The sequence below is a fragment of the Scomber japonicus genome, chromosome 11, assembly GCF_027409825.1.
Source record: "Scomber japonicus isolate fScoJap1 chromosome 11, fScoJap1.pri, whole genome shotgun sequence".
NCBI lineage: Eukaryota > Metazoa > Chordata > Actinopteri > Scombriformes > Scombridae > Scomber > Scomber japonicus.
In genome coordinates this window covers 31077488-31149576 of record NC_070588.1, presented here as the reverse complement: position 1 = coordinate 31149576, position 72089 = coordinate 31077488, and the positions used below count along the sequence as shown (strand labels likewise).

Below are 72089 nucleotides of genomic sequence, written 5' to 3'. Positions count from 1 at the left end.
CCTCTGTGTGTGTGTGCGTGCGTGTGTGTGTGTTTGTTTGTTTGTTTGTTTTAAATAACATTAATAAATTCCTGTTAGGGATGTAAAAAAAACGGCGGTACAAAAACTGTACCCATTTTCTTGTAAGACGGGGTTGTTGTGTGTGTTGAGCCGCTGCTTCGCTGTCCGTTGCGGCTCCACTCAGTCACACAGCCGAGAGAGAGAGAGAGAGAGAGAGAGAGAGGCTGCCCCATGGATAACTGAGGAGACGTGACAGTGGAGCAACTTCAACCTGTGAGTTATGGTCTAACTAGTCTCCGTCCACTTATTCAATGTGTTTAAATATGAGTAATATTTCAGAAAAACGCTCTATCTTAGTCAATGTGTCGGAGCACGGCGCATCAGTAACACAGAGCAGATCGTGCAGGACAGGAAACCGTGTACAAAATAAAAAATAAAACCGGGTTAATTTTCAAAATAAAATGCACCGTGTTTACGGCGGATCATATTTCCTACCTACAGGTCTGAAGTACAGGTCCGAGGTTAAGATATAACGTTTATTGTGACTTTGCTACTACTGTGTGGGCTAACAAAATAATAATAATAATAACAATAATAATAATAATAATAACATAGTAATTTCAGCATTCTGGGGAAATAATCTGTATTATTACTCATGTTGACAATCATTTTTTGACACAAACGAAATGGCAATTTCATATCACTTTCACCTACAGGACACACAGCTAAGTAGTTAGCTTTCTATAAGCACTTTATTTTTAATTTTACATTAATTTCCATATTGTGTAAAGGACCAAAAGAAAAAAATTCGGCAGGCACATGCTGCCCTTTTCTGACTTTGAGCCCCTGCCTCTCTATAATCATGTGCACATCCCTGATCTGTACTCTTGCCCATCCTCTTCCCAGCAGTGGATACTACATACAGGATAGAGGTCCACCATCGTCTCTATTCCTATTGTTTGAGGAAATTTTGACACTGTTTATCAAATTTCACAAAGTAATTGTTAGCCTTATCAAAGTATCCTCATTTGGCCATGCTTTTATCTGATGATAAACACCAGCAATTCGATTACCATCACCTACTTAGGACCAAGACAGTTGCAAGTAACTTTTTTAAGAGGAATGAAGCAGTTGGAATTGGACATCTATAAAAGATCTGTTGCGGTAACAAAGACAGACTGTTTGTCTTTGTATTATCTGATGTCAATAAAGATGTGGGGGGAAAAATAAGATGCTGCTGAAAAAAACCAAAGAAGAAGGAGGCTGCCCAAACCCTCAAACTGGCTGCCATAACACCTATCTTCAAAAAATCTGGTCTCAACACTGACAATCCAAGTAACTTCCGCCCCATCTCCAATCTCCCCTTCCTGTCCAAAATCCTGGAACGTGCTGTAGCCTCTCAACTCAGAACCCACCTCACCTCCAATAATCTCTTTGAATGCTTCCAATCCAGTTTCCGATCTCAACACAGCACAGAGACAGCCCTCCTCAAAATCACTAATGACCTCCTCCTCTCCTCAGACTCTGGTCACCTCACCATCCTCATCCTTCTTGACCTCACAGCAGCCTTTGATACCATCAACCACTCCATCCTGCTCTCCCGACTGAAATCTGCAGCCCACATCACTGGCACAGCACTCACCTGGAGCCATTCCTACCTCACCAACCGTCACCAGTTCATCAGCGTTAACAACTGCACTTTCACCACCGCTCCTCTGTCACAACGTGTCCCCCAGGGAACGGTGCTTGGTCCCCTCCTCTTCATCCTCTACATGCTCCCCCTCGGCAAAATTATCCATCATCACGGTCTCCAGTTTCACTGTTATGCCGACGACATCCAATTATACATCTCCACCAAAGCCATCACCAACACCACCCACTCCACACTCAGCAACTGTCTCACCGAAATTAAAAAATGGATGCAAAGAAACGATCTCCAACTGAACAGTGACAAATCGGACATCATCATCATTGGTCCCACATCCCACACCAGAACCATCAAAAACTTCAGCCTCACGTTCAACAACTCCACTCTGTCCTCCTCCCCTCACATCCGGAACCTTGTAGTCATCTTTGACTCCCAACTCAAGTTCGACCGCCACATAACCACATCACCAGGACCGCCTTCTTTCACCTCAAGAACATCGCCCGTCTCCACCCCTCACTCACCTTCTCTGCTGCCGAAACCCTGATTCATGCTTTTATTTATTTATTTATTTTTTGAACCAATGTGTTTATTGATATTCCAAGCTTTACATACCGGTACTTAAACACACTTACAGAATGTTCTTTTTAAAAAGCATTAAATTCTTTTGTTCCATATCTGAGTAAAAAAAAAAAAAAAAAAAATAGACAAGGCAAAAATAGTAACAGTATAAACAGAGAATCTATCGGCAAAGGTGGATCCATATTCTTATGACAGTAAGAGGTCTGAAAGTTAAAATAAATGATGGAATAAATAATAAAATTATTGATAATTATATAAGAGACAGATTAAGTAAAATTTCCATGGTGATTGATACTTATGAAATGAAATTATAACAAATACAGAAACAGAGACAGAAATACACCCTTATACTTTGATGGTCCAGGCCTATCAGTGCCTATATGATGCTTAATCATCTAGGTGTCCTGTAATGTAAGTCCAAAGTACATAATTAGTGGGTTCCACCTATTCTTGAATAAGACCATATCAAGGTTGAGCTTTGCTGTTATTTTTTTCCATAGTGTATACCCTGAGAAGTCGTTCTTTCCATTTATCAACAGTCGGGGGTAATGGCTTACACCAGGACACAGTTATCATCTTTTTTGCCACCATTATGAGTACTTTAAGTAGGTACCTTTTTTCTTTACATAAAAAATCACAGGGAAGCACTCCAAGAACAAAGACCAGCGGATCATTCGTTATATGAATTTGTAAAATTTTAGAAAGTTCCGCCCGGATTCCCTCCCAGTACAATTTCAGTTTAGGACAATCCCAGAAAATGTGTGTGAAATCTCCAATTTGTCCGCATTGTCTCCAACAAAGATTTGTCTTTGTTTTGTCAAATTTGGATATAATAAGTGGAGTTTTGAAAAAACGGAGATTCACTTTCCATATGAATTCTTTCCATGTGGGGCTGCTGGTCAGTTTATGACCATTCTCACACACCTGTTCCCAAATTTGGTCTTCAATCACAATATTCATTTCTAGTTCCCACTTTTCCCTTATTCCAAGAGAGCTCCCCGTTACACTTGTCTGTAGTAATTTATATAAATGTGAAACAATTTTTTTACCATCCCCTTTCTTTATCACCTTGATGAAGAAAAGTTCTAAATCAGTAGGCAGTGATGTAAGAAATTGCCATTCTTTATGTGAAGTCAGATAGCTTCTCAACTGCAAAAACCTGTAGAAATCTGTGGATATCAAACCAAATTTTTCCTGTAAATTGTTAAATGACTTCAGGGTTTCACCATCAAATAAGTCATCAATAAAAATAAGGCCCTTATTTTCCCATTCTTTAAATCTCAAATCAAAGTATCTAGGTTTGAAATCTATTATCTCGGAAATTTTCATTGCCCTAGATATAGACCGTGGTGCATTTATTATTTTTTTCACAGAATTTAAAACCTTATGCGTGCACTTCATCCAGATATTTGAAATTTCATTCTTTGTCCATATCTCATTTGAGCAGAATGGTAATGCTTGTAATGGGATTTCAGGGCATGAATTTTGCTCTAAAGATAGCCATGTTGTTTCTTTCTTTTGTTTTAGCCATTCTATTGCCCCGTGTAATTGTGCAGCCCAGTAATATAATTTCAAATTCGGTACATTTAGACCACCACGTGCTTTACTGCTAGTCAAGTGCGTAAATTTGATTCTGGGTTTCTTTTTCTGCCAAATAAAGGAAGAAATCATTTTTTGTAATTTTTTGAATTTAGCTGTTGAGACCCAAATAGGAAGAGATAGAAACAAGTATAACAGTCTGGGTAGAATGTTTGTCCTGACTGTCTCAATCCTACCAAAGAAGGATAGTGGCAATAATTCCCATCTTTCTAAGTCTTTTCGTATCTGTTCTATTAATTTCCCATAGTTCAAATTGTACAGTTGAGAAGCATCCGAGGAAATAGTTATTCCCAAGTATCGAAATCCATGAGGTGACCAGTTAAATTTGACCTTATCAGATAATTCTGATGGCCAGCTCCTATTCAACATCAAAGCTTCAGATTTCGATTCATTTACTTTATAGCCTGAGGCCACACCAAAGTCTTTCAAAAGTTTTAAAAGTTCAGGTATAGAAGTGCTGGGATCCCTAATGTACAAAATGACATCATCCGCATATAATGCTAATTTGTGATCCTTTGTCTTGTCTGATATACCAAGGATTAATGGGTTATTTCTAATTAGTTCTGCTAAGGGTTCAATACTTATAGCAAACAAAATTGGGGACAGGCAGCAACCTTGACGTGTTCCTCTTTTTAATGGAAAACTATCAGAGATATGACCATTGACTCGAACTCTGGAAGTAGGGTTTTTATATAGGACTTCGAACCACTCAATAAATATTTCATCAAATCCCATTTTACTTAGGACCTGCTCCAGAAACAGCCAGTCCACCCGATCAAATGCCTTCTCGGCATCGAGACTGAGGAGCATTGATGGGTGAGACTGTGATTGGGCAGTTGATATGATATTAAGCGTGCGCCTAATGTTATTTATTCCCTGTCTCCCAGGTATAAAGCCGGTCTGATCTGGATTAATCAACTTGTTAATGATCTTCTAGAGTCTTTTTGCTATTATAGCGCTCAATATCTTAACGTCACTGCATAACAAACTTATTGGCCTGTATGAGGCACAATGTGTCGGATCTTTCCCCTCTTTGTGTATGACCGAGATTACCGCTTCACCCCATGTTCTAGGTGGGTCTCTAGCATTCAGCGCATAGTTATATACTCTATGTAGAAGGGGAACTATCTCGGCTTGAAAACATTTATAGAATTCCCCGGGGAACCCGTCCAGGCCTGGCGATTTGTTATTTTTGAGCTTTTTAATAGTATTTTTTATTTCTTCTTCAGTGATATTTTCAACTATAGCTTTAGATTCATTTTGATTCATGCTTTTATAACATCCAGACTACTGCAACAGCATCTTATACGGTTCATCATCCAAACTCCTCAATAAACTCCAATACATTCAGAACTCCACTGCCCGCCTGCTCACCCACACCCGCTCCCGAGAACACATCACCCCTGTCCTCCAAAAACTGCACTGGCTCCCCATCTCACACCGTATAAATTTCAAAATCCACAAATCACTTAACAACATGGCCCCCACCTACCTCACAGACCTGCTCCACCATTACACCCCCTCCCGTGCCCTCCAATCCTCAGAGGGAAATCTCCTTGCCATACCCCCTCAGACCAAGCACCGAACTTAGGGGGACAGAGCCTTCTCCACTGTCGCCCCCACCCTCTGGAATTCACTCCCCAAACCCATCAGAGACTGTACAGACCCCCATACCTTCAAATCACTTAAAAACACACCTTTTTAAACTGGCTTTTAACCTGTAAACTGTTTTTTATCCTCTTTCCATTTTATGTCTTTTTTTTTTTTTTTGTTTCATATTTTTTATTGATGTGTACATGAAAAATAACAAAGGCACTCACACATATCAGGACACATAGGTGTCAGCATTAGACGTGCCCGTATACACCAATGGATTTAGATATACATATTTTAAGAAACAAACAACGATTACAAAAATAGGTACAGATAAACAATAAAAATTAAAAAAAAGAAAAGTATTTAGACATAGTCTGTATAAAAAGATGTTCCTGATCGCACAAACATAAGAATAAAAAAACAAAAACAAATAAAGAAACAATAGTAAACTAAAGAAAAAAGGGAGGAGAGAGAGAGAAAGGAGAAAAAAAGGGATGGGGGGGGGGGTGGAGTGTGGGGGGTTACATTGTCTCAAAAAAATCCATGAACGGTTGCCATTTATTGCAGAATTTGTTTAAGTTTCCCCTTCTTGAATATCTAATTTTCTCTACTTTCAAAAAGGACATAACCTCCTTAATCCACTGCGTGCTGGAAGGAGCTGTTGTGGATTTCCAGTTAAGAAGGAGGTGACGTTTAGCAATCATGGAGGTAAAAGCTATCACTTCCAGTTCTTTAGTAGAGTATTGGGTATGCTCTTCTGGAAGACCAAAAATGCAAATGTGTGGTGAAGTGTCAATAGTTTTTGAGAATACCTTCGACATGGTGTTGAAATACATTTGCCAGAAATTTTTCAGGGCTGGGCAGGAGAAAAGCATGTGCGTAAGGTTGCAGGGTGAGCCTCCACATCTGTCACAGACATCTGCCGTATTTGAAAAAATCCGTGCCAACCTTGTCTTAGAATAATGACATCTAAATACAACTTTAAACTGTATCAGGGTCAAACGGGCACAAATAGATGTTTTGTGAATGACCGTCAGAGCAGATTCCCACCAATACTCATCAAAAACCGATCCTAGTTCACACTCCCAAGCCTCTCTTATGTTGGTGGTCAAATGGCCATCATATGATATACATTTTTGAGATTAAAGACCTTTGTAGAGGATTGAATTGTAAAAGTTCACCCCATGGTTACTTAGGTGGGAGGTGAGGGAAATTGGAGAATAAAGATTTTGCGCAATTCCTCAACTGGAAATATCTAAAAAGGTGGGAGGGTGGGAGACTGAATTTATTCACCAGGTCTGTGAAAGAGCAAAAGACCTCTTCCTTATAGAAATCCTCAAAACATTTCAGTCCCTTATCCTGTCATAAGGAGAAAGTGGGATCGGTAAATGTGGGTTTGAACACAGGATTTTTTAACAGTGGGGTTAGAACTGTAGGCGCCATAAATTTAAAGTGTTTCCTAAATTGAAACCATATTTTAAGCGTAGCAGTAACCACAGGGTTGCAGGTAAGGCCAGAGAGGTTTGCAGTAACTGGACCGATCAGTAAAGCAGAAAGAGAGGCTGGGGAGCACGACTCTGCTTCCAGTTGACACCAAGGTATGCTAGTTGGCATCAGTGACGTGCGGTGAGGTCAGTGGCTGGGTAGGCAGTGGGCATTCAAAAATCTAAACCCCACCCTAATATACATAAAATGTTGTACCCAATATCAGTAAGCTCAATCAGCTGCTTTAAATATCTGAAATAAAGGGCCATGCTGGTGTAAATTACACATGTGAGAGTTTGTTTGTCTGGTTTAGTTATTATGAAAGCTTATACCATTGTGAAAGTCACAAAAGCTCAGAATACAATTATAATACAATAAAATATTGGTGTTATTACTAGGTAGAAATTAACAACACAGTGGCATCTGTTCAAAATATGAGAAATTTAATTGAAATATATATCAAATAATTATTAATTTGCAAATATACAATACACTACATGCCTACATACATTGAGGGCCAACGCCTGCACAATGCATAGATTTGTATAATGTGCATATTAATAGTGCAAAACTGACAGAAATAAACACAAACAGAAAACCACAGACCTATTTCTGAAATAAAATAATATATGCTGCAGGCTTTGTATAGATTTGTAAAAAAATAAAAATAAAATAACAATATATGCTGCAGGCTTTGTATAGATTTGTAAAAAAAATAAAAAATAAAATAATATATGCTGCAGGCTTTGTATAGATTTGTAAAAAAATAAAACAAAATAATAATATATGCTGCAGGCTTTGTATAGATTTGTAAAAAAATTAAAATAAAATAATATATGCTGCAGGCTTTGTATAGATTTGTAAAAAAATAAATAAAATAACATATGCTGCAGGCTTTGTATAGATTTGTAAAAAAATAAAAATAAAATAACAATATATGCTGCAGGCTTTGTATAGATTTGTAAAAATAAATAAAAACAATATATACTACAGGCTTTGTATAGATTTGTAAAAAAATAAAAATAAAATAATATATGCTGCAGGCTTTGTATAGATTTGTAAAAAAATAAAAATAAAATAACAATATATGCTGCAGGCTTTGTATAGATTTGTAAAAAGAAATAAAAACAATATATGCTGCAGGCTGTGTATAGATTTGTAAACATTAACAATAAATGCCCTTGTGGGCTTTGTATAGATTTGTAAAAATGAACAGTATATACAGGCTTATGAACTATGGAACTGATTGGATTATCAACTATTAGTATTAAAAGAGTGAAATGAAAAACCAGTGTAGATCAATCTGAGATGATTCCTCAGCGTGGCAGGCTCTGCTGGAGTGATTTTGTTCTGTGGCAGTCTCTAGTGGGGTAACTGTCTGTGGCGGTCTCTGGTAGAGTGGTAGTTGTCTGTGGAGGTCTCTGGTAGAGTGGTAGTTGTCTGTGGTGGTCTCTGGTGGAGTGATTGTCATCTCTGAGGCACACAGCAGTATTCTACACAAAAGACAATTTCAGACACATGCAAATTAAAACACTGTGTAGAAAAAAGACCTAATTATACAAAATGTCACCATTACAATGAAACCTTTACCTTTACTTGAAGATGAAGTCCATCCGGCGACCTTTCTCCACAAATCTCTCGATGACATCATTGTAGAAGCGTTCTCGGCTGTTGTGCAGTCTCACCAGACGTTCTGCCTCAATGGAAATGACGGCCAAGGATGATAGGCGCTCTTCTCCAGTCCTGTTTCGGCTGTAGTTCTTGGTTCTTTTCAGGGCTGAAAAATATCTCTCCACTGAGGCTGTAGTGGCTGGAAGTGTTAAGATGAGAGACAGCAGTTTGGTTGCTTCTGGCACGGTCACCACCAAATCGTTTGTGTGCAAAAACTTGAGGAGCTGTGCGGGGGTTGTGCACTGCTCACGAATTAATTGTGAGCTGTACAGTCCAGTCAAGTCTGCCTTCAGCCTGATGAAGTCGAAGTGCTTGGCATATGCCTCTTCCAAGCTCTTCAGTGACCGGTCATCAAAGCTGCTGGACATCTTCTCAAATTTGCGGAGGTCAACCAAACTAAAGAAGGAGAGCCGGCCATAATGGTCAAACCTGGTCTTCATCTGAGTGCTTACATCCTCATAGATGTTGTGGAACAACCCCCGCCTATGCTCTTTGATTGGCTGTACATTCCTTGTGGATGGATCTGTCAGGCCCAACAGTTGACACTTCTCCTCAAACTTGGCATAGAACGACAAAAAATCCGCTCTCTGGCGGTGTAGAACAGCCATTGTGTCATTGATCATTTGACAGCAAAAAGCAATGTCCATGGACTTGTTTTGGAGAACAGAAAAAAGTCCATCAGTGAGGTTAAAAATGTCTCCATACACCATCAAGAGGAAACAGGTGGACGTTTTTGACAGCCAGGCATCATACCCCACAGACATCTTGTGTGTTTGATCATCCCATGCAACAGGATTTTCGGTAATGAGGTGGAACATGTTCTTAAGTTCGGCATAGTAACGGTTTACAGCTTGGACCAACCTTGAATGCGAACTCCATCTCGTGGGAGCGGCCCGCGGTATCCGGTGTTTCACAACTGCATCCAAGAACTGCGTGCGCTTCACAGACTTGCTAAAGAAAGATGCCAAACCCTCGATGGTCTTGAAAAACACGTTGCAATCAGTGATAGACTTTGCTGAATGGGAGAGCACAAGATTCAATTTGTGCGCATAGCAGTGGATAAAAAAAGCTTCGGGAACAACTTCCTTTATCTTTGCTTGAACTCCGTTCAGCTGAGATGCCATCACAGCGGCCCCATCATACGTTTGAGCAACGAGTTTAGCAGTGCAGTTGTAAGACTCCAAAATGGCCAAGATATGCTCCGTTATAGCGGCTGCTTTGCGGTCACTGCTAACGTCAGTAAAGCCCAAAAAAGCCTCTTTTACCTCACTTTGGTTGACGTACCTTAAAATGACGGAGAGTTGAGCTTTATTTGTGGCATCAGTTGTCTCATCCACTTGCACAGACACAAAAGGGGCTGCATTTACCTCCACTTGAATATCATGCCGGAGAGTCTCACTCACTGCCTGAATAAGGTCGTTCTGGATCCGGTTAGATGTGCCAGTAAAAACCGTGGAAACCTGCAAATGAGTTTCCAATCGTTCATCTTTCTCGGCAAGGACGTTCAACAGCTCCACATAGTTGCCTCGGTTACTGGAGCCCTCACTCTCATCATTCCCCCGAAATGCTAGCTCCTGCTTAGCCAAAAAATATGTAGCACGTATTAAGTCCTTGAGGATCTCCCGGTTTTCCCGCACCTTGGCTTTGTGGACGGAGACTTGCAGTCGATTAGCCTCATTTAAAGCAAGGCTGATCGGAGTGCATTTTCCGAAGGTTTTGACCGCAATTTGATGTTGAATATGGGCACTGGATCGCTCATACTTAGTTATAGCAGTAGGCAAGTTGTTTAAATCACTGTAGCCACTGTAACCTTTGAGTTGAATCTAGAATGGAATACCTCAGCAACCCAGGGACATTTTAGTCTGACTTGATCTTTGTTCCTCATATGGGTTTCCTGCAAAAACACAATGTCAGGTTTCAAACGCTTTAAGTGAGAGAACACCCTACACCGTTTAATAGCACCCCCTAGACCTTTAATATTCCAACTGATAAATCTTACTGTTGGGCTTGTAACATTAACCATGTGCAATATAAATTAAGATAAGATAGAGGAGGGGACCAGATTCCCAACGCCACACTCCAGGGGAAGGGAGAAAAAGGAAAAGAGAAAAAAAAAAAGGAAAGGAAAGGACAAAAAACAAATCAACAAAAACCTAACTTAACTAACTCACCCCAAATCCCACAACCTCCCCCTATAGCACCTTCCAGTACCCCATCCCCAAACGATAGGATACCAGTGCTAACTCCACAAGGAGTCGTAAACCAAAAGGATAAATTCAAGGCTTTGGACCAAACAGCCATCTTCACCTCGCTCCAACTTGACTGGAGCTCCTGCAAACATTGTGAAGGTAAAAAAGTATAACTAAAGACAGGGCTGAATGATTAAAGAACACAAAGCTCAGAACCGTCTAAGAAACTTGCGCAATCATAAGCATGTCGACCGCCTATTAGGACAGTGGAAGTTATGGTGCCATCTATATCAAACACGATCAAAACATGTCCAAAACAATGATATAATATTCAAAACTATTCGCAGACAATGCTGTTAAAAGTCATTTCAGCACCACCGTTTTAGAGAGTAAACATGACTGCAGTGGCACCTACACTCAAGCCTGTGTTTCAATAATTTTGCGATAACAAACCCAGGCCTACATGAGTGTTTTCACAAAAACTGTGGCTTCGCCAGGTGATGTAAATTCCCTTGTGACATCCCCTCTAGTAATCCGGAGGCGCGCTGGATGTAGCAGCCCAAACCTTATGTCCGGGATATCCCTGAGCTGGCGTCGGATGTCATTGAAGGCAGCGTGGGCTTTGGCTGTCCGTGTAGTGAGATACGGGAAGATGGAGATTGTGGAGTTCCTCACCTTGACGCGCTGTTGGGCTCTGGCACGTCGTAGGATGTCAATACAGTCTGCATAATAGTGTAAACGTGCTATTATGGGACGAGGACGGTCACCGGGTTTCGGCTTGGGTTGTAGGGATCAATGTGCCCGGTCCACAACTGGCTCTTTCTCCAAGCTGAGAGCATCTTTAAGCAGGGTGGAAACTGTGGCTGCGCTGTGTTCCTCTGATAGTCCTATTATTCGAATATTGTTACGGCGAGACCTCGCCTCCAAATCTTCACACTTACTGTCAAGAGTAACAAGTTGGGCCGAAAGTTTGTCCACTTTACTTTTGAGTGAAACCACATCGTCAGTGTATGTCGACAGCGAGCCCTCCATGTCATTCACAGTCACCTTTAGTACATCCACCTCCGACCTGATAGCCGCCATGTTAGCATTTAGCTCCGTCTTCACGCTTTGAAGCTCGGGTCAAACTTTGTCTGGGTCAAATTGTTTGTCATTGCGGTCCCTAATTCAGTCTTGAAAACACCTACCATCTCTTCTCGAAGAGCAGCAAGTAATTCAGCCTTAAAGTCCGCAGAAGTCATGCTTGGGACAGCGGCATCATCCTCTGGAGGGGTAGCTGCAGTCTGCAGGGGGGATACAGCCGGGGGAGCAGGCCTTGTTAAGCTTTTATGTCTTTTTAACCTTCTACATTGTTTGCTCATTTCATTTTATGTCTTTTTAACCTTCTATATTGTTTGCTCTTTTCATTTTATGTCTTTTTAACCTTCTATATTATTTGTTCTTTTCATTTTATGTTTTTACTTGTAAGCGTCTTTGAGCACTTGTGAAAGCGTATTATAAATAAAATGTATTATTATTAAAGTAATTATCACCTTCTCATCTCCACCACAAGAGCTGCAGGTCCTGTTTTTAGTTCTTCCTCACTGCTGCAGTTGACTTCTTCTTTACACCTAAATAATGTATAAAGATAAAAAGGAAAATGTAAACCCTGTGGAAAAGCTTTGCAAAGGGTCAAATAAAATCACAGTAAAGCCTGAAGTCTACAACTGCTTCATTGATTTGATTTGAGTGTAAGACTCTGTGTGAGGAAATTCTCAAAATGCCCCCAGAATTTGGTGAAAACACTGTGAGAGACACAGAAGCCGGCAGATTCTGACAGTGTTTATTGTGTTCAGATATTCCTTAAAATGAGCGAGTAAGCTCAGTGTGAAGACAGACAGATTCTTTTGAAAAAAAAAAAAAGACGGTTACATTAGGGTCAATGGAGAGCATAGACCAAGACCACTGATAATCTCCCTCGATCTGGGGCTCCATGCAAGTTCTCATGAGACTATTAAATGACAACTATTAACATTAAAGAGTATGTGGCTAGACTTTACGAGAAATGACTTGCTGACAATGCACATTTAAATCAAAGATGTAAAAAATTGAATGGGTATATTTACTATAATTTTGGTATGTATCGAATTTATCAGCTCCTATGTGTGCATCTGTTATTACAATTTATGTTTTGTGATCTCTTTGACTTTTGTCTGATGTTTAACAATTCTTCTTTTCACTCTTCAGACAGCTTCACATCCACACCAACCTCCTGCTCCTCTCTCTGGCTGTATGTGGGCCTCCTACTGATGCAAGGAGGTCTGCAGGACAAAAGAAACAATGAGAGAGATGGAGGGTTGCAGTGAAAGTGATGAAGATGATGGCGTGATGTGTTCACCAAAGGAGGAAGGGTATGTGTGTCCAACAGAGACCGAGAGAGAGGAGGGGAGGGATTCAGTCGATAGAAAGGGATAAATGAGCTGTATGACAACAAAGAGCTGCAGCTCTCTGATGATCTCTGATGATGGAGGTTCAGGACAGAGCAGAGCTCTGCTTTCCACATCTCCCCAACATCTCCTGCAGGAGGCCGCTGTCTTCTGGGTCCGAAGCTGTGATTCTGAAAATTCTGCTTTTCTCCTTCACTGTGCTCACTATAGCTCTCAACCTGCTCGTCATCATCTCAGTCTCCCACTTCAGGTAGAGAAATATTTATGAGCAGATCCTTTTTTAAAAAAAAATAATAATAATTAAAAGACGTATTAATATGGACGTGGACAGATTTAATGGAATCATTTTGTTTGAGCTCTCACTAAATAATGTTGTACCTTGGAACATCAGGCTAATATTTTGTCTTCTTGAAAGTGTTTTTGCAACATACATCTCAAATGTCTCACTTTGACACCAGAGACAGTAGTTCATGCCCCTTCTCTCCCCAATAATTAATTAATGTCAACCCTAACCGAGTAGTTTTGATTAAAATTTGTTTATCCCTTTTTTGAACAGGTGTTTGAGTTGTTTTATCATTTAGATATATGGACTTGTTGGCTGAATGATGACTTTCTCTTTTCCTCCAGGCAGCTCCACACACCCACCAACATCCTGCTGCTCTCTCTGGCTGTATCAGACTTTCTTGTAGGCATTGTGGTGATGCCAGGAGCAATTGCCAAACAGATATCCTGCTGGTTTGTGGGTGATGTTGTATGTTCTCTGAGTATTTATATAGCCTTCATCATTATTTCTTCCTCAGTAGGAGACATGGTGCTCATATCAGTTGACCGTTATGTGGCCATTTGTGATCCTCTGCATTACACCACCAAAATCACTGTGAGAAGAGTTAAACTCTGTGTTTGTCTGTGTTGGCTCTTTTCTGCCTTATTCAGCATTGTCTTAGCAAAAGATTACCTGATTCATCCAGGTAAGTATAATTCCTGTCATGGAGAGTGTGTGATGGTAGTTGACTATATTTCAGGAGTTACTGACCTTGTACTGAGCTTTATTATTCCAGTTACTCTCATCATAATCCTGTATATGAGAGTCTTTGTGGTGGCTGTGTCTCAGGCTCGTGCCATGCGCTCTAATGTTACAGCTGGGACACTCCAGGTTTCAGTGATATCAAAGAAATCTGAGTTGAAAGCAGCCAGGACTCTTGGTATTATTGTAGTCGTCTTTCTAGTATGTTGCTTCCCATATTATTGTGCATCTCTTGTAGAGGACAAGTTATTCAATAGTTTATATGCATCCTTTTTGCTCTCTCTGTTGCATTTTAACTCCTGTCTGAACCCTGTGATATATGCCATGTTCTACCCCTGGTTTAGAAAATCTATTAAACTCATTGTGACTCTTCAGATACTGCAGTCTGGCTCCTCTGATGTCAACATACTGTAGAGAAGATGTGGAGTGACTAAGATGAGATCTGCTCTACAGACACTGAATTTATTTTTTTTAAATGGTCAAAATCCCCTCTTCTTTCTGTACATACTGTATGAACAATATAAGAACAGTCTGTGCTTCACTCTTCTCATAGTCACTTTTACATAGGATTTACTATTTGTTGTATAAACAGAAGAAGACTGATGCTACAGTTGGAGACAAACCTTTACATAAATAAACAGAAGCATTACAATTCCCATCTCTAACTCACAAAGATGATGGAATGGGGGTCGAGCATGTGTGGGGAGAAAATTGAGGAGTATCCATGAGCAAATGGACATGCTGCATTTTTCAATCCACTTGACATTTTGTTCTGTACCAAAAAAGTATTTATATATAAAGTCTATATAACCTCAGACTAAAGCTAAAATACAGGAGGAAGAGTATAACATTAATGAAATATTCGAATACATCATCATCATGAACAACAACAACTAGGTCTAGGTCTATACTAGACTGCGCAAGCCATCCCCTCCACTGCAACTTTGAGACTCTCCCCTCTGGCCGGAGATTTAGAGTTCCACTTTACAAATGTAACAGGACCAGAAACTGTTTTGTCCCCAGAGCGAAAACCCCTTCTAAATTTGCACAATACTGAATCACAGCTTTAAATTATTTTCTTAGTGGTTTCAATTCAGCCAGACTTGATTGTTGCTTGTGATTTGTCTGTCTTGTTTTTACATGTGATTATGTTTTTGATAGTTGTCTATTTTTTAACCTGTCTGCAAGTCAAGTTTCCCTTAGGGGACAATAAAAGCAACTGAACTGAACTTAACTGAACTGAACTACAACAACAATTAAAATACATCTCTAAACTCAAATCAATCAATCACAACCTTTTGGGTCACATTTTAGAATTATTACCTAAATGATGGAAACTGTCCCAGTTAGGGTTAGGGTTATATAATGAGCTCATGTCTTGCTGATGCCAGCAAGACATGAGCTCATTATTTAGGTTTGATGCATATCTTAAGATGCATATCTTATGTGATCACAGATGCTTTTTTGGCCTCGCACAGAGTATCCAGACCACAGATCAGAGAGCAGTCTTGAAGATGTAGTGTAAAATTTGGATGACAATTATCTAAGAAAGCCATTAATTATTTATTTAAAGTCTGTGTAAAGTCAGTTCATTGATTTACTTCTAAACATATTATACATTTTGGAATATGGTTACAAACATGTGAAAAGACTGAAAACTATGCAGTAATGAATTGTGGAGATAGAGCCTTAAACTGTTTCACCCTGTCATTTTTCCTGATTTTCTGAGCCTGCAAAAGAGGGCTACACTGTGACGTAGTGGCATACCCTTGGTCCCTCCCCTACTATATAAGACCGAAAGTCCACTCTCCTCAGTGGTTAACCTGCCTAGTGGCCAGTTATTGTTACTACATCTAACACTACTACTATAGTCTACAGTTAGCCAGTTAGCTGAGTTAGCTGCCAGCTGAGCTACGGGCAGAAAGAGCTGTAGCGTCCATGTTTCTGGTAGAGGTGGTGATTTTGATTGACAGGTGACACTTGGTAGGGGGCGGAGTTTCAGCGGACTCGGTGGGCACGCCCACAGTGTTTGGGAGCAGAGTCAGAGGCTGACTTTTACACAACTTTGAAGCATAATTTCATATATTTGGTGATTTTTTTTTAATCATTCAAATTTGGCAGGGTGGTTAACAACACACTTTTCTGTGGTATGTCAAACTCAAAACACATTTATTCTTACTTTACACAGACTTTAAAAGGTTTAATGATCAGGGACAATGCACATTAATAGTGTTTATCATCAGATAAAAGCATGGCCAAATGAGGATACTTTGATAAGGCTAACAATTACTTTGTGAAATTTGATAAACAGTGTCAAAATTTCCTCAAACAATAGGAATAGAGACGATGGTGGACCTCTATCCTGTATCTAGTATCCACTGCTGGGAAGAGGATGGCCAAGAGTACAGATGTTACCATGATGACCTCAGTGAGGAGCAACAAAGGAGGAAGAAATGGCTGGTGAAGGGGTCTGCTGCCTACAACAGTCTCAAGGCTGTTGTACTAAATAAAAACCTATTGAGCTAATTCAAATGACTTTGTCCAGACACACAGGTAACTTTGCTCATGAGTATTTGGTTGACCACATCTATCCCTAAATCACACTTGTATATTGAGGCTCAGTTGATGATATCAGTGAATCAGAAGAAGACCACTCAGAGAGACATGTGTAATATGATGCTTCATCTGTTCTTTGAGAAAACAAAAGTGATTTGGCAAATGTACAAGTTAAACGAATATGTACTTTCCCCCCCAAAGCATTAGAAATTAAATTTTGTTGTTACAGATATATAAAGTTGAAAATGTCCAAATGAAATTCTTAGTTTTTTAGGGGACCTTGAAGTGTTCCACAGCTCTTTGCTGAAATATGCAGAGAAGAGGCAGCACTTCACATACGTCACCATGCAGGCAAGATTCCAACTGAGTATGATTGACCACAATCACAATGTTGGCCATCAGCATGACCATACTCAGTCTGATAAGTATGAAAGATACAGCATGTCATGGAGATTACCAGCTTTGTTGTCACATGCACCCAAAAATAACATTTTTTTTTACACAGCTGTATACTATTGGAGGTATAATATAATCAAATTACTACTATTTTTTGTCAGCAAATTCTTGTGCTACTGTCATATCATAGTAACTCATTTATTGACCTACATTCCCCTCTAAGCTGAACTCAACTTGACTGTCTTGCTGGAGTTGTGAGTCCCCAGAGAAACCAAGTCAGAATTCACCATCCCTGTCCAACCACAGGACATTATTATTTCAGGCAAATATACTAAGTGAGGGAATAATATTATGTCTAAAGTAAATGTGTATAGAATTATCTTCCTCAGAATTATGACATTTTCCGACTTATGACTTTCATCACAGTATATTGACTTTGTATCTTAGAGTTATTGCTTTTTTTAGGTAAAAGTTTTTTACTGACTTTTCATTACCGAATTTTACTGTAGATCTCAGAATTTACTCATGGCAGAATTGTGACATTATTAGCATATAGTATTGACTTTTCATATCAGAATTGTGACTTCTTATGTTAGAAGTAGGACTTGGAGACCCCTGACATTCATCTTATCACCCACTAGTGGGTCCTGCTTACATGTTGAGAATGACTGGAATATATCACAGTTTATTCATTTTCATACAAAATGAATGCACATGTAGCATGCTCATCATCATTCTCATGTTTCTCATTCCCTGAAAAAAATATACAATATTAAGATCAGGACTTCAGAAAAGACTTGGTGCAGCATGTCATTCAACGGCGGCTTGGAGATCAGCAGTCCCACATCCATCCTCCAGTCAATATACCGGAAAACATTGCTCCCACTCCAAAGCCAAACAAAGACGACTTAGTGGCACAGCATACATCACGGTTTCCAAAATAACATGCAGGTGAAAACATGAAAGTGCTAGTGTCTGAGACTGACAAAGTCATATTTTTTGTTCTTCTAGGTTTACCAAACAAATGCAGCACTGTCAGAAATGTGCTATTTAGTTACTGCCTTAAAACTTTTAAAACAATTTTAGTTATTTATGCTCTCTTCTCGTACGTTTTTGAGAAGATGTTATAATCTGTTTCCTGATTTATTTTTAGCCAAATTATTTATTTATTTGCTGCTGTTTGTTATATTATGTTGTGAGTAATTATACAATCACATCGGAGGCCTGTACTACGAAGCTGTATTTTCTCTTATCGAGGTAACTTCAGGGTTAACCCTGGGTTTTCCGTACTACGAAGCTGGTTCACTTCTTACCGGGGTAAATCACCTTGGTAACTTATGCTGAACGGCTAACCTGCTCCGGAGCAGGTTATGTTCTGGATAAGAGATCAATGAGTACAAAAGCACCACCTCCTGACCAATCAGTTCTCTTAGAAAATGACCTGCCCATTCTTAAAAGATCCGGTCAACATTGGTGCGGATCATGAGAGGAGCGCTTAGGAGAGAAAGAGTTTTTAGTGATAGATGCAATTTTTTTTTAATTGGCCAAAATATATATTTAAGAAATAATCATTGAGGCACGTGGGGGATATTATTCTGTAGGTTTGACATCCTGAGATCAAAGGGTCCGGGAGCATAATAACTGTATTTATTTATTGTAATTGTAAAAAATTGACAAAAAGATATATTTGTAAAATAAGCCTTGTGGCACATGACGGATATTATTCTGTAATACAGTTGGTTTGACATCATTCACTCAAATGGTTGAAGCGCATAATAGGTTTGTATTTTGAATGTTGAATATTAAACTAACTTAATGTCGCTATGAAAGGAAGGGCACTGAGGAAGCGCTCTGCCCTAAACATATGTGCCGTAATAAAGTGGCATTGTGTGATAAGAGTGCTGTCCGTTTATATTGTCCAATAAATTAATATTGTATGATCTCATGAATTTACACATTAACAGAGTCGGCAATTTTCTGCCAGCATTTTTTGCTTTTGGCCTGGATGATGTGTTTGAATTCTTCATATTTATGAAAAATAATTGTCTGCTCCTCCATGGTAAAGTAATCTGCTCTGCAGAGTTTCTGCATGTTTGTGATTGGTCAGACGCTGCAAACACTTCCCCTTTATGTGAGCGTGCAGTGATCCAGATTGGAAAACCCTGGGTTGATTTACCGAGTTGATAACCAGCTTCGTAGTACCGCTTATCCTAGACTGCGAATGTCTGGGTAAATCAACCCAGGTAACGGAGAGATATCCTGGGTATGTTAATCCAGCTTCGTAGTACAGGCCTCGGCTGTTCCTGGACTGATGTTAAGTAGTCACTCTAATTTCGATGCTTTGCGATGAAATTTCAAACCCTCATAACTTGACTCCACATGGTCTGAGCTTTTCCAAATTTCATATGCTTGTTCAGTGTCCTGGTCTGAACACATGTACACTGTCATATTTAGTGACAGTCATAGCGCCACGTACTGGCAACAGGAAGTCACTTGCGTCATTTGTTCACTAATTACTCCCATAATCTTAAGTATTTACACCTGAAATTAACTCCGCTGAGACATAAGACCTTGGTGATGTTACATTCTGCAGCTCATGGCCCATCATCAAATACGGTTGCCATGACAACACATTCAACGCCATGAAAATACAATTACAGTTTTCTGGAGCAAAGGATGCCTCCACAGCAATGAAACTCAACACACACGTCTGGAGTGGGTTCATTTAACATCCTATATACTTCAATGGGATGGGTGTGACTAAACGGCTCAATAGCGCCCCCTTGAATATTTCAAAATTGAACCTCAGCCTTCTTGATTGACCTAGAAGAATGAAATTCGGTAGGTTTATGTATCATCTCCAGGCGCACAAAAACGCCATTTGGACCCATACCCTAAGTCCAACAGGAAGTCGGCCATCTTGGGAAAAATGCTCAATTGTGTGTGAGTTTTTTGATGATTTCAAGGCCACATATTTTAACAAACTAGTCCTAGGGATTTCATCCCATCCACGTCAAATTCACACAGAATCATCTTGAGACATTGGAGATGAAAAGTTATCAAAAGCTTTTTCCCCCGCCATTCCTGGTTGCCGTGGTGAAGCGGCGAATTTCCATGCTTCGCCATGAAATTTCAAACCCTCATAACTTGACTCCACATGGTCTGAGCTTTTCCAAATTTAATATGCTTGTTCAGCGTCCTGGTCTGAACACATGTACAGTCTCATATTTAGTGACAGTCATAGCGCCACCTACTGGCAAGAGGAAGTGACTTGCTTCATTCTTTCACTAATTACTCCCATAATCATCAAGTATTTACACCTGAAATTGACAAAGCTGAGACATAAGACCTTGGTGATGCTACATTCTCCGACCGAGACACAGCCCGACATGCGTGGGGGCGCGAGGGCCCGTTCATCACTGCTTGCAGTTTTAATTTTATTTATTTCTACTATGACCTGAAAAGTGAGGTTACCATGTTTACTGTAATATGTGAAATGTGGTCTGTTTTTTTAATAGTTGTTTTATGTTGCATGTTGCTGTTTTTCTTTTCTCTCTTTTGCTTTTATATGATACTGTCATTCACATGCGCATTATTATTGTCAATTTGTGTATTAAAAATCAATTAACAAAGTTCAGACACCTTCACACCTGCTCCTCTCTCTGGCTGTATGTGGGCCTCCTACTGATGCTGAATTAAATCCTTTGATAAGCATCCTAAGCATATATAGGAATAACATGAACCATGTGATCGCTGGCTTGTTTTACCCCTTGTTTACAAAAGCTCTTAAACTCATTGTGACTCTTATACAGAGACCCTCAAGTCCCCTAAAAGTGATTATTTGTGGTAATTAAAGGTGATTACTGTTGTTAACACTCTTGTATTACATGAACAACAAATTGCAATCATTTGTGCATAACTGCATCAATAACAGTTTAGAGGGCCAATTTAAAAATGCTTGATTGGCTTAATAGTTTAACACTTTGAACACTTAACTTGAAGCTGTATGGGATTTTCCATCTGTACAAACTTAAAGTGGTTCTACAACATACGCTTAAACAAATGAAACATAACAACCCTGCATTGGCATTTTTTCACGCAGTGCTCATGTCTGCCTGAATGCAGACTTAACGATGAGGAGGGAAGGAGGGCTGTAGGACAAAAGAAACAATGAGAGAGGAGTGTTGCGGTGAAAGTAATGAAGATGATGCCGTGATGTGTTCACCAAAGGAGGAAGGGTATGTGTGTCCAACAGAGACTGAGAGAAGAGGGAAGGGATTGAGTCAATAGAAAGGGATAAATGAGCTGTATGACAACAAAGAGCTGCAGCTCTCTGATGATCTCTGATGATGGAGGTTCAGGACAGAGCAGAGCTCTGCTTTCCACATCTCCCCAACATCTCCTGCAGGAGGCCGTTGTCTTCTGGGTCCGAAGATGCATCTCTGAAAATTCTGCTTTTCTCCTTCACTGTGATCACTGTAACTCTCAACCTGCTCGTCATCATCTCAGTCTCCCACTTCAGGTAGAGAAATAATTATCAGAATATCCTTAATTTTTTAAAAATGTATAAATTAAAAGACGTATTAATATGGACGTGGACAGATTTAATGGAATAATTTTGTTTGAGCTCTCACTAAATAATGTTGTACCTTGGAACACCAGACAATATTCTGTCTTCTTGAAAGTGTTTTAGCAAGATACAACTCAAATGTCTCACTTTGACACCAGAGACAATGGTTCATGTCCCTTCTTCCCCCAATAATCAATGAATGTTAACTTAAACCATTTAGTTTTGATTATCTACACTCAACAATGTGTTAACTACAGATGTGGTAGATCAGAAAACATTCTTTTATCCATTTTTTCAACAGGTGTTTGAGTTGTTTTATCATTTAGACATATGGACTTGTTGGCTGCATGATGACTTTCTCTTTTCCTCCAGGCAGCTCCACACACCCACCAACATCCTGCTGCTCTCTCTGGCTGTATCAGACTTTCTTGTGGGCATTGTGGTGGTTCCAGGAGCAATTGGCAAACGTATATCCTGCTGGTTTGTGGGTGATGTCCTATGTTCTCTGTGTTATTATATATGCTTCATCATTATTTCTTCCTCAGTAGGAGACATGGTGCTCATATCAATTGACCGTTATGTGGCTATTTGTGATCCTCTGCATTACACCACCAAAATCACTGTGAGAAGAGTTAAACTCTGTGTTTGTCTGTGTTGGCTCTTTTCTGCCTTATTTAGCATTGTCTTTACAAAAGATTACCTGACTCATCCAGGTAAGTATAATTCCTGTCATGGAGAGTGTGTGATTGTAGTTGACTATATTTCAGGAGTTACTGACCTTGTACTGAGCTTTATTATTCCAGTTACTCTCATCATAATCCTGTATATGAGAGTCTTTGTGGTGGCTTTGTCTCAGGCTCGTGCCATGCGCTCTAATGTTACAGCTGGGACAGTCCAGGTTTCACTGATATCAAAGAAATCTGAGTTGAAAGCAGCCAGGACTCTTGGTATTATTGTAGTTGTCTTTCTAGTATGTTGCTTCCCATATTATTGTGCATCTCTTGTAGAGGACAAGTTATTCAATAGTTTATATGCATCCTTTTTGCTCTCTCTGTTGCATTTTAACTCCTGTCTGAACCCTGTGATATATGCCATGTTCTACCCCTGGTTTAGAAAATCTATTAAACTCATTGTGACTCTTCAGATACTGCAGTCTGGCTCCTCTGATGTCAACATAGTGTAGAGAAGATGTGGAGTGACTGAGATGAGATCTGCTCTACAAACACTTTTTTACAATTCTTACTTCTCCTTCTGTAAAACTCATTGTTAGTTTCATGTATCAATTACAACCTATTGCATATTTAGGATAAAATACATTTAATGCATTTTATCCTAAATATGCAAGTCAGACTGAAGATGCATCAGCACATTTTGTGGCCTCACTGAGCATTCAGGTCACAGATCAGAGAGCAGACATGAAGATACATTTAATCAAAGTAGTTTATTGTCATTGCTACAAGAAAAATAGGCGATACAAGTTAAGAAATTTGCAATACTACAATAAATAAATAAATAGATAGATCGATGGCACCATACAGGACTAAAATCAATAAAGTGCCATGAAAAATAAAAGTGCATGAGCTGAGTGCAAATGTTGCAGCTAGTGCAGACGCCTCAGCAGTTCAGTTCAAGTTATGTATTTAGTATTACAGATTAAAGTTTCTTGGTTGAAACTAATGCCTCAACCTTTGAGACATTATAAATGACACATCAACATTAACTACAACTACTGTTTCTTTATATCTCTTAAATAAAATAAAAACAGTATTGTTCAAGGTTTGAACTGCCTTGTCACAATGTTTTGTCAGCATAGAAAAAACAGTTATGATAATACAAGCAAAGAGTCATCAGCATCCAATAAAAGAGGGAGAGAGAAAAAGGAGGCGCAGCAACATGCTGGTTCCACAGTTGGAAAAGTTTTCAGAAATATAAGTAGGCAAGTAAATTCACAGATACTGTAAAAATACTACAGAATAAATATGCGTTCATGCGTATTAGCAACAATATTTAATATATTAATATTAAAATTGCTGACTCATTTAGCTGAATGTCAATATATTATATTACATTACTGTATTATTCTGAATTGGGGGAGTGTATTTTCATGACTTTGTATCCTGTTGTATTGTCTATTCAATAATATTGCATCATGTAGATTGAAAATGTTTGTTAAGTAAAATAATCATCTAGGTTAGGTTAGGTTAGGTTACTTTATTGGTCTCCCTAGGGAGAAATTTATTTTGGAGACAGGGACAGTGTTGCATAAATAACATACAATAAAAAACAAAACAACATGCAATACAGACATACGGTAAAAAGACAGACAGTGGTGGAACAAACGCAACCTGACATTGGATGATCCTACTCATGTACCGCCATATACCCCCTCCTCCCCATCAAAGCATTCACACAGGCATTCACATCACCTCCCATCACCCCCTCCACATCACCATAGCAACCTACCAAAACATTCATTCCATCATAAATATGGGTTCCGTCACACATCCCAGCATTCCATCACAGATACTCATAGATCCGTTCATTCACATACATCCACCCATTATCTGGAGTCATAATACACAAATTCATTTCCATACATAAAACCATCACATACATTCATTTCTGGTTGTTAAGAACCTTAATTGATATAGGAACAAAAGAGTGTTTATATCGATTGTGCCTGCACAGAGGAAGTCTATATCTCTTCCCAGAATTCAGAAGAGCATATTCAGTGTTCAAAACGTGAGCACTGTCCGATAAAATGGCATTTGTCTGTCTCATAGTCGCCTGCTCAAACAGGTCCTGTGGATTAAGGGGGGGTGTTGTTCCCATAATCTTACCTGCAGTTCTAACTAGGCTTGAGATCTCAGCTCTGGATTTAACTGTTAGATTACCAAACCAGCTGGTGATTCCATAACGGAGGACTGACTCAATTGTTGCTCTGTAAAAAATCAACATAATATTTTTACAGACTCCAAAAACCCTGAGCCTACGTAAAAAATGAAGACGCTGGTGGATTCTGGCACACACATTGGCCACCTGTGTGCGCCAGCTCAGGTCGCTGTCAACGTGTACTCCCAAGTACTTGAAGGTTTTCACCTGTTTGATATCTTGGCCATGGACGGCCACAGGACTATGGTCTCCAACTGATCTAGGATCAAGCAGCATCTCTACAGATTTTATTGTGTTAATATGCAGCAGATTCGCATCACACCAGTTGGCAAACTTGTCAACTGCAGTTCGGTGAACACTTAAATTATTATTGGCATTGAGCAGGCTAAGAATGACTGTGTCATCAGAAAATTTTACTATGAATTGGTTTGGCTCAGAACTGACACAGTCGTTGGTATACAACGTGAACAGAAAAGGTGAACTGACACACCCCTGAGGGGCACCAGTGCTACATTCAGCCAAATCAGACAGAGCTGAGTTGAACTTGACCTGCTGTGGCCTATTGGATAAAAAGGAGTAGTACCACCTCACTAAAAAAGGGTTAACATTCAACTGAACTAGTTTTTTAAGAAGGATGTGTGGCTGGATAAGATTAAAAGCAGAACTAAAATCGACAAAAAGAAGTCTGACATATCCAGCTGGATTTTCTAGGTGCTTCAGGGCAAGATGCATTATAGTCGCTATAGCATCACTCGTGCTGCGATTCTTAGTATAGGCAAACTGATATTTATCAAGCACTGGTTCCACAGCTATTCGAAGTTTCCCTATCAAGATCTTCTCTAGTGATTTAAAAACATTTGAGGTTATGGCCACCGGCCAGTAGTCATTGTCCTCCTTGGGACTGACCTTTTTAGGTATGGGAATTACCATTGATTTCTTCCAGAGCCTTGGAACTGTATACGTATCTATGGAGAGCTGGAATAGTTTCTGCCAGGCCGGAGACAGCTCCTCATCAAAAGATTTCAAAATAAAAGCTGACAGATTGTCCGGGCCTGTTGCCTTGTTAGTGTGAGTATTTTTAAAAACTTTAGTGACTGTTTCTAGGTCAATTTCAATTCTATCCACATTAAAATCACAAATCACATTTTCCAAGACATCAGCACATTCTGCACTGTTATCAACATTAAAACGCATATAAAAATTGTTCAGTTCATTTGCCCTGGCAGTTTCATTGTAGGCGAAAAGAGTCTTCTTTTTAGCGTCCATGTTAGTCATATGTCTGATTGAGTCCCATAGTTTCTTTGTTTTGCATTCCGCCAGGTCTTGTTCTGCCCGGTCCCTATATTGCTGCCGCGCTGTTATTATCTGTAGGGTCAGGTCCTTTTGGGCTGCTCGGACCTCCGCTTTGTCCCCCAGCCTAAAAGCAGTCCTTTTCCTTTTAATACAGTCCTTAATGTCAGTGGTGAAGTAGGGTTTATTGTTAGGATACCGTTTAACAATTTTCCTGGGTATGACAGAGTCGATGCAAAAGTTAATATAGTCAGTAATTGCTTCTGTAGCATTGTCTATGTCTGCATCCTTGAGAAAAATATCCCAGTCTGTGCAAAGAAAGCAGCCCTTCAACTCCTCCAGTTTGTCATTAGTCCATACCTTCACAGTCTGAGTGACTGGTTTAGTAGTTTTAAAAACTGACCGGTATGTGGGAAGCAGCTGTATTACATTATGGTCAGAGTTTTTGAGTGGAGGTCTGGCTCTAGCAGTATAGGCATCCTTAATATTTCCATAACATTTATCCAGTATGTTATTATTCCTGGTGCTACACTTCACGTATTGGTCAAAACCTGGCAGGGTTTTATTTAAACTACAGTGATTGAAATCGCCAAGTATCAGCATTGGGGCGTTGGGCTTGATTTCTAAGTGACGGTGGACACAGTCTGCAATTAAGTTCGCTGCCCTGCCCGCATTCCCGCTGGGTGGGATGTAAACAACACACACAAATAAATTAGTGAATTCCCTGGGGAGATAGTGTGGCCGCAAGGTAACACACAAAAGCTCTACGTCAGGGGTGCATATCCTCTCTCTCACTGCAAAGTTCCGGCACCAGCTGTCCTTGATATAGATACACACGCCCCCTCCGCGGAGTTTACCCGAGTTCACATCTCTGTCCAAACGTACATGGGAAAAACCCTCGATTTGAATAAAATTATCCGGGACATCCTTGCCAAACCATGTCTCCGTGAAAGCCATAATGCCAGACTCACGGTACTCATAGCAGGCTCCCACCTGTTGGCGCAGATCATCCAATTTATTTTTAAGGGAGCGGGGATTGCATAGGAGCATAGGCGGTAGCGGTAGCTTGGTGGCTGACCGAATACGTCGCCTGATGCCGCCTCTCCTACCTCGCTTCCTGGCCCTGCCTCGCTGGTGTTTCCCCCCGTGGTGTCGGCGCAGATGGCAAGGCACATCCCGCAGAAGATCAGGTGACGGTAGAGCCAAGCTATCCCGCAGTCCCAAGAGCTCCGTATAGCTGTACGTTCTCAGGCCGCTGTTGTTGAGGGGGTCGTCCCCCATGCACTGGATGACTTGGCCAGCCAGGATCAGCCATGCCAACGCCAACACCTCCATTCCCCGCCAATTCACTCCACATACACGCATCATACAGCTCAAAGCGTGAGTAGTCCCCTCCAATAAATCTGCACATTTATTCCACCTGAACCTGACATTAGACGGGAACATTACAAACAAATAAAAGACATAATAAAAGACATGCAACAGGAGCCCCTCTCCATGTCGCCAGCAGAGCAGCGCCATGTTGTGTTGTGTTAGAGGAGAAGACGTCTAAGCAAGTTGAGCAGTCAAATATTTAATAATGGCCCTTTAACTAAATTTCCTCATTCATAGTTTATATCAAATCTACTAATACATTTCCATTATAGATAACGATGTAAACACACTTACATTTAAATCCCAATAAATATGAGCTTGTAACCTTTTATACACTTATACAGGTACTTAACTCCTGTCTTTATGGTAATGTCACAGATTTCTAAAGATTTTCTACCATGCTGCATGTAAGACTCACAATGGTAACATCCAGTTAAATAAAAATTACTTTTTCTCACTCTTAATTGCGTCCCTCTATCAATTGCTTATTTATCTCTTTTATAAACCCAATATATGTCATAAAATCTGTAAAATAAGAGTATTTTTACATCATTACATTTTGTATCTAACTGTAACATAGTTTTGATGTCAGTGGGTCAGAATAATGTGGCTGAGCTCTGAACCATTATGAACAATGTGACACTGTCAGTTTCTCACTCCATCTGAGTCGCGAATAATGAGGCCTCATCCTTTAAACATATCAAATACTTTAATATTACTTTCCTAGGAATTTCTTCCTACTGCTCTCCAGTTGTTACTTTATTCCTCTTCGCTGTTCTGTGTTAAAGGTCTGGACACTGAACGGAGGACAGAGTTGCCCTGCTAATAAGCGGTTACAGAGGTAGTCAGTTTCATTGGTGACCGTGTTAAATGGTGACTTCACGATCAATTAACACAACGCACTATGATTAAAAAGTGCAAGCTTGTTCTTCTGAGTCATGTTTGTGTAGTATGCAGTACTACAGATACTTGTGTAAAAAAGACTCCAGTAAAAGCAGACGTACTGATTCAACTGACCCAACCAGTCGAGGCAGATGTTCTCCCACTCTGAGTCTGGTTCTGCCTGAGGTTTCTTCCTGTTAAAAGGGAGTTTGTTCTTGCCACAGTTGCTCATGTGGGAATGTTGGGTCTCTTTAAAGTTAAAACCTGAAGAGGTTTCTGTTTAGAACCTGCTCTACGTGTAAAGTGCCTTGAGATAACTTTGTTGTGATTTGGCGCTATACAGATTGATTGATTGAACTCTTTACTCCAGTAAAAGTAAGACTTGGTTTAATGACTTAGAAGTCGCCAAATGACTTACTTTAACGAATTTTGTTTATATAATGCAAATTTTTAAAATATTACTTTTATGAGGGTCACAGTCACAGACAATGAACTTGGCATTTCATAGTTGTAACCCTAACCCTAACCCAGCGGTGCAGCAGATGTAATGAAGTCCTATTCATTCATTAAAGGTTGAATATGTAGTATATTCATTAAAAGCTATATATTTTTTTTAAAATAATACACCCACGGGGCATTTTGAGGGGTACAGAATGAAAGTATTGCTTTTCCATAAAAAAAAAAAAAATTAGTCTGAATTAATATTTTTAAAATTTTTTGACGGGTTCAACAATGACTTTCTGACACGTTCTGTGTACATTGTACCAGCCAATTAGCGGCCGGAATTGCGGGTTGCCAGGGTTGTCTGTTGTTCCGGCGCAGCTACTGTAGGCTGGCACTGGGTGAAATGGAGTTGTAAACAAACACAGCCATGTTGGACTCACTAAAACTGCTTTTACGCTAAAGCCATAAATGCACTTAACTGCATTAAATAATGGTACAGTGTCACCCTGTGGAGTATTTAGGCTACTACCTTACATCTACACCTTGTCGATTTCTCTGCGGGTTCCTCCTTGGAATGCTGGGCCTGTGAAGTGTGTTGGTGTCTCTGACCATTATGTTCTCCTCCCCTCCTTGACTCATTTGTCCCGCTTCAACTTCCAACTCCTCTCTTCCTGTGTGTTCATCCAGCCTGTTTGTTGTCCCAGGTAAGTCTCCCTCCTCAATTTTCTCTGTGTTATCCTCCCAATCCTACATGATGTCTGACTCAAATCCCTCACTGCACCAGCCTGCTCCACTCTCTCTGTATCACCATCCTCTTTTCACACCACATACACAGGTATGCCCGGTTGCTTCTTTACCACAATGTATGGCTGTGACTCCCATCTGTTTCTCAGTTTCTGCTGTCCCTCCACATAACATACTTTGACCAGGACTCTGTCTCCCGGGCTGAAAAATTCTTTGCTTTTTGGTCATAGTATGTTTTCTGCTGTCCCTTAGCATGCCGGGAGGCCTGATTAACCTGGATGTAGGCTTGTGACAGACAGTCATGCAGAGTCTGGACATATTCGCTGTATCCAAATGGCTCATTGGTGGTAGAAAGCCCAAAATTCAGGTCAACTGGAAGCCTGGGATGTCTTCCAAACATCGGGTAGTACAGTGTGTATCCAGTTGAATCATGTCTGGTGCAGTAATAAGCATGTGTCATTGCATCCACATACTCATGTCAGCGGGGTTTCAAATGAGGCTCTCATGTCCCCAGCATGTCCATGAGGGTCCGGGTGAACCTTTCAGTGGTCCTGTTGCCCTGAGGGTGGTAGGGGATTGTGTGTGTCTTGGTGATACCAGTACACTTACACAGCTCATTCATGACAGCACTTTCGAAATTGCGTCCTTGGTCTGCATGCAATTTGCTTCAGTCAGTGAGAATAAATGGAATTCTCTTTCCATCAGCCGTGATTGCATCTTTTATTTTTTGATAAGGAAAATGTTTTTGAAGTGTTTTGTTTTTGTGACAGGTTGATTTTATAAAAAGTGTTAAGTGTACCAAATTCATAAGGCAGTGAAAACAGTCATTATCAAATCAGTCATCAGAAAACGTTAAAAGAGAATCCATTTATAAATGCTATGTTGGAATAAATGTGAATGTACTTTTCACAAAAAATACTTAAGTTATGTGAAAGAGGTTGAAATGATAAAAAACTAGGTTAAACGGTTATGAATATACCAGATGAGTTGATCTGTGATCGACCTGTTGAAACCTTAATCAAGGTTGATTAGTTTTGCCTGCCGAGGTCGGAAGGGGGAGCTCTTGGCCACTCTGCTTCACTCCTGATGAAGCTGCCAGGGAGGAAGCCTTGTGTCCGAGTAGTAGTAGTAGTAGTGTCCCTTTTTCAGGTATATTATGAATATATTTTGTTCTTAAACTCTAGAAAACAGTTGTAAATAGTTTTGTGCATGTTTTATGTACATATTAACTGTATGTTGTATGTTTCTGAGCAGCGAACGTTGTTATGTTAAAATCCCTCAATGAGATACGATTGGAGCGGCTAGCTTACTTCCGTTCTCATGGCGGGCGGCACGAAGCAATACCTTCATAAGCATGCGCATAATGATAGTGTGTATAGTAAGTAAATGTTCAAACTGCCCTGAAGTCATGCCGTTCATGAGATGCATTACATGGCTTTCAGTGAAGCATAATTTCATCATTACAGCCCGTCATGTTCCAGGTCACGTAAATGTCATTGCTGATTCTTTATCTCGTTTCAAATTTCTCTGCCCAGGAGCCAATGAACCTTAAGCTTCATTGGGTCATTGCTGATCAAAAGCCCTGCTGCTCAAGCTTCATTGAGTCATTGTTGATCAAAAGACCCGCTGCCCGAGCTCCATCGAGTCATTGTTGATCAAAAGACCCGCTGCCCGAGCTCCATCGAGTCATTGTTGATCAAAAGCCCTGCTGCTCAAGCTCCTTCGAGTCTTTGCTGACCAAAAGTCCTGCAAGTTCAAGCTCCATCGAGTCATTACTGACCAAAAGCCCTGCAAGCTCAAGGTTCATCAGTCATTGCTGACCAAAAGCTTGCAAGCTCAGCTACATTGAGTCATTGCAGACCAAAAGCATACAAGGTCAAGCCCCATCGGGTCACGTCAACCAACAGCCTCAGCAGGCTCTAGCTCCATCAGGTCTTTGCTGACCTAAGCATACTCATTTCTTGTTACTAACTGTTCTGTTTAATTTCTTGCAGTCATGTGTCTCCTCTAATTAAATGTTCAAAACCATGTAGGTGAATACATTTTCTTTGGGGGTCTCTAAGGATATGGCATAAAAAGGGGGCTCAGCCCCTTTATTTTGGGAGTCTACATATATATGCAGCCATCCGGGGAAAATTCCTCATGGACTTTGAGCGCCAAAGACTTCATCATTTACTAAATTGTTCATCACATATTCACAATAAATATCTTTCTATTCACTTGTCTCTCCTGATTGAAATGAAGCTAGCAGAAGTTCAGTCAGGAAGACTTTAACTTACAGGCATAATTGGTAACTTTTCTGCCTTCTTCAAGCATGCTCATCTATTACCTAGTTTTCTATGTCCAAGGGCGTTATCTCAATTGTTACCAGTCACCTGTTATCTCGGCAACCAATAGCAAAACGCCACACTTCAGCCTCAGCCTATCATTTTGTAGCGGTCCATTTAAATGTGCCTCTCTCTCTTTGCTCCAATCCTGTCATACAGCTCTTCGCGTGCCCCACCACCTCCCCATCTCCGCCATCCTCTTCAGGATCCACAGTCCATTCCCATCTGCCATCTTCTCTTCAGACTCATCAGCAATCACCACCAGCAGTGTCCGGATCACATATATATGCAGCCGTCCAGGGAAAAGGGCCTGAAGAAATGTAGTCTCTGCTGACCTTTTATCACTGTTGCTAGTGTATTTGACCCAGCTAACACTGACGTTACAGGGAATGAACAGCAGACCCCTGCAGGGGATCATAGAGACAGAGCCCGCAGGTGGATGCTGGGGAGGTGGTGGAATTGAGCAACAGCAGCAAAAGTGATGGCAAAGCAGAGGCAACAGCAGTGCAATCAACAAGTAATAGCAGCAGCAGCAGCTATATTTTTTTTTACTGAATGGCAATATATCGATATATATCAATATCTATTCTGTAATGTAATTAGATTGTGCTCAATTCGCAGCACTAATGGCTTAATATCTTTTGTTGGAGGAAAAAACTAAAAAAATGCAGTCAGTTCTAAGTCAAAGCCACATGTGCCAAATGACACACAGGCATCTTCATTAGCAGAGGGCAGCACAATATAATAAATTGAACAAAAATACACCTCTCTATCTCTCCCTCCCTAGATAAATAGATAAAGAGTGGGGAGAACGAGTATTTGATACACTGATGATTTTGCAGGTTTTCCCACTTCTCTGTGGTCTGTAATTTTTTATTATAGGTACTTTTCAACTGTGAGTGACGGAATCTAAAACAAAAATCTAGAAAATCACATTGTATGATTTTTAAGTACTTCATTTGCATTTTATTGCATGAAGTTTTTGATACATCAGAAAAACAGAACTTAATATTTGGTACAGAAACCTGTTTGCAATTACAGAGATCAGTTGTTTCCTGAAGTTCTTGACCAGGTTTGCACACACTGCAGCAGGAATTTTCGCCCACTCCTCCATATAGATCTTTTCCAGATCCTTCAGGTTTCAGTGCTGTCGCTGGGCAATATGGACTTTCAGCTCCCTCCAAAAATGTTCTATTGGGTTCAGGTCTGGAGACTGGCTAGGCCACTCCAGGAGCTTGAGATGCTTCTTACGAGCTCCTTTGTTGCCCTGGCTGTGTGTTTGGGGTCGTTGTCATGCTGGAAGACCCAGCTACGACCCATCTTCAATGCTCTTACTGAGGGTAGGAGGTTGTTGGGCAAGATCTCGCGATACATGGTCCCATCCATCCTCCCCTCAATACGGTGCAGTCGTCCTGTCCCCTTTGCAGAAAAGCATCCCCAAAGAATGATGTTTCCACCTCCATGCACAGTGAGTGAAGTTTAGAACAAAAAGCTCTATTTTTGTCTCAGACTACATGACCATCTTCCATTCCTCCTCTGGATCATCCAGATGGTCATTGGCAAACTTCAGATGGGCCTGGACATGTGCTGGCTTGAGCAGGGGGAGCTTGCGTGCACTGCAAGATTTCAATCCATGACGGCGTAGTGTGTTACTAATTGTCCCAGCTCTCTTCAGGCCATTGACCAGGTCCTGCCGTGTAGTTCTGGGCTGATCCCTCACCTTCCTCATGATCATTGATGCCCCACGAGGTGAGATCTTGCATGCAGCCCCAGACCGAGGGAGATTGACCGTCATCTTGAACTTCTTCCATTTTCTAATAATTGCGCCAACAGTTGTTGCCTTCTCACCAAGCTGCTTGCCTATTGTCCTGAAGCCCATCCCAGCCTTGTGCAGGTCTACTATTTTATCCCTGATGTAAGGACTTGGCCATTGTGGAGAGGTTGGAGTCTGTTTGATTGAGTGTGTGGACAGGTGTCTTTTATACAGGTAACGTGTTCAAACAGGTTCAGTTAATACAGGTAATGAGTGGAAAACAGGAAGGCTTCTAAAAGAAAATCTGTGAGAGCCGGAATTCTTACTGGTTGGTAGGTGATCAAATACTTATGTCATGCAATAAAATGCAAATTAATTATTTAAAAATCAGACAATGGATTTTCTGGATTTTTGTTTTAGATTTGGTCTCTCACAGTTGAAGTGTACCTATGATAAAGTGGGAAAACCTGCAAAATCGGCAGTGTATCAAATACTTGTTCTCCCCACTGTAGATGGATGGAGGTAGAGGGTAGAGAGATGTGGTGCTTTCACACCTCCACCCTCACACTGTTCACTGTTTTCTGTTTACGGTGGGGGTGTGAGCACCACTTTTATTGGTCTGATTGTATTAAAGGCAGAGCTGTTGTCCAGGAACAGTATCCTTGCATATGTGTTGTGACAGTCTAGTGGGCTCGCAGCTGGAATTGAATCCACCCCAGGTGGAATGTTAAACAACTCCTCATCCAATCAGAGATCTTCAGTATGCAGACCACACCCCAAAGGTTCCTGAACCTTTCTGAAAGTACCACCCCCAGACCAGGGTTAGAAAAGAAAAAAATGGTCAAAAAGCAGCTTATGATGTGTAAACACAAAAAGTCACGTGTATGGCTGCCAGAGCTGGTGACTCGGACTTGCGAGTCGCACTTAAGTCGCACTACACATTGACTTCAGACTCGACTCGGACTCGACCTCAAAAGACTTCAGACTTGACTCGGACTCGAGGCTGGAGACTCGCAAATTACCATTATTTTCATGTTATCATTTATATTCTCATTATTTATTATCTTTCATTCGTCTTCTCTGATTGCATTTGGGAAGTGATCTCTGGCTGTGACTGAGGATGACAGTAAACACCAACATCACGCACGCAGCGTGTGTATGCGTGCATTTCGAGCAGAGCCCATCTACTACTGTAGGCTATACTGTATTAGAAACTCTCTGATTTCAAGACAATGGCGAGTGAAAGAAGCCCAACAGGAGTCCCTTGGATCGTTACATTTGGCTACAATGCCTTCACGCAGTCAAGCCAACAAACGGACAGCAGTGTGCATAGTGTGCAACAAGAAGATTCAAGATTTTGGTTCAACCACTTCAAACTTCATCCGGCATCTGAAAACGCACCCAGACCGGTCAGTCACTTGCTAATGTGAAAGACGTTAAAATGAGCAATTAGCTCTCAAACGAATATTAACGCTACATTCTTGCTGCTGGCCATATGATGTGACAGGCAGAGTTAACATTTCATCACGGTGTGCCAGAAGATTATTCTCTGACATTGTCTTAAATTAAGTTACAGTACAGTCACCCAGTGGCGTTTTATGTGTAAAAAATTAGAGGAGCACCTACACATTTAATGCTTTATAAGAGTCATACCCAAGCAGCCTATTCTAGATATCAAGAAGGATATTTGTCACATATCGAGAGAGAGAGAGGGAGAGAGAAAGAGAAAGAGAGAGAGGGGAGGGAGGGAGGGAGAGAGAGAGAGAGAGAGAGAGAGAGAGAGAGAGAGAGAGAGAGAGAGAGAGAGAGAGAGAGAGAGAGCCATAGAGGAGAGGAGTCATACTGTAATAACCATAACGGTTATTTCTTTTATTGTATTTTACATTATTGTTTAAAAAAACCATGTTAAAGAAAAATACAGTTATGAAATTGAAACAATCCTTTGTATTTTTTCCACATCACATTGCTGTAGATTCTAGTGAAACAATCATCAATACTGTCTTATATATAGGATTTTATAGCTTATAGAATTTGAATTTGATTTAGTGTTTGCGAGAGACTTGAAACTTGACTTGGACTCTTAACCAGAGACTTGAGACTTGACTTGGACCTGACCCTCAAAGACTTGAGACTTGACTCAGACTCTCACTCAAAGACTTGAGACTTGACTTGGACTTGCAAAAAATGACTTGTGAACACCTCTGATGGCTGCACCAATGTAATGATACTGTTCAGCTGGAGAAGGAAGTAAACCTCTATTCACTGTTGTGATTATTATTATATGGTGGCAGTGATAATAAAGCGCTGGTGAACACCAGTTATAAACCTCGACATGCTTGACGTGAGCTACATGTGATAATGCAGCATCCAGTTGATAACAGATACTGTAGCTCTGTGACAGAGCTCTCCACTGGTCTGAAAATTAAACATGCCTGACGTCCAAACTGTCGCGAGTCATTTGTTTCTATCTTACAAACCATCGCATTTGGTGGCGTTATTGCTCCGGTCCGTTGAGAGTGATACTCTGTAACATTATCTTCTTTGTATTTGTACTTTGTATTTGTGTTTCCAGTCACCAGTAACGTTACTACCTAACACTAACATACTATTATAGAACTCATCACTGACCCCGTGTTCAGTCTTTTTTTTTTTTTTTTGTACTTTATTTTTATAGAAAGAACATAGACAATATACAGAAATACATAGAACAAACAGTTGGTCACCTATACATCCATTCAGACATTATACATTCTACTGGAGTTACAAATACAATGACGGCTCAGTGAGCATCTCTTGTGGACATATACCCAATCCATTTTTCCCAAAAGTGCAGATATTTCTCAAACTGTAGATTTAGCGAAAAAGTCATTCGTTCCATGTTCTGAATGTTGGTCACAATGTTGATCCAGTCGGACTCTGCTGGAGGTGTGGCCTGCAGCTAACTTCGAGTTATAGTTTTTTTACTGGCTGCTAACAGTATTTTTAAAAGATATTTGTCTGGCCCCAATATATGGGGTGCAATATTACCCAGGTAGATTGTGGAAAAAGAACTGTTAATTCCATCACCAAAAATGTTTTGTATTACTTGTGTAATCTTTTGCCAGTATGGCTGAATAGCTGGGCAGCCCCAAAATATGTGAAAATGGTCTGCTAGCTGTTCACCACAGTTCCTCCAACACAGTCCCCTGGCCGTCTCCCCTGTTTGCACACATTTTAACTTAGGGGTTATGAAATATCTGACCAGATTCCGCCAGCAGAAATCTCTCCACAGACCAGAACTGGTGGAGGTTGACTGTACAGAGCAAATATTCAACCACTCTTCTTCTGTGATGACAGTTTGAGATTCTTTCTCCCATTTTAATCTAATCTTATCTGTTGAGTGTATTTTATTAGATTGGATACAGGAGTACAACTTTGAGACAAGTTTCCTATTATCCTTTTTTTTGTACATGTCAATAAATATGTCAATTAAGTTGGTCTCACTTTCCTCAAGTGGTTTTACCTGATTGTTATAATAAGATCTAATTTGGAGATACCTAAAGAAATCTATTTTTTCCAGCCCGTATGTGTCGGGGTCAAAGGCAACCCACCTCAGTGACTTGGACTGTCTTTCAAATGATGGTGACCTACATTCCTTAAACCAAATGCGAAGACAAACTTTAGACCATTGGTTCAAGCCACTAGAATGCTGCTCATACAGTGTTTTACTGCCCAGTATAGATTGTAGTGGTACATCTAATTGTGAAATTTCCAAATCCTTCCATTTTGCTGTATAATTTGGGTTGCAGCAGCATGCTAGTGGTCTTAATTGCGCTGCCTTATAATAGTCTATCAGGCATGGGAGTGATCTGCCCCCTTTCTCTTTAGCCAATTGTAGTGTTTTGAATTGGATCCTTGGTCTTCTACCTGCCCATATGAATCTAGAGATCCACTTATCCCATTCGTTAAATTGCATTTGTGTAATCATTACTGGGAGGGATTGAAAGAGATATAAGAGTCGGGGAAGTAGGTTCATCTTCATTGTTTCTATCCTATTGTGCATGTCTAGGGGCAATTGAGACCATCTGTCGATATCTGACTTGATGTTTTTACTTACTGGACCAAAGTTGCTTTCAAATATTTTATCTCCTTTGAGTTCCAATTAAGATCAAATCTGTCCAGTATATCTTTTTTAGGAGAATAATTATATCTTAAAATTTGAGTTTTTTGCACATTTAATTTATATCCAGAGTAGGACCCAAATTCTTTTAGTGTAGACATCAGCCTAGGAATGCTAGTCTCTGGCTCTGTTATAAGCAATAAAACGTCATCTGCATATAAACAAATCTTTTGTTCCATGCCTCCGACCACTATTCCCTTTATTACCGGGTCATCCCTGATTGACTGTGCTAAGGGTTCGATAAATAGGGCGAAAAGAGCTGGGCTGAGAGGACAACCTTGGCGGCAGCCTCGCTCCAGCTCAATAGGTTGTGAGTGATGTCCATTAATTTTTATCCTGGCATTGGGGGAAAAATACAGGGTTTTAAAACATCTAATAGAGTCTTCTTTAAATCCAAATCTTCTCAGCGTCAAATATAAGTACTCCCAGCGGACCGAATCAAACGCCTTTTCGGCATCTAGACTGAGTACTACAGCTTGGTTTTTTCCTTTAGTCACGTGGTCAAGTATATGTAGCACCCGTCTGAAATTGTCTTGCGTCTGTCTCTCGCACACAAAGCCAGTTTGATCTGGGTCCACTAGTTCTGGTATAATGTGTTCTAATCTTTTAGACAGTATTGACGCATACAACTTATAATCAATGTTCAGCACAGAGATTGGCCTATAAGCACTACACTCTTTCTTGTCTTTACCCTCCTTATGAATAACTGAAATGATTGCTTCACTCCATGTTCTTGGTGGTTCAGCCTCTTTAAGTGTATGGTTGAAGCAATCCAAGAGTATCGGTACTATTTGTTCTTTAAAGGTCTTGTACCATTCGGCTGGAAAGCCGTCTGTTCCCGGTGCTTTATTGGCCTTCAACTTAGAAATTGCCTTTTCTATTTCTTCCTTTGTGATATCTGCCATTAGTGCTTTGTTCTGTTCTTCACCTATGGAGGGTAAATCTAGTGATTCCAGAAATGTATTTATTTCTTGAGGGCTAGTTGTATTTGGTTCCCTGTATAGTTCTCTATAATAATTTTCAAAAATTTGTTGTATTTCCTCTAATTTGTGGCTTGTCTTTTTAGTTCTCGGGTCTCTAATTTCAAATATGGAGCTCTCTGCCTGTTGCTTCCTTAGCCTCCATGACAAGAGTTTTAAGGCCCTAGGGCCGCTCTCATAATACCTCTGCTTAACAAACTTAGCTTTTTTCTCTAGATCCTCTTCATAGAGTCCATTTAGTTCCTTTTTGATAGTATTAATTTTATTTAGGGTGAGGGGGTCTTTCCCTTTTACATGCTCACTCTCCAACACTCGAAGCTTTTCTTGTAGATCAGACAGATTTTTACTTCTTTCCTTTTTCTTATGAGCTGTGTAGGCAATAAGCTTCCCTCTGATCACTGATTTAGCTGCATCCCACAAAACACTTGGCGATACTTCCCCATTATTGTTGTTATCCATGTAATCTTTAAATTCCTTCTGTACATAGTTCTTGCACGTAATATCATTTAAGGTACTTGTATTAAGTCGCCACAATGTGTTTTTCTTTTTGTTGTCTAGGTGCAGGGTTAGATAAACAGGCGAGTGGTCTGAGACATCCCGGACCCCTATACTACAATCCCTGATTCTATGCCTGTCCGAATTATTAGTGAAAAAATAGTCAATTCTTGAGTGCACTCTGTGACTTGCCGAGTAAAATGTGTACTGTCTAGCTGATGGGTTAAACCTCCTCCATACATCGAACATCCCAAGCTCTGACAACAAACTCTTTATTACTCTAGCATTGGGAGCAGGTCTCTTTAATGTGTTAGAGGAGTCTAGTTTACATTGTAGCTGGGTGTTCCAGTCCCCCCCACATAATAAAACTCCAGTGGTTTCAGTGGCAATCAAATTAAAAATTTCCCTGATACAGGAAATTTCCTGGCCAGGTGGTATGTATACATTCACTAGTGTAACTTCTTTCTGTTCAAGATACCCCTTAACTATTACATACCGACCCTCTTTATCACAAATTTCAGAAACCATTTGGAAACTCACTCTATTAGGAATCAAGATTGCTACCCCTCGTTTTTTCCCGTTTTTATAGCTTGAATAAAATGTATTTTTAAAACCATATTTTTTTAGCTTTTCATGTTCAGTCTGGTTGAGATGAGTCTCCTGCCAGAATATCACATGTAATTTCTCCCTCTTCATCTTTGCAATAACCTTGCCCCTTTTTATCGGATTGTGTAGGCCATTTACATTAAGGGTAACTACCCTATATTCCTGACATTGCATTTAATCTCACAGTTAGCAAAAATAAGTGAATGACATGCTTTTGGTGACCAAACTTGAACTGTTTTTGAACTATAGAACAAACTTGAAACATTGATTAAGAAAACACTCAAGTGAACCTCCATTTTGAAGTAATATAACTACTTCTTAAGGTGGGGGGAGTAGTCTAGTGATCCACCAGAGCCCCCTCTTCAGTGCAACTTGCTAAGCCCCTGCTCAAGGGTGTATTTGTGCACTAAGTTCTTCAAAACACCAGTCTCTTTCCCGTGTATGTCGGTCTATCATAATCATCAATTAAGAGCTGGCAGCTGTGTATTAATAAGTGATACTAAACAGAGATAGGTGAGGTTCAGTCTTAATGGGGCGGAAGGAGAGTCAATTACAAAACAATAGGTCCCATCAGCAGTAATATTATTCCTCCGTTCCGTTCGTTTTTTTTTTTGTTTTTTTTTAAACCCTCTTTAACGAGACTCTGTCCTTATGTTAATCAGTCTGTTACCTCCCTTTTCCGTTATCGCCGGGTCTCTCACGGCCGTTGAAAGATTTGCAGCCTTTCCTTGATCCTCTCTTGGTGGGACTGGGTGCTGGCCATGGTGCTGGCTGTCTTCGCTGCGCGCTGCCAGGTGTTTTTCCGTGTCTTCTCCGTGAGCCCGGATGCAGCTGTGCTCTCGCGCTCAAGCGAAAACCCTCTCTTCCTCAAATCCTCCTCCGCCGCCGCCACACTCTCGTATGTTACCGGTCCGCTGTCGAAGAAGACTCGTAGCTTGGCTGGCGGCGGTGTCTGGAACCTTATCCCCTTCTCTCGAAGAAGTCTCCTGATCTGTGCATACGCCTTCCTCTTTACCAGTGTTTCCGCGGGGTAGTCATGGTCGAAATAAATCCTCCTTTCGCCGTAGTAGATCTCTCTCTTCTTCCATGCGGAATGCAGCACCAGCTCTTTAGTTTTAAACTCTTGGAAGTAAACAACCACCGACCTGGGTTGTGCATCTCTTGGGGGTTTCGGGCCGAGCACTCTGTGACACCGTTGTATGCCCAGCTCAACACCTGCGAGGGGCTGTAGCTCTTCTTTGATCATTTTGACAATAAATTGTTGGATGTGGTTTTCCTCAGCTCCCTCTGTGATGCCATAAATGCGTATATTATTACGCCTCGAACGTGCTTCTAAGTCAGTGAGTTTCAGTTGCAGTCTTTCCTGGGCTTGCAATGACCGACTCAGCGCCTCTTTAAAGTCCATAGAGCACTCTTCAATGTCGGCTATGCGGCTTTCTGCTTCGCACAATCTCTCCATTGTAGCTTTAAGGTCGGTAGCCACTTCGCCTAGCTTGTGTTGAATTTCTTCCCTTATGTCAGTTAACTCCTTTTTCAAATCGTCCCTGATACTGTCTCGGAAAATGCCCAGCTCAGACTTCACCTCTGAGACCATGGACTTCAAATCTGCACGGATGATAGCAATGTTAGCTTCCATATCCACTGCTGTTAGCTCAGCGCATTGTCCGCCATTACAGCCAACCTGTTCCTCATCCATGTCCTCTTCTTCGGACTCGAATATGTCGTCTTTCTCCACTTTCTCTGGTTGTTTACCCTTGCCCTTCTTGTTTTTTTCCCCCTCCATCGTTAGTTAGGCCAAAATTTACAGAGTAGTTGTATTTCAAATGGGGAATAAACTCCGACCGACCGGGAGGGATTATTTATGCGACCATCCGCTTCTGTCGCTCCACCGGAAGTCCCCCCCGTGTTCAGTCTTAAAACTCTGGGGTTGTGTTTGATTGTGTTGATTGTGCAGCTTCTGCGTCAGGCAGGACTTTTGCCAAGTGCTGTGTGAAATGCAAGAAAGGTAAGAATTGCTTTAAGTGAGAGCACAGCAGTTACTGCATAACTGTTGCAGAGAATAAAACTATGCATGTCTCTTAGTGACTCTGAGAGAATGTTTTGTGGTCCCTGCAGCATGTCATAGTTTATGTATTCAATAGTGTTGCAGTTTTAAGTAAGATTAAACTTTCCTTACAAAAGAAAACGTACAATGTTTTGTGTTTTTGTCTACATAGGAAATCAAACTGTCAAAAGAAGCTGGACCGCTGAAGAAGGTGCTGCAGTGGAGAGACAACTGAAGAAATTTATCGTGAGGATGCAGGTTCCTGGCAAAGAATCATGTAACCGGTGTATTAATGCAGAGCCACAAGCTCTCAAAAACAGGGACTGGAAAGCTGTGAAATACTCTGTTAAAAATCGTGAAAAAAAGTGTGAAAAGCACACTCAGGCCCTGTTATGACTGCCTACTAGGGCCCATTTTTGGGCCCAATGTTCAACATCCTACCACAAGTAAAGTATTACATTTTTTTATTGTTGTTGCTTAACTTTGGTGTTCTTCTTAGTTTAGAAATTAACCCTTGTGGGGCTTGTTTTAGTGGTGGACTAAAATATTTGTCATAAAAAATGTTAAAATTGCAATAAATCAAAAGTTTTAAAAATCATTTAATTTTGTCCTATTTTATAAGAACAGTTCATGTGACTTTCTCTGTGAGGCCGAGCCATCATAAGACACACAGAGCTAGAGGAGAGTTGAAAGATCATTATACTTTTTACTGGACCTAGATCGACAAATTCTATGGTTTGAACCCAAGAACGTTGCAAGTAGCTCTTCTCCATCCTCTACCACTCCAAATGCACACCTCCTCCCTCTTGCCTTCAGACGTAGCAGCACTGTCAGGTTCAGTAACAGCTTCTACACGGATGCTATCAGACTCCTAGACAAAATAACACACCACTTACTGTGCTTTGCTCTCTGAGCCATAATCAGGCAGCTGTCAAAAAAAATGCAATATTACTTATGTGCATGTTCAAACTCCTATGTACACAGTTATATATCTATTTCAATTTATTTTATCTGTGTTTTTACAAATATTACACAACAGTTCTAAGGAAAATAATGTATTTTATTTAATATTTTTCTTTTGTTAAACATGTGCCTTTTCTAGTTACTTACAGATTAGGATTTTAAATATAAACACTTTACATGATGCAATATCTTGAATAAAAAATACATCAGTATACAAAGTAATTAAAATAACCTCAATCAATTCAAAATAACACTGACAGGGGTCATTCAGTATAATGCTCAGTCAGATGTTTTTTATATATTCCACTTTGCTGCTAATACCCCTGTAAATCTTTGAATGCAGGAATTGTACAGTAATCTTAGAGTATCTTTGAATTTAGTTGTTAACTTTTACTTCTGAAAACTCTGGAACCAGCAAGTTGCTGCACCTCCTTGTTTTCTCTCTCTTTCTTGGATGCAGATTACTCTTGTATTATAATTACTTTTTGCTATAATAAAAAACATTCTGATGTGATTCTGTACCACTAAATGTATCTTCATGACTGCTCTCTGCTCTGTGGTCTGGATACTCTGTGCGAGGCCAAAAAAGCATCTGAGCTCATTATTTAGGTTTGAACTGGGATAGTTTCCATCATTTAGGTAATAATTCTAAAATGTGATACCCAAAAGGTTATGATTGATTCATTTGAGTTTACAGATGTGTTTAAACAATTGTTGTTGTTCATATAGTTATTTCATTAATCCAACTGTTGTTGTTCATGATGATGATGCATTCAAATATTTCATTAAGGTTATACTCTTCCTCCTGTATTTAGCTTTAGTTTGAGGTTATTCAAGACAGAACAATATGTCAAGTGGATTGAAAAATGCTGCATTTCCATTTACTCATGGATACTGCTCTATTTTCTCCCCCCACATGCTCGACCCCTTTCCCCTGTCATGTTTGTTGGTTACAGTGATGGGGATTGTAATGCCTGTGTTTTATTTCTCTATTTGCAAAGGTTTGTCTTCAACTGTAGCATCAGTCCTCTTCTGTCTTATACAGTGAAAGTGGCAGCAGAGAGAAAAATACATACATCAAATAGTAAATACTATGTAAAACTGACAATGAGAAGAGTACTAACAGAGCACAGACTTTTCTCACGTGTCATTCATATGTACAGAAAGAGAAGAGAGGATTGAACAATTGTATAAATTCAGCAAAAGTGTTTGTAGAGCAGATCTCATCTCAGTCCTCTCTACAGTATGTTGACATCAGAGGAGCCAGACTGCAGTATCTGAAGAGTCACAATGAATTTAATAGATTTTCTAAACCAGGGGTAGAACAAGGCATATATCACAGGGTTCAGACAGGAGTTAAAATGCAACAGAGAGAGCACAAAGGATTCATATAAAGTATTGGAGAACTTGTCTGCTACAAGAGATGCACAATAATATGGGAAGCAACATACTAGAAAGACAACTACAATAATACCAAGAGTCCTGGCTGCTTTCAACTCAGATTTCTTTGATATCAGTGAAACCTGGAGTGTCCCAGCTGTAACATGAGAGCGCATGGCACGAGCCTGAGACACAGCCACCACAAAGACTCTCATATACAGGATTATGATGAGAGTAACTGGAATAATAAAGCTCAGTACAAGGTCAACAACCCCTGAAATATCGTCAGTGAAAAAAATACACTCTCCATGACAGGAATTATACTTACCTGGATGAGCCAGGTCATTTTTTGCAAAGATAATGCTGAATAAGGCAGAAAAGAGCCAACACAGACAAACACAGAGTTTAACTCTTCTCACAGTGATTTTGGTGGTGTAATGCAGAGGATCACAAATAGCCACATAACGGTCAACTGATATGAGCACCATGTCTCCTACTGAGGAAGAGATTATGATGTTGCATATATAAGAACACAGAGAACATAGGACATCACCCACAAGCCAGCAGGATATCTGTGTAGCAATTGCTCCTGGAACCACCACAATACCCACAAGAAAGTCTGATACAGCCAGAGAGAGCAGCAGGATGTTGGTGGGTGTGTGGAGCTGCCTGGAGGAAAAGAGAAAGTCATCATTCAGCCAACAAGTCCATATATCTAAATGATAAAACAACTCAAACACATAGTTAAAAAAATAAACTATGACTATTTTCTGATCATCCACATCCATAGTTAACACATGGTTAATTGTAGATAATCAAAACTAATTGGTTAAGGTTGACAATCATTAATAACCACTATCTATTATAATAATAATCACTGTCTCTAGTGTCAAAGGCAGATATTTGAGATTTATTTTGCAAAACATTGTCAGTAAAACAGAATATTAGTCTGGTGTTCCAAGATACAACATTATTTAGTGGGAGCTCAAACAGAATTTCTCTTTTAAATATGTCCATGTCCATATTAATACGTCTTTTAATTAATTAATTTTTAAAAATTAAGGATCTGCTGATAATTTTTTCTCTACCTGAAGTGGGAGACTGAGATGACGACAAGCAGGTTGAGAGCTATCGTGAGCACAGTGAAGGAGAAAAGCAGAATGTTCAGAATCACAGTTTCAAACCCAGAAGACAGTGGCCTCCTGCAGGAGATGTTGGGGAGATGTGGAAAGCAGAGCTCTGCTCTGTCCTGAACCTCCATCATCAGAGATCATCAGAGAGCTACAGCTCTTTGTTGTCATACAGCTCATTTATCCCTTTCTATCGACTCAATCTCTCCTCTCCTTTCTCTCAGTTTCTGTTGGACACATATACCCTTCCTCCTTTGGTGTGCACATCATCTTCATCACTTTCACTGCACCCCCTCTCCCATTGTTTCTTTTGTCCTGCAGACCTCCTTGCATCAGTAGGAGGCCCACATACAGCCAGAGAGAGGAGCAGGAGGTTGGTGTGGATGTGAAGCTGTCTGAAGAGTGAAAAGAAAAATTGTTAAACATCAGACAAAAGTCAAAGAAAGATCACAAAACATAAATTGTAATAACAGATGCACACATAGGAGCTGATAAATTAGATATATACCAAAATTGTAGTACACATATTACAATTTTTACATCTTTGATCTTTGTGCATTGTCAGCAAGTTAATTGTTGTCATTTCTACTGAGAACTTTATCTGAGAAGTGGGAGACTAAAGCCCAATTTCCACTGAGTCCGGCAGCGGCGCGTTACAGCTGCGCCGCGGTCACCGGAGCAGATAGGTAACACTATAATCAATGAGAGCATCTCCACCGGGAACGTTTCAGCAGCGTGTCAGCAACGTCTCAGCAGCGGCTCCCGCGCCGCAGCGCTATCGATAGGTAGCATTTCTATTTTTGACGGAGCCGTTGCCAACTCGCGACAAGCTCAACAGAGCAGATTGCACCAGACAGGAAGTCCGACACTGAATCAGCAAAATAAAACTTCCGTTTTTCAAAATAAAACAACCCGTGCAGCCTCCCGATCGTATTTCAGCAACAAACATGAATAAAACAGTCAGATAAAGACTCCATCTAGCTACGTAGCGTACTGACAGATGGGATAAGTACATAAATCAAAGAAAATTACCAAATCAACCAAAATTGAGCAAGTTAACAAAACCGGGCCATTTAGTTGTGCTGCTACTACAGTAATTACTGTAGACTAAAGGCACTCGTTCGGGTTTGATTGTGCTGCCGTAATTACTGTATTAAGTGCAACGTCATTTTAAAAGGCAGCTTTCTCTCCCAGAGCATGCTCCGGTCCGCTGCTGTAACGCTCCCGGTGTGAGTTGACGCCGGGCAGAGGACGGAGCTAAACCGTAGCACAGCCGTTCCGCGCCGCTGACGGACCCAGTGGAAATCCCCAGTTAGATGATGGCAAGCAGGTTAAGAGCTACAGTGAGCAGTGAGATGGAGGACAGAAGAATGTTCAGAAACACAGGTTCGGACCAAGGAGATGTCTACCTCCTGCAGGTGGTGTTGAGGAGTTGTGGAAAATCATCAGAGATCAGAACTCTGATATATGGCATTAAGACTTGACTATGGTAATTCAATTGAAACACTTCCCACCTGAAGGCTGTTGATGAAATTGGTGACATGTTGGAAAATTCAGAAGACAAAACACTGATGAGAAAACTTGTTTGACTGTGGTGGCCAGAAGGTCTGAAACGAAGGTTACGATATTGTAACCCTAGTTATATTAGCACAGGCAGAGCCCTCTACTGGACTCTATGGGTACTATACTCCAGCAATCGCGTACACGCGATGGCCCACTGAAACTTGCATGTATGTAGCCGGCCGCTAGGGCGTGCCTACCTGACCCGCCTCCTTCGGCGGGTATAAAGCAGGTGCATCGCCAGCTGCCCTCATTCCACCAAACTTCAGCGTAATGCGAAAGAGCGGCAGGGTCCCTTGTAGAGGGCTCCGCCTGTGCTAATATAACTAGGGTTACAATATCGTAACCTTTGTTATATCTCACACAGGCTACACCCTCTTCTGGACTCTATGGGTACAGTAGGCGAAGCCCGATTTATGTACTCCCTGCCGCAAGAGAGGCTCCGCCCACTGACCAGGCCAGCTACAGGTTAGGTACCAGACCCAGCCATCACTTTATTGATCTAAGCCGCCATGCGGAGTGATAACCGATCCAACCTCCTCCCAGTTAGCAGAATCTGGCTAGACTGGGTGAGGTTGTGGTCTAACCCCGCACCTCATTGCCCGCGTCTTACTGGGGATTTCCACTGGGTCCGTCAGCGGCGCGGAACGGCTGTGCTACGGTTTAGCTCCGTCCTCTGCCCGGCGTCAACTCACACCGGGAGCATTACAGCAGCGGACCGGAGCATGCTCTGGTAGAGAAAGCTGCCTTTTAAAATGACGTTGCACTGTTAATACAGTAATTACGGCAGCCCAATCAAACCCGAACGAGTGCCTTTAGTCTACAGTAATTACTGTAGTAGCAGCACAACTAAATGGCCCGATTTTGTTAACTTGCTCAATTTTGGTTGATTTGGTAATTTTCTTTGATTTATGTGCTAATCCCATCTGTCAGTAGGCTACGTAGCTAGAGTCTTTATCTGACTGTTTTATTCATGTTTGTTGCTGAAATACGATCGGGAGGCTGCACGGGTTGTTTTATTTTGAAAAACGGAAGTTTTATTATGCTGATTCAGTGTCGGACTTCCTGTCTGGTGCAATCTGCTCTGTTGAGCTTGTCGCGAGTTGGCAACGGCTCCGTCAAAAATAGAAATGCTACCTATCGATAGCGCTGCGGCGCGGGAGCCGCTGCTGAGCCGTTGCTGACACGCTGCTGAAACGTTCCCGGTGGAGATACTCTCATTGATTATAGTGTTACCTATCAGCTCCGGTGACCGCGGCGCAGCTGTAACGCGCCGCTGCCGGACTCAGTGGAAATTGGGCTTTAGTTGAGCACGACCCAATGCCGGTGCATGACACCCTGTGGGGGCCGAGTATGAAACACTCGACACATCCCTCTTCTCACATGTCCTGTGACCCTATGGTGAGCACAGACCTGGAGAAGGAGCCTGACACGTCCAAGAGATAGAACCTTATGAACGGGCAGGGTGAAGACCACGATGCTGCCGTACATATGTCCTCAACACTTGCACCGCTTACACTTCGTGTGGAGTGCGCACGAACCGTAGTGGGCTCCCGATTGGCTTGACTGTAGGCTGCGGAGATACCATCACACAGCCACCTTGCCAAGCGTTTCTTGGACAAGGCTCTGCCAGCCGTCCCGTCACCATAACACACCAACAACTGTTCTGTGTTTCTGACGGTGGCCGTGCGGTCGACAAAGCATGTCAACGCGCGTACAGGGCACAGGAGATGCAGTTTCGCCTCCCTCGAATCCCCATGAGGGGATGGGGATAATTGAATAATTCTCAATCGAAATGAACTTCTTATGTTCTTGGGAACAAAAGAAGGGTTCGGTTTAAGAATGGCACCGCTGCGCTAAACAACTCGGGTGGACCGACAAGGCGCACAATTCACTCACTCTTTTGGCTGACGTCAGAGCAAGAAGCAATGCTGTCTTGAACGACAACGCCTTCAGGGAGGAGTGTTCTAAGGGCTCGTAGGGGTCCCTAGTAAGGGCCTCGAGCACCAACGGCAATTCCCATTGTGGTACAGAAGTGCGTGCCACAGGCTGCTGTCTTCTGACCCCCTGCAGGAATCGTTTCACCAGAGGGTGGGCGAAGCTTGGACCTCCGCCCAACCCTTCGTGGCATGATGAGATGGCTGCAGCGTAAACTTTGCTAGTCGCGTGAGACAGCCCTCTATCCACCAAATGCTGTAGAAAGGTGTGCAAACGCGCCACCCTTGGGGGTGGACGGTCCTGCGGCCTCAGGGAGAACCAGAGAGGGCAGTGGGTGTTCGACCTGTTGGCAAACAGGTCTACCATTGCCCTCCCGAATCGTGACCAGATCTGCTGCACCACTTCTGGTTGCAGCCTCCACTCGTCGTCCAGGGGACCGCCCCTTGACATGAGGTCGGCCCCCCTGTTTTTGAGCCCTGGAATGAGGAGGGCTCTCAGAGATTGTAGGTGCTCTGAAGTCCATGACCACAGGTTCTCTGCCATCACTAGCAGGGCTGCGGAGTGTACAGCGCCCTGTCTGTTGATGTAAGCGACCGTGGTGCGGTTGTCGGTCCTCACCAGCACGTGTCTCCCCTTTAGTAGGGGACCGAAGTGTTGGAGAACCAGGAACACTGCCTGTAGCTCGAGTAGGTTGATGTGGCGTTCCTCCCCCGGAGGCCACACACCACCTATCGCCTTCCCCAGGCAGGTGCCTCCCCACCCCTTCAGGGAGGCATCCGTGAACACCGCTGTGTACGAGGTCACCCGTCCCAGCGGCGTCCCGGTTAACAGATGTTGAGGGGACCCCCAGTACCGCAGCTTGTCCTGCACTGTTGTGGGGACTGTCAGCAGCCGAAACTTTTGCCTCTTGAGGTCTAAGTGTAGGCTGGAGAACCATCTCTGCAGGCGGCGCATGTGCAGTAGTCCCACCGGGTGAGCTGCTGCCATGTGCCCCAGTGCCTGCATTACTGTCAAGGCTGGCTAACCCTAACCCTGCTGGCTTGATTGGGGGGTGCTCTTCTTCCAGTTGATAGCAAACCCCAACATGGTCAGGTGCAGTATCAACTAAGCTGTGTGAAAAATGGCCCATTGTTTGGACCTGGCCATCACAATGAGGTCGTCCAAATAAAAGAAGACCCTCATGCCTCGGCCACGCAACGGTTGTAGCGCTGCGTCCACACATTTGCTGAACGTGCGGGGGGCCAGGGAATAGCCGAACGGGAGCCTGTTGTATTCGTAGGTTGTTCCCTGGAAGGCGAAACTTCCTGTGTTTTGGCGCCACCTCGACATGAAAATAAGCGTCCTTCAGGTCGATGGTTGTGAACCAGTCGCCTGGCTGGACGAGCTCCAGCAGCTTCCTCATGGTCAGCATGCGGAACGTTTTGCAACCGATACGCATGTTCAGGGCACGGAGGTCCAGGATGGGTCTGTAATCCCCCGTCTTTTTGGGGACCAAAAAGTAAGGGGGAGTAAAAACCTTGTCCCTGTCGTGGGGAGGGACAATTGACACAGCCTGTTTTGATATCAGGTCCTGAATTTCCCTCTTATCGCCCGTATGCCTCTGAATGCTGGTGGGAGCCCGCAGAACTGGAGAGAATATCCTAGTTTGAGGGTCCTGTCCAGCCAGTTCGTCAATACACAGTTGCTCTGCCACGCCTCGTAAAACCACGTGAGGGGACGCGCAGGCAGCTGTGGAGCGGCTTTCAGAAAATTGTGGTACACAATTTCGGCCCTCTCCGCCGCCAAACCCGCCATAAAAGGGAGTTCGGCCCATGGGGGGCCCTCTGTGAAAGGGATGAGTCGTTCCCGAACGCACCAGGCCTGGTTTACGAGTTGCCATGGTCGTCTGTGAACACAACTCTGATATCCGAGGCGGTGAGGCGACACCTGAACGCCCCCTCACAGTCCGACATTTTACAGTCACAGGAAAAACACTGTCCCTGCTGCTGTTATTTTCTTCCCTGGAGCAGGGTTATTTAGCTCAGCTTCACGATATGCGTGCCAAGGAGAAACGCTTTTACTTTCAGACTGAGAAGCATTCTGCCCTGGGGCAGCGAGCTCCACTCGGCGATTGCGAGGGGCCCGCAACGCCGTTAGCGAGCAGCTAGCTGCTAATGCCCGCCTCGTGAAGCGGTCAGAGGCCTTGACCGCTTGGGCAGAGACTCTGACCGTTCCGCTGCCGTTTGGCGGGGGGCCGTTTCGATGTAGCGGTGCGGGTTAAACGAACGGTGCTGCAGCTGAGTAACGTCACGGCCTGAGTGCGCGGTACGCAAGCTAACCGTGTCATTGTTAGCAAGTGTAGCCTCGCCGTGCTGATGTGAGCGATGTTGACCGTCGTAGCCGGTGGCTAGGCGGTGGTAATCATCGCCTGTCAGCCGGTGAACGAGCTCCGCTGGGCCGGCCGTTACAGTAGCACTGTGCCGGTTAGCCCGCTGCGGGGATGCAACGGTGGAGCACACATTACCGGCAGCCCGCTGGTTGGTGCAGCGTATGCTACACCAACCGGGGCTGTCCAGCAAGCCGGGGGTACGGGAGGGGAGGATTTAGCTCTTTCAATGGTGTAACGTGTTTTAATAAAAAAAGTTTCAACATTTTCAGCACAAATACTTTTAGTTGCACAAGCAGAACATACAGAACCATAACATGAACCATGAGGGAGGGTGGCGGAGCAACCCACTTGCGCCCGTTAGCTGTCACTTTGGTTGCTGTGTGCCCCAGGAACAGGACAGCTTCGGCCGGGGCCTCTGTCCACTGGTGCTGAGGGGTGGGGCCGGTGGAGCCGGCTGCTGGTCAGCTGGTTGGGTCGCCGTGGAGAAGCCTCTCCACTGGCGATGCTCTCTCCTCCTCACCGTCGCGTTGCGACGTGGCAGCGTCCTTTCCCTCTGCTTGGCGGCGACAGCGAGCGGCAGATGGCGGCTCAGCTGCGCCTTTTCCTCCTCCAGCCTCTTTAGCCGCTGTGTCACCGTGGTGAGAGGCCAAAGAGGCCATCTGATGAAACTGGTGCGGCCAGGAGATTAGTCAGCTGCAAATATGACTTGACCCCAAAAAAATTCTAACAAAAGGTTTCTCAGTGGTTTACAGCAGTATCAGATTAAAAACATACTAAAAGTTTACCAAAGTTTGACTCCAAGAAAGGCCCCATTTTCAAAATGGCCGCCGTCAGGTCCTAAAAATGACCATTACTCCTTTATTTACCTCCTAGACCAGGAATACTGGTGCCTGATACATGTTTTGGCCATGTAATATTCTGAATAGCATATTTGCATGAAAGATAACTGAGTACAAGTACAATTTGATGTTAAAGTAATTGGTTACAAGCATATATATGCGGAAAATAAGTAAAAATTCCCTTAAGTGATTGCATATTTCTCCTTTTTGATATTGTTTTGCCTTGTGTTGGTGGTTTCTGTGGTTCATAACCATTCCTTTGATTCCAATGAAGACTAAATTCATTAGAACTGAGTGGTACTGTAAAATTAGTCAAAACAGGGCTGCCACGTGAAGGCTCAGTACCGCTAACCCCTTTTATTTTTTTATATTTTTTTTTAAATATTTTTTATAATGCCTTTTTTTTTGCCTTTTGTTTTTTTAATATATTTTTTTAAACACTATTCTTAGTTATGCACCTTAGAGTGTGACCTTATTTAACCATTAGTCGTCACACTCTTCCTCCTATAGAGGTTGATTATAGTGATTCTCACAATTCCCAACTTGACATGGTCCACAAGCAGGCATGCATGGTAGTCCATATGCCCTGCAACTGCACCGTTGTGTTTGGCAGGCAGTTGTGCAATTACAGTGGATCATCTGCAGGAGGCTTTCTGGGGCAGCAGTCTTACTGGTCAAAACTGGCAGGAACCGGTTGTCCACCAGTTTCCATCCCCAATCCACTGTGTTCAGGTCACCTTTCTTTCCAATCCACACTATGATCTGGAAGTAAACTCTTTGGCGGTGGTATTTGGTTGTGGACTCAGTTGGAGGCAGACGTTCTGGGGCAACAAATGATTTGGCTGTAACAATTTTCTTGCTAAAAAGGTTGTAGCGCAAAGAGGCAAGTGAATCGGTACTCTTTCCTCCAAACAACACTGCCATTGCCTTGGTCCCATGGTCCTCTATGACATTCCTTGCTTGATGTGGGAGCAGAAACACATTTGCACAGGACTGGATGGTTGCCTCACCATTCACAAGTTTCTGGAATGCTGTCTGTTTGCCAACACTAAAAATGCGTGAAGTTGTATCACATCCTGTGAAGGCGTGAATAAACAGCAACTGGGAACACAGGTCACTATCCAGGACTTGTTTAATCTCACTGATGTTGTACACTTTAGTAGCTTTGGACTTGTCTGAACGAAAATAGAGGCCTCTATTGCATAAGTGGTGGTAAACACAGTCTGCAGCATGTAGATCACGGCCATAATATTCAATCCTGCCTTTCACAGTGAAAGCCCACTGATCTGCACGATTGTCACAACACTCAAGAATGGACTCTGCGAGTGTATCAGTCTTAACACTACTTGTGTCTTTACTTCCATGTGTGATCGTGGTCCCACAGAAAAGACAATCGTTTTGGCTATTGAAAGGACCAGTTGCTACTCTGGCACTTCTTTTTGGTGGCTCAGCTTTATTCTCTAGTTGCATTTTAATATATTTTTTATATGTACTTTTGTCAACATTTTGAATGTACTTTTTCACCAGCAGAAATGTGTACATTGTCGCCTCTTTGTACACTTGCATGGTTGACACCATCAGCTCCCTTCTGATGAACCTCAACCACATCAGAACCATCGTTTAAGTGTTTACTGCAAATGGGGCAAGTTTCTTGATTTATATGACTCATGGTCAAAATTGCATTTGCAGTGTACTCTTTGAAAGTAATTCAACAATGCCACCCTCTCTTAACATGCTGGCCTTTTTATGTGTTGGAATTCTGTCTGATGTTCTTTTGACACGCCCATAAAATGACACTAAGCATTTGTCTGAGAATAAGACACGTGTGTTTTATCTTATTTACTGTAGTAATAGAACAAATATAGAACAAATGTGCTGAGGATGAAAATAGAACTGTCTGTCTGTCTCTCCCTGTCTGTCAGTCTCCACCTGTCTGTCTGTCTCTCACTGTCTGTCAGTATCTCCACTGTCAGTCAGTCTCCACCTGTTTGTCAGTCTCCACCTGTCTGTCTGTCTCTCACTGTCTGTCAGTATCTCCACTGTCAGTCTGTCTCCACACTGTGAGTCAATCCCTGTCAGTCTTTCCACTGTCTGTTGGTATATCCCTGTTGGTCTCCACACTGTCGCCAACCTGTCTGTCTTTCAGTCTCCCAATGTCTCTACACTGTCTATTAGTCTACCTGTCTGCCCCGTGTCAGTCTGTCTGTCAGTCTAAACTTTCTTTGTTATGCACAGGAGCTTTCTATCATCCTTCATTTTAGTTATTGTAGCTGAAATGACTTGGTTGGCCTTTATAACTTCCTCACATCTTTTAGCAAAGTCTGCCACTGTCCCCCCCTTCTCAACCAGACCATATTCTTCTGGAGCAGCTATGGCAAGCTCAGCAATTGCTGCAGTCTTCACAATAGTAAGTCTGTCAACGCCATACTTCTCAAAGGATTTGGCCATATTCTTCCCCGTCTGGAAAATGGCAAGGACTTTCTTGTACCACCTCACCACATCACCTGGTCCTCCAACTAATATAAACATACAAGAACAAGAGGGAATGTATAATTTAAATCATGGGATTGGTGAGAAGAAAAAAACACAATCATTGTATTATAATGTTGTTTGCTTATCAATGGGGTGCCCCTTAAAGACAGAAATCTAGACAAAGGTGCAATAGACCATTTCAACAGCAAACATCTTTACAGATTGATGTGCAAATCTACATGGCAGAGGCTAGATCCGATCAATGCAACAATGACACAGAGCCCTAACTCTAAACAGAAACCTAACACTAACATCCAAACAAGTGCACTGTGTCCCCTGTCTGTTGCGTTGATCAGAACAAGCCTTTACCAAATTTAAGAGGGAGGTGATGGTGGGATAAAGGGATAGAGGCTGGTGATTGAGCAAAGGCAGATAAGCCATTTTATTTTTGACCAAATGTTCCTGTTGTTGACTTATGGATAGTGAAATAAAATGTTGCTGTGGAGCTTATGTGGTATTATCTTACAGTGTGATTTTGATATCATAACATGCCTTACAAATAGCCATTGCAATAAATATCATGGGCTTGATATTGAGTTATTGTAATATTGTGAGATTTTGATATTGTTACATTCATTCTACAGTAAAATTAAATGTGTAGAGCATTTTCAACATACTGGAAAAAAATAAATATAAACAAATTCATTTTTGGAACTGTTAACTTTGAATTATGAACTATGAACTGAACTAGTTCATTTTTAAATTTATGAACGGAACTTTGGACTAGTTCATGTAGCAAGTGAACCTTTCCAACACTGGTGTTGGGGTATGTGTCCTGGTCATTGCACAGCGACCCGCTACTGGTGGAGGGGACCCTGTTTAGTGGGAGCGGAACTGGGTGATAGCATGAGCCTCCACACGCGCTGGACACAACCTGGTGAAACTCCTCTGTGTTCAGCTGAAAAGATGTGGTTGACTGGCTCTCATGTATCACAGGAGACGCGAGGTAAGTCTTCACCCTCTCTGCACAACCAGTGGGCTGGCGCAATGACCAGGACCAGCTCATAGGCTACACAGGGATTTCGCAAATAATAAATTGGGAGAAAATGAGGGGGAAATGCTAAATACTGTAAAAATTGATACATTTGGGGTGAATAATTTTGGGAAATTAACATTGATTTGGACTGTACTGGTCTCTCTAGTACACCTCTCTACTAGTGTGTGATGAGTGATTCAGTTACTTGTAGGAACATACAGACAGAACACATACAGCCCAAGCCAGTCAAGAAATAGGCTATACTTCACATACCCCGCTGGCAAAAGCCATGTTTGCTTTTCTTCGCCTTTTTCTCCTTCTTCCCACTCTTCTTTCTCTTCCCTTTCCCTTTCTTCTTCCTCTTTCTCTCCGGGCATGACTCAGAACTATCTGAGCTGGACTCAGAGTCGTCTTCTTCACCACTGTTTTCACTGTATTGCTGCATCTGCACCTCTTCAACATCACCATCATCTCTTCGAGACTCGCCAAAGCTATGGATGCAAGGATTAATAGTACATTTTACCAATTTGATTGCTTATTCGCTTACAAAAACAAACACAGGTGAGGTTAGCTTGGAATGGTTTTTCAGAGAAGAGGTACTTTTATTTGTGAATTGTACTTGAAATGTACAATCTATGTGGTTTGGGTTTGTTCTACTCTGCTGGCTATGAGTATGAAATTTGTGTCTTGTAAGCCTACGCTGGGCTCCTTAATTGGTGGATGACACATTAACCACTTAACGCACACTGTTCCGTCTACGGGACGGGACGGACATTAGGAGGTAGCCACAAGTTCTTCTGAATGTTTTAAACACCAACCCTTAAACATATATATTCATGCCGTACATCGTTGGAAAGCTTAGATTGTCCTGATTCATTCAAGACCACTCACGACTTATATGGTTGCTCACAGCCGTAATAGTATTAGCGATTAGCTGGGCTAGCCCCTGAGCTAAGTAAGAAAAGCTATAATGCCTACATACCTTCAAAGTCTTCCCTTTATCCACAACGATCATCTTATGACTCAGGACTTTCTGTACAGCTCACCAAATATCCATTCTTGTGAAATATGAAATCCGTTTCCATAAAACCGGAATACTTTCCTCAATATGTCCATGTATTTAGTCCAACACGTAACGTAATAACACAAATAACAAACCATATACGGTCCGTTTACGTCATTTCCTGACCTGCACGTCCATCTCAGAGTACACGTGACTAGATGTTTACGACCGTGAGCCTCTCCTGCTTCTGACGACACCACACACCAGCCAATCGGTGTTTAGGTTTAGGCAGTACATGTCTCCAAAGCCAATGAGGACATGTGACCGACAACAATGACGACATGGCTTTGATTGACAGCTGTTCCAGCCTATGGAAATATTCGGTGAAATGAAGTTGATAACCTTTTAGCCAATAGTCAGAGGTTTCCAACGGTGTATGACACTAAGCTATCAAGTTTGGCTGTCCATAAACAAACTCCAAGCGTAACCGGCGTGCGCCCTGTGCGTAAAAGAGTTGAACCATATATCATTACGCACACGGCATTTTGGTACACGGTTGGTTCTTCTTCGACTTGACATATGACTTATACCAAAATAAACAGATAGATAGATAGATAGATAGATAGATATGGCCAAACAAAAAAATATGGTTATATGTAATAATAATAATATGGTGTCAGCTTTCAGTAGAGACCGAGATTTTGATTGTAGGCAAAGGGGATGTGAAGTTATAGGTGTTTGATTGTGGTTATACAGCTTTGGTAACCAAGTGTCCATTTGGAGTCTCCAAAAAGGGCCTGAGGAAAACGCATGGACATACCTGTTGAAAAATAATTCAGAAAAATTCATCTTTTGGTCTTTTGACTCCAAATTTGGACTGCATGAAGCCAAGACCCGTGGCTGTGGCCTCATTGTGTCTATATCCTGCTGAGAGGTCCATGAATGTCTGTACACATGTCATTGTAAAGGCAAACCTATGGGCGAGTAAACAACCCCATCATTGTAACCTCTGCCACTCTTTGTCAGTAAGTCACAGAATCACACAGACACTTTTACAAGAATCCTGAGAGTGTTTCCTTTCCAATGATACCAGACACATCTCTGAGTCTCAAACTATGTGGGATCTGTGCCGCTCACAACTTGGGCATGTCGTTTAGGCTAACAGCATAAAAAACAGGGGCGTGTGTTAAGTGGTTATTAAAATAAATATTTAATTCAATTTAATTCAGCTAGTAACCTAGTTTTGGAAAACTAACGAAAATGGCCTGGTTTGTCATTAGGGTCAGTTGCTCGGATTAAACTCCAAAAAACTGACTGGCTGCTGATCTTAAGATACTGAATTGGGCTTGTTGCTCGGTTGAACTACATACAAACCGGCTGGCTTCAGAGTTCAGGATAACTAGAAAAAGAAAAAAGATGGACGGAGAGTTTGACAGGGAGATAGATGATGACGGATGGGGTCCCGTAAAAGGGACGTGGAAGCCCCTTGAGACACAGCTGAATAATGTAATGATGGCAGCTGCCACGGTAGTTGAAGGAAAGGAAAAGGAGAAGAAAATGACAGCGATAAAGGAAAAGATAGAGAAATTGATTAAACATAAAGGAAAAAAGCTGTCAGACGCCAGACCGTTAGGGGCCTGGCTGTGGGAAAAGGTAAAAGAATATGCAGCCAGGAAAAAAGAAACAGCAGAAAAGGAGAAGGAGGCAGGGATGTTGCAGAAAGGAAAGTGGAAAAAGGAAGGGAAAGCTCTAGAAGAAGAGCAACGAAGCTGGTCTGAACTGGCGGTCTGGTGGCAGAGCATGAGACACCTGCACGACGGTAGACGAGAACAAAATGACAAGTCGGAGGTAAGACCACCCCACAACACACAACCACCACCGTATGCACCTCCAAGCGCGCCAAGCGGCCTGTACCCCACCTTACTTGTATCAGGAGGAACGGTACAGCTAGGATGTGAAGGGTCAGAGGAAGGATCCGAAGTAGGGGCCACAGCGGGGAGTGTGTCAACAGTGGGCGGCGGGAACAATCCCTTTATCGATGACAAAGTAAGGTCACAGGGAATGTCCCCACACCCACGACCATTTGAAGACAGAACACAGAGAGAGAGAGAGAAGGAAATAAAATATTGGGAAGAAAAACGAGAGGCTGAGGACAGAGAAGCAGCGGAGAGAGAAAAAGAACAGGAAAAACAGTTCAGAGAAAGATTGAGGGAATATGAGGAAAACAGGGCAAATCTGAAAGCGGGTGGGAGTTCTCCCACTCCCGTAGAACAGGGAGTAAAACCAAAAGGAAAGGTTAAAATGAAATTAAAGGGAAAGCTGATAGACGGTCCAGGAAAAGGAAAAGGTCACCGAGCAGCTCTAAAAGCAGCGCTTGAGGGAGAGTGGACCAGTGCAGATGAGGAAGATTGGGAAGAAGAAGAAAAAATAGATGACTGGTATAAAAGGATGGAAGATGAACAAGAGCAATTGATAGAGGAAATAGAGGAGTCATTGGGGGAAATGAGAAACATAGAAAAAACTCTTTGGGCTGGAGAGAGGAACTCAGGGAGAGGGAGACGCATCCACCCGATGCAGACTAGGCATGGACCGCAGTAGTCACTAGCATGCCAGTAGTGACTACCGGAGGGGGCCCAAGATATAAACCATTTGGTATCAGAGATATACAGGCAATAGTGGATAAACTACCGCCAGTAGCCGAGGGAGGGAACCTATGGTTGAGTAAATTAGATAGTCTAACAGCGGGCCAAAAGTTGGCATTAGGGGACTTTAGGGCAGTGATAGCTAGGTGCCTGACGGGAAGCGACATCCGAGACATAGAAACTCAGGCAGGGATACTAAAAGTAGCAGATGACGTCGAATGGTGGAGACTTAGTGACTTAATAGGAGGAGTAATGAGAGAAAAGTACCCCCTGCCAAATGCGTCAGTTATGCCAAAAATGAAGTGGGATCCTAAACAAAACCCTAGAGCAGGGGTGTCCAAATTCTTCTCAGTGGAGGGCCAAAAATGAATCGGGGTGGAGAGTCAAGGGCCAAAACTAGAAATTGATGTTGCAGTGCGTTAAATTAAATATGCCTATGATATAACTGTGCAAAATAAACAGTCATACAAGGTAATTTTGAAAATAAGTACCTCTTGTTTATTGAATAATAGTAATAACCGCACAACAGCTTTACTTTTTTTCCTATAAATCACTGGACTGTACATTAATTTCACCTGAAACATTAACCATTCAGAGCAGAACATGCTCAAAACAAAAAACAAAAGTGACAGACATTTAAGCCTAGGCTTATACATTCAAAATTGTTATGGACTGGGGTCAGTTTTGTTCTGTTTTTACTTTTGTTTTGGCTGTGGTTATGTTTTTCTCTTTTCTCTTCCTGTCTCCTGCAGGGCAGGTGGTGGCTCAGGGGGCGGGGCTGACCTACTTCCTGAAGAGCAAGGAGCACACCTGAGTTCAATCCACTAATCATCTCACACCTCCATAAAAGCCTGGTTCACCTCCACACCACTGCCAGAAGATTTTTCAGTCACCGAGCCTCATGGTCAGCCAGCCTCCTGCCTCCAGCTACCACTGCCTGCACCACCGCCTGAAGTGGCCCGTTTTGAGTTCGTTCTTCCCCTGTGAGGAAGCCCTGCCCGACCCCCCTATACCGCTGCTTCCAGCGGCTCCTTGAGTTTTGGTTTTTGCAAATAAACCGCTGTTTGAATTGCTCCCTGGTCTCCTGCCTTTTGGGTCTACCCTGCACACAAACCGTCACAGAATCTTCTGGCCAAAATGGACCCGGCGGAGACGGACCACCTCAAGCGAACGCTCGCTTCGCAGGGCGCTCTGGTGAGCAAGCATGACTCCACTCTCCGGCAAGTTATGGACAACCTGCAGCAATTAGCTGCGGGCATTACGGATCTTGGAGGGAGGATTGATGCCATCACAGGCCAACTAGCTGCTCTCGCTCATGCCATCCCCCCTCCTCCTCCACCTGCTCCAGCTCCAGAACCCGCCGCAGCACCCATGCTTGCGCCCCGGGAACCCTACATCCCCACACCTGCCAGGTATCCCGGTCACTTAGGGACTTGTTCTCAGTTTCTGCATCAGTGTTCACTAGTTTTTCAACAACAACCAGGCACTTATGCCACCGATCAGTCAAAAATAGCCTTTATCATGAGCCTCCTGTCCGACCAAGCCTCAGCCTAGGCTCTAGCCATCTCTACTCACTCCCCAGAACTCAAACAGGAGTATGATGTGTTCACCCAGGAAATGAAAAAAGTGTTTGACCATCCTGTTAAAGGGAAGGAGGCAGTAGGCCAAATGCTTAGGTTGAGACAGGGCACACAGTCAGCTTCACAGTATGCACTCGAGTTTCGCATTTTAGCTGCTGAAAGTGGATGGAATGACACCGCCCTGCAGGGGATATTCCTCAAGGGCTTGTCAGAGGAGTTAAAAGATGAGTTGGCCACCAGAGATGAGCCTGATAGCTTAGAGGCCTTGATACACTTAACCATTAGGTTAGATAATAGGATTAGAGAGAGACGAAGAGAAAAGTTCCAGGGACAGAGGTCTCGGTCCCTTGCCTCTGCTCCAGCCACCCAAGTGGCTATATTCCCTCCCACCATTGCCTCACCATCTAGCAGTCCCACAGCAGACACTGGCCCTCCTGCTTCCACGGCGGAGGAACCCATGCAGTTGGGGCGTGCTAAGTTGTCCCCAGAGGAGAGACAGCGACGCTTCATGAACCGGCTCTGTATCTACTGTGGCCAGAAGGGGCATTATCGAGCACAGTGTCCCGAAGCGCCAAAAGGACAGGCTCATCAGCAGGAAGGAGGACGCTGGTGAGCCGAACCTCCACGGCTTCCTCCACTAACCGCATCCGATTACCAGGTATGATACACTGGACCCAACATACTCTCCCGGTTGACGTGTTAATTGACTCTGGGGCTGACGATAATTTCATAGATATTGACTTAGTACGAGAACACAATCTCCCAGTTCATCAACTAGTCCGACCCAAACGAATCCTAGCAATTGACGGCCAACCCATTGACAGCGTCACACACAAAACCCAGCCTATTAAACTCACCCTGTCAGGTAACCATCATGAGCAGGCAGAGCTATTTGTCATTTCATCCCCTTTAACCCCCATCGTTCTTGGTTTGCCCTGGCTACAAACCCACAACCCCCATATAGACTGGGTGACAGCCTCGATTCGCAATTGGAGTGATCACTGTCACCGACACTGTCTTTTTTCGGCCATCCCCAAACCCTCTGCTGATTTGCCTGTACCTCCCGAAGACATAGACTTGGCTAATGTTCCCTGTGAATATCATGAGCTGAAGGAGGCATTCAGTAAAGATCGAGCTCTCACCCTTCCACCACACCGACCATATGACTGCGCTATTGATCTGCTCCCTGGCTCATCTCTTCCCACACAACGACTATACAACATCTCCAAACCTGAAAAGGAAACCATGGAAACATACATCAATAACTCATTAGCGTCAGGTCTCATTCGTCCCTCCTCTTCCCCGGTTGGCGCTGGTTTCTTTTTTGTTGAAAAAAAGGACAAAACTCTGCGGCCCTGCATCGATTACACTGGTCTAAATGCTGTCACTGTCAAAAACAAGTACCCTCTTCCGCTGCTAGTTTCGGCCTTCACACCACTTCATGACTCAGTCATTTTTACAAAGTTGGACTTGAGAAATGCTTACCACCTAGTCAGAATTAAAGAGGGGGATGAATGGAAAACAGCATTCAACACACACTTGGGACACTTTGAATATCTGGTGATGCCTTTTGGTTTAACAAATGCTCCTGCTGTTTTCCAGGCCTTGGTTAACGACGTGCTCAGGGACATGCTGAACAGGTTTGTTTTTGTGTACATTGACGATATTCTGATTTTTTCTCGCAGTCATGAAGAGCACGTGGACCATGTAACACAGGTATTGAAAAGATTGCTCGAGAATAAATTGTATGTAAAGGCAGAAAAGTGCGTCTTTCATACCACATCCATTAGCTTTTTGGGGCACATAGTCGAAAAGGGGCAGCTCAAACCTGATCCTGAGAAAATCAGAGCAGTGGAACAGTGGCCTGCCCCGGCCACCCGTAAACAGCTACAGAGGTTTCTGGGTTTTGCCAATTTCTATAGACGATTTATTCGTGACTACAGTCGCCTTGCTGCCCCTCTCACCCAGTTAACCTCCGTCAAGAAGACATTTGTTTGGTCACCGGAGGCACAGGCAGCTTTTGAGAAGCTGAAAACTAAGTTCACTGCAGCCCCTGTGTTAATTCATCCTGATCCAGACCTCCAATTCATAGTGGAGGTTGACGCCTCAGATTCGGGGGTCGGGGCTGTCCTCTCCCAGCGCTCACCTGCAGACCACAGAATTCACCCATGTGCTTTTTTCTCCAGACGCCTAACTCCAGCAGAGAGAAACTACGATGTGGAGAACCGAGAGTTGCTTGCGGTGGTCTTGGCCCTTCAGGAGTGGCGGCACTGGTTGGAGGGGACGGTCCAGCCGTTCATCGTCTGGACTGACCATAAAAACCTGGCCTATCTCCGTTCGGCTCGCCGACTGAACTCGCGCCAAGCCAGATGGGCCCTCTTCTTAGGAAGGTTTGATTTCACCCTCTCCTACCGCCCAGGCTCGAGAAACACTAAGCCAGATGCCCTCTCTAGGCAGTTCACTCCGGAGGGAGAGGAGGGTCTGGAGGAAACCATCCTACCATCGTCCTGTGTGATCGGGGCAGCCAGGTGGGAAATCGAACAGAGTGTCCTAAAGGCTCAACATGGGGAAATGGTTCCAGATGGGTGTCCGCCTGGACGACTGTATGTTCCCCAGTCTAAGAGAAGCCCTGTGCTCCAGTGGGGGCATGCATCCAAGGTAGCCTGTCACCCCGGAATACACCGCACCCTCTTCTTGCTCCAGCAGCGTTTCTGGTGGCCGACCATGACCACCGACACAAGGGAGTTTGTCACAGCCTGTACCATCTGCGCCAGAAATAAAGCCTCTCACCGTGCACCAGCGGGTCTCCTCCAACCCTTACCCATCCCACACCGCCCCTGGTCACACATAGCTGTGGATTTTGTCACCGGCCTCCCTCCCTCCAAAGGTAATACCACTATTCTAACCATCATTGACCGTTTCTCCAAGTCTGTTCACTTTGTTCCACTTCCCAAGCTCCCCTCGGCATTGGAAACCTCTGATCTCCTGGTCCAGCATGTTTTCCGTCTACATGGTATCCCCCAGGACATCGTCTCGGACAGGGGTCCGCAGTTCACCTCTCAGGTGTGGAGGGGTTTCTGCCGAGCCCTTGGGCTGACAACAAGCTTAACATCTGGATATCATCCCGAATCTAATGGTCAGACAGAGCGGGCAAATCAGAGCCTGGAATCATCGCTGCGGTGTGTGGCGGCACGTCTCCCGGCCTCCTGGTCCACGAACCTGCCATGGGTGGAATACGCCCACAACTCCCTGGTCAGCTCTGCTACGGGTATGTCTCCTTTCATGGTCTCCAATGGGTTTCAACCTCCCTTATTCCCCAGTCAGGAAACAGAGGTTACTGTCCCTTCAGTCCAGGCCCACTACCGTCTTGCTCGTCGTGTCTGGAGGGAGGCCCGGGCTGCTCTGGTCCGGACAGCTGCCCGAAACCAGCGGATCGCTGATAAACACCGCACCCCTGCCCCAGAGTACAAGGTGGGTCAGCAGGTCTGGCTTTGCTCCAGGGACCTTCCTCTCCAGACAGAGTCCCGAAAGATGGCGCCCAGATACGTCGGCCCCTATATCATTGAGCGCATCATCAACCCAAACGCTGTCCGGCTAAAACTCCCTGCGGCACTCAAGGTACATCCTGTTTTTCATGTGTCCCTGTTAAAGCCTGTGTTTCACAGTCCCCTGCATCCCCCATCCGACCCGCCCCCTCCTCCTCCTCGTCTCATCGACGGCCACCCGGCGTTCACGGTCAACCGCATCCTGGATGTTCGCAGGCGGGGCCGCGGCTACCAGTTTCTGGTGGACTGGGAGGGGTACGGCCCGGAGGAACGCTCTTGGGTTTCGCGCTCCCTGATTCTGGATCCCGGCCTGTTGACTGACTTTTATCGCAGGTTCCCTGACAAGCCTGGTAGGACGCCAGGGGTCGTCCCTTAGTGGGGGGGTACTGTTATGGACTGGGGTCAGTTTTGTTCTGTTTTTACTTTTGTTTTGGCTGTGGTTATGTTTTTCTCTTTTCTCTTCCTGTCTCCTGCAGGGCAGGTGGTGGCTCAGGGGGCGGGGCTGACCTACTTCCTGAAGAGCAAGGAGCACACCTGAGTTCAATTCACTAATCATCTCACACCTCCATAAAAGCCTGGTTCACCTCCACACCACTGCCAGAAGATTTTTCAGTCACCGAGCCTCATGGTCAGCCAGCCTCCTGCCTCCAGCTACCACTGCCTGCACCACCGCCTGAAGTGGCCCGTTTTGAGTTCGTTCTTCCCCCGTGAGGAAGCCCTGCCCGACCCCCCTATACCGCTGCTTCCAGCGGCTCCTTGAGTTTTGGTTTTTGCAAATAAACCGCTGTTTGAATTGCTCCCTGGTCTCCTGCCTTTTGGGTCTACCCTGCACACAAACCGTCACAAAAATGTCCTTATGGGACAAAAATGCTACACATCACTGCCTTGAACAATCATTTTTAGGCATACAATCCTCAGTGCATATAACATGCAGAAGTCCCATCAGTGGGAGACATGAAGCCTGCCCTTGTTTTTTAAAAGTCTCTCAATATCAGGCTCCAGCTGGCTTACTGACAAAGTGAGAATGTCATGTAGGTGAGAGTCAGAGAGTGAATTTCTCAGTTTGCACTTATTGAGATTCAACAAGCTGAAAGCCTGCTCACAGACATATGTACCACCAAAGAGGGACAGCATCACTTGTGCATGTTTGCGGATCTTGGCATATCTGTGTGCAGGAACATGTCTGTAAAAGTCCTGTAAGGGAAGTTTCTGAACTTTCTTCGGAGGTCTGAATCAGACTGGAGTTCCAGAAGTTCCATTTGGAGCTCCTCACTAACTGCATCCACATGTACAGAAAAGGGTTGTGCAAACAGTTCAAATGCTGTTGCATTTTCATGAAAGTCTTTGAAGCGATTGTCAAACTCCGCTGCAAGATTGCTGAGAAGGTCGAGGTATTTTGGTGTGTCTTTCTCCATCAGCCCAGCTTCTTTGAGGCTGGGAAAATGTGCCAAATTTCCTGAATGTAGAGACACAAAGACAAAAAGAACAATGTAAGATGCAAGACATTTGTGGTGCTCCATTTAATGAAGCAGCCTAATTTTCACTCACACAAAATATGGATGCATATAGGATAGCTCCTGACCCCACCCCCCTTGTAGCTTATATTTTATCTGACTTAAGTTTTTTTTAATCAATTTTCAATTTAATTTATCTTAATTTGTCTCCTTTTGGTGTGTGTGTGTGTGTGTGTGTGTGTGTGTATATGTACAATAATATGATGACGTTAGTGAAGGTCATGTCATTATTGTCTGTATTGTGCTTGTTGCTGTCTTTTGTGATGGAAAATCCAATAAAACAGTTCAAATAAAATAATTATATATTATAATTATTAATAAATAAATTATTATTAATAAAATAATTCATTATTTTGTGTTGATTACAGTGTTGAAATTAGACCTCACCTGTTGAGAGGTGTCTGCTGAGCAGCAGGAGTTTTTGTTGAAAGGCTCTGACGTGATCATACAGCTGGTTGATTATCTGCTCTTTCCCTTGAAGCTGAAGATTCAGGATATTCAGTAGCTCGGTAATGTCCACGAGGAAAGCCAGGTCAGAAATCCAGTGTTTGTCAGAAGGCACTTGAATGTTGTTTATCTTCATTGCTTGAAACGCCCGGATCTCCTCACGCAGTTCAAAGAAACGCCGTAAAACTTTCCCTCTGCTCAGCCACCTGACCTCCTGGTGGTACAGCACGTCACCGTACTGTGCGTCCATCTCATCCAGAAGCGCTTTGAACTGACGGTGTGAGAGCGCCTTTGAGCGGATGTTATTGACAATGGTGTAGCATGAGGACTGATCCATAGCAAGTTCTCCAACAATGGAATGCTTTGATGCCCTGAAAAAGGGGCAGTAAAATGATAATTCAAATATATGAAGGAGCTGGTTTGTTTTCCTTCACCCCCTCTCCTGTCACGAAGTAGGAGTTGGGCAAAAGGATGGGAGCTTTTACGATCCCAACAAACTTTTCACCCCCATTCCATCCCTCCAGGGGGCCTTTTCAGAGACCTTTTGACCTACGTGTGAAATCCCCTGGGTTCTGGGAGGTAAAACAGAACCCATGTGTGACTCTAAGGAGAATCATCCTCTTGTTACACTAAACTCCAAATGAACTCTATGCCTTCCTTCAATGCAACAGACAATCAAGATAAATGACTTTAAAATGACATGTTAACCTTTTTTTTAATGAACAATGTGATCTCTGTAACATTATATTTCTGTTTTATAATTCTTTGATGCCTATGTTACCCCGACAAATCCCATATGAGTGTGACATGCATGACTATCATTGTTGGCAACTACAAACAGGTTTAAGATCCAACAGGAATGTAGGAGATATGATATGAGTAAAGTTTGCTACCTCTGCTAACATAAAATCAGCATAATCTTATTTAGGAAGAACATGCATGTTTCAATTGATTGTGGGACTGGAGTCCAAGAATATCTACGAATGTTATGCCATTTTGTATCTGTATGCCTGTATTAGGGTGAAGGATTATTTTATTTCCCTCGTGCTGATGAGACAGCAGTGATGAGATATTAAGAATTAAATCCTAGTATTCCGATTAAAATAGTGAGACGACCCCTCCTCCCTGCTATCTCGAAGGAGGAGAGAGAAGCCTTCACTCCGGATGGTGGGCGTTGTCTTTAGCCATCCCCTGGGATCCATCCCCCTGATACATAAGCGCCAGATTTTGAAATTTCGTTCTCTTGTTTCTTTTTTCTTTGCTTACTTGTTTTGCTCCTTGCTGCTCGTTTATAACCTCTTAAAACTTTTCTAGTACGTAATCCTTTGTTTAGTATTTTCGCAGCTTAGAGCAGTCTTCCTTTTTGCACAGTTATCTTTGATTTTTTTATTACAAGCCAATCAGTCGTATTCCAGTTAACGTCGTTGCCTTTTTGATTAGCTCAGCGTAGTTTATTTACCTTTTTATCCTTTTCTAAAAGCCCACGTGCTTCAACCTTTGTCCGTTTCGGACTCAGACAGAAAACCACATCTGACTCCGCATCTCCAAGGCTCAGCACGGCCTAAAAGACTCTTCTCTCTCAGTAATTCAAGCTGAATTCAAGAGAACCACTCTGAACCTTTTTATTGACTAAGATACCTCGGCTTTGCTGGCCAGCCTGAACTGAGGTATTAAGAATAACTGAGTCAGCCGCAGAACATCGTCTCCTCACCGCCTGTGATCCACCACGAAGCGCCAGTGGCATCTGCAGCTCCCGAGGCCAGCAGAACCACTCAGCCGAACCACCCGCCGAAGCCAGTCACCACCCGCCGAAGCCAGTCAACCGGGCCCGCATCGCTGAACCCAGAGAGGGAGAGACCAAACCCCCGCTGAGTTCGCGACCAAAACCCACTCCAAGGCTGACGATCGACGTCTTCTGCACAAGTAGGGTTATGGTTCCATATTCTACACAGGCTGGTGAAAGATTGTAGCTGACCTTTTAAACTCCACTGCCCTATAGTTATTAATATCGACAGAATAGCTTTACATAGTATTTAGGAGTAGACTTTCAGTCATCACTGCTGCATCATAAGTTTGAGGGCTATTAACCTTCACTGAGCACAATTAACCTACCTCTTTGACGTTATATGTGTGCATATGTTTCATGACGCTATATCTATTGTTACTTAAATCCATGTGTTTAAATAAATAGCTTGTTAGTATCATAGACAAACTGTGTGTGTGTGTATTATTTCTGGTTTGAATACACTAATAATTTCCCTGACGCCTAGAATTCACGAGCCTAAAGATATTTGACTGATTCATTAAATTTGCCTTAATCAAATCTATTTAATTGAGTTATGGTTATTTAATTAATCCTAATTGAATAATCATAACTTCCGGATCTTACGTCCGGTGGTGCCCCTTTTAACGAGTGTTTAAATTATATAAATCCGCTACAATGGCAATGACATCTTGCATCACGTTTTTCAGGCCGATTGATTTGGCGCACAGCTGTTCTTGGTGTAAAATACAATGGTATTTTAATACCGACCCACCAACCTCGCAGACTTTTTCTGACACAAGTGCAGTGAGACCTGTTCTCTTACCGACCATAGCCGGGGCTCCGTCAGTCGTGATGCCAGATAGGTTTTCCCACTTTAAGCTGTTCTTGTCCATAACTCGCTGCACTGCCATAAAACCATCCACGCCTTTTGTTGTCCCTTTCAGTGTTTCAAGGCCCGCGAGTTCCTGACACACCTCAAAGTCCTCATTAACTCCTTGCAGGAAGACTAGCAGCTGTGCTGAATCAGATATATCCGTGCTTTCATCACAGGCGATGGAGAAGGCAGAAAATTGACCTGCTCTCTGCACAATTTGGCCACGAACGTCTTCAGCCATATCCTCAACACGGCGGGTGACCGTGCTCCGTGACAAACTGATGTGGGAAAAAGCCCGCGACTGATTTGGGCACATGATGTCAGCAGCATCTGTCAGACATTGTTTCACAAAATCACCCACCGCAAAAGGTCGTCCGCTTTTGACAATGTTAGAGCTAATCCGATAACTTGCCCGAGTTGCATTCTCTTGTTCAGTTGTCAGCTGGAGAAGGGTACGCTGTTGGGCGGTTAACTTTGATAGCAAGTCCCCCGCCTTCACCTTTCTCTCCTCTCCGGTGTACTTTGAGAACTGATGGGAATGCCGCGTTTCGTAGTGGCGACGAAGATTATATTCTTTTAAAACGGCGACTCTCTGACTCTCTTAGCCTAGCATCTTCTCACTCTCTGTCTCTGGTCATCTGTTCCTGCCGGATTTGAGGTGACGGGAGCTCAACAGCGCCACCCTACCCCCAACGTAACACAATGTTAATTTGTGGTCATGAGGAGAACTGCAACAATAAATAAGAGATATTCCGTCCGTGGGCAGTGGGAAAATAATAATAATTAAAGGTATTAAAATTTCGAGCAAGGGCAGCGGGCCAAAAATAATCGGTCCCCAAATTGGGCAGCCCTGCCCTAGAGAATACCTAGACCAGGGAAAAGAAATGTGGCTGAAATACACAGGGTATCATCCAGGGAAGGAGGGATCTCAGAGGGAGTGGTTTAGACAGGCTATATTGGAAGGGATGCCAGAAGAGGTGAGCACGGCCATGAAAAATAACCCAGATATGTTAGGATGTGAATCACATAGGTGGGAGAAACACCTCATACATCATCTGTCCCGGGCACAAGATACGTGCCAGAAGGAGCAGGAAAGTCTCAAAAATATACAAACACAGCTCCTGAAGTTACAATTGACGGAAGCTAGACAAAAAACTGATGCAAAAAAGAAGACGGGTAAAGTAATGATGGCGGCAGAACAGGCAGCTACCCCTGACCTGTTTCCCGTCCCGCCCTGGGGACCGCAATCACAGCACCAACGACAAGGGGGATATGGGGGTGGATATGGGGGCGGGCCCATGAGGGGTAGAGGGGGGTTGGAGAGGTAGAGGCGGAAGGGGCGGAGTCCCAAAGGGACCGCAGGGGGGAGGTCGTTGCTTTTGCTGCAATGAGGTAGGACACTGGGCGCGAGAATGCCCTCAACAAGGAAGGGGGGAGGAGGAAACAACATCAGAGGAAGGGGAAGACCTTCTCCGCCACCTACTGGTCAAGGACAAAGACAACACCCTGTACCCTCAATGCCTCATCAGATGGCACAGTGGGATGAGGATGAGGAGTGGGGCACCTACCAACAACAATGACACGCCCCACAGAGAGACTCAGACAGCATTCAAACGGCGGAACCAATGCTGTCAGTACGAGTCGAAAAGAAGACTCTGCCATTTTTGGTTGACACCGGGGCAACATGCTCAACAATGAGGAGCGTTCCCCCGGATACACTGTCAACTAAATCTATCACACTAATGGGATTCTCTGGGGAAAAACAGACTCTGCCAATTACTAAACCATTGTTGACCCAATTGGGAAATCAGAAAGTGAAGCACCCTTTTGTGCACTCACCTACAGTCCCTATGAATTTGCTGGGACGAGATCTCCTAGTAAAGCTAGGAGCATCTATACTGTGTAGCGCCGACGGGCTGGTAGTAACCCTACCCGCTGGCACACAGTTACCTTGTACCGGTCTAGCCACCTCCGGACAATATTTGTTACAGCCTGTGAACGAGCAATATGCTGATATATATTGGGGTCTGTTACAACCAGAGACGACGGAGCAACGTGGCGTACTCTCTGCCTACCTTGGGTGGAAACCCTGGATAGCCCTCCTCGAACCCTACATCTCCCCTCCGGACTCTCCTCATGTCACTTTGTTTCATGACAGATTACAAACAGAGTGGTATCAGGAAATGTTCCAAGATCAATTAGAAGGGCATAAGTGGACAATTGACACACAGAATATTTATGTCGCACCCGAAGGAGTGGCGGCTGCTGTTAATCTAACCTCTGACCAAGCCTTATGGTATATGATGTCAGAAGAAGCAGCCCCACATGTTTCATTGGCCCTACATCCTCAACATCAGGCAAAGGAATTGGGGGCAATAGTAAAACGGGCGCTGGCACAAACAGATTGGATAAATACCACCATTTCTCAAATTCAATATTCTGCGGCGGCTAAGACGTATCGCATTAACGTCAAAGCCACCGACATAGCCCTAATGGAACATGCACAAATTACCCGCCAACATGGCAGGGAAAAAACTGATCATCCTCAGGCGACAGACATGATAGAATCTCTCCCCCAACATTTATGGGCACAGAACCCCACAGACGTTGGCAAAGTGAATTGCCCCCCAGTTACATTTAAAGTGCAATCTGGCGAACCATTATGGGTTAGGCAGTATCCACTTAAACCTCAAGCCGAAACAGGCATAAATGATACTATCGAAGGACTTCTGGCCCGAGGAGTGTTAGAACCCTCGTCCTCACCCTGGAACACCCCTATATTGCCCGTAGAAAAGAAAGGAACAGGCAAATGTCGTATGGCACATGATTTAAGAGCCATAAATGCCATACTAACCACTCCCACGGTCCCTGTACCTAATCCATATGTGGCACTGGCAAATTTAGATCCATCACACAGTTGGTTTACGTGCATAGACTTAGCGAATGCATTTTTCTGTCTACCCTTAGCTGAAGAATGTAGGGACATTTTCTCATTTTCGTACCATGGTCATCAGCTTCGGTACACACGTCTGCCACAGGGATTCGCTTTATCCCCAGGCATCTTTAACCAGACCTTGAAACAATTTCTCACCAGATGTCCATTACCAGATAATGTCACCCTGGTGCAGTATGTAGACGACTTGCTATTAGCAGCACCGACTGCCACCTCCTGTCTGGAAGCCACACGCATGGTACTCCAGCATCTGGCTGACACAGGATTTAAAGTGAGTAAAACTAAATTACAGGTGGCACGCAAACAAGTCTCATTTTTGGGACGAATGATTTCACAAAAGGGGGCAAGTAT

At 42.9% G+C, this 72089-nt stretch overlaps 3 protein-coding genes across 3 annotated transcripts; 2 read left to right on the top strand and 1 right to left on the bottom strand.

Annotated features, from left to right (window-relative positions):
• Positions 1–13270: 13270 nt before the first annotated feature.
• On the top strand, positions 13271–14631 carry LOC128367800 (trace amine-associated receptor 13c-like). The gene is made up of 2 exons (XM_053328449.1): positions 13271–13443; positions 13821–14631. Exons 1-2 carry the CDS (start codon positions 13271–13273, stop codon positions 14629–14631), a joined length of 984 nt encoding a protein of 327 aa, XP_053184424.1.
• Positions 14632–21518: 6887 nt separating this feature from the next.
• Positions 21519–22922, top strand: LOC128367799 (trace amine-associated receptor 13c-like). The gene is made up of 2 exons (XM_053328448.1): positions 21519–21691; positions 22112–22922. Exons 1-2 carry the CDS (start codon positions 21519–21521, stop codon positions 22920–22922), a joined length of 984 nt encoding a protein of 327 aa, XP_053184423.1.
• Positions 22923–43930: 21008 nt separating this feature from the next.
• Positions 43931–45333, bottom strand: LOC128367802 (trace amine-associated receptor 13c-like). The gene is made up of 2 exons (XM_053328451.1): positions 45161–45333; positions 43931–44741 (listed from the first exon to the last, which is right to left on the bottom strand). The coding sequence occupies exons 1-2, from the start codon at positions 45331–45333 to the stop codon at positions 43931–43933; spliced, it is 984 nt and encodes a 327-aa protein (XP_053184426.1).
• Positions 45334–72089: the final 26756 nt, after the last annotated feature.

Bases quoted from the DNA above. Each gene is read 5' to 3' on its own strand.
- LOC128367799 (XM_053328448.1), top strand. From the start codon at position 21,519: ATGGAGGTTCAGGACAGAGCAGAGCTCTGCTTTCCACATCTCCCCAAC. The intron at 21,692-22,111 runs GTAGAGAAATAA...CTTTTCCTCCAG, and splicing joins ATCTCAGTCTCCCACTTCAG to GCAGCTCCACACACCCACCA.
- LOC128367802 (XM_053328451.1), bottom strand. From the start codon at position 45,333: ATGGAGGTTCAGGACAGAGCAGAGCTCTGCTTTCCACATCTCCCCAAC. The intron at 44,742-45,160 runs GTAGAGAAAAAA...CTTTTCCTCCAG, and splicing joins ATCTCAGTCTCCCACTTCAG to GCAGCTCCACACACCCACCA.
- LOC128367800 (XM_053328449.1), top strand. From the start codon at position 13,271: ATGGAGGTTCAGGACAGAGCAGAGCTCTGCTTTCCACATCTCCCCAAC. The intron at 13,444-13,820 runs GTAGAGAAATAT...CTTTTCCTCCAG, and splicing joins ATCTCAGTCTCCCACTTCAG to GCAGCTCCACACACCCACCA.